This window comes from Nannobrachium achirus (genome assembly GCF_963921795.1).
Source record: "Nannobrachium achirus genome assembly, chromosome: 4".
Lineage (NCBI taxonomy): Eukaryota > Metazoa > Chordata > Actinopteri > Myctophiformes > Myctophidae > Nannobrachium > Nannobrachium achirus.
Window position 1 is genome coordinate 68087749 of NC_137813.1, and position 72089 is coordinate 68159837.

At 40.4% G+C, this 72089-nt stretch overlaps 3 protein-coding genes and 1 long non-coding RNA gene across 4 annotated transcripts in view; 2 read left to right on the top strand and 2 right to left on the bottom strand.

Moving 5' to 3' along the window:
- Positions 1–7099: 7099 nt before the first annotated feature.
- LOC308283734 lies at positions 7100–9304 on the top strand. The gene is made up of 3 exons (XR_013961959.1): positions 7100–7156; positions 8198–8404; positions 9092–9304. It is a non-coding gene; the product is annotated as an uncharacterized lncRNA (long non-coding RNA).
- Positions 9305–25641: 16337 nt separating this feature from the next.
- LOC308283157 (uncharacterized protein) lies at positions 25642–34127 on the top strand (the record flags this gene model as incomplete). The annotated part of the gene is made up of 5 exons (XM_080723539.1): positions 25642–25682; positions 26378–26441; positions 26692–26745; positions 32451–33645; positions 33828–34127. The coding sequence occupies 5 exons, from the start codon at positions 25642–25644 to the stop codon at positions 33890–33892; spliced, it is 1419 nt and encodes a 472-aa protein (XP_080579665.1). The 3' UTR covers positions 33893–34127.
- Positions 34128–61066: 26939 nt separating this feature from the next.
- LOC308283985 (interferon-induced very large GTPase 1-like) lies at positions 61067–62817 on the bottom strand. Its single transcript, XM_080724503.1, has one exon. The coding sequence runs from the start codon at positions 62789–62791 to the stop codon at positions 62276–62278; it is 516 nt and encodes a 171-aa protein (XP_080580629.1). The 5' UTR covers positions 62792–62817; the 3' UTR covers positions 61067–62275.
- Positions 62818–63411: 594 nt separating this feature from the next.
- Positions 63412–72089, bottom strand: part of LOC308283158 (interferon-induced very large GTPase 1-like) — a gene marked incomplete at its 3' end in the record, with an annotated part of 34926 nt that continues 26248 nt past the window's right edge. The window contains exons 14-16 of the mRNA XM_080723540.1: positions 71091–71220; positions 68332–68366; positions 63412–67674 (exon numbers count right to left, since the gene is read on the bottom strand). Coding sequence (XP_080579666.1) covers positions 63412–67674; positions 68332–68366; positions 71091–71220 — 4428 coding nt within the window. The remainder of the gene's footprint in view (positions 67675–68331; positions 68367–71090; positions 71221–72089) is intronic.

Consider the following 72089-nt stretch of genomic DNA (forward strand, 5'->3'; position numbering starts at 1 on the left):
ATTGTTTCCTTGCGGATTTAGAAGGTCAACATTTGTGTCACCACAGATTAGATGGACCTTGTTATTTTTTGTGTTTCCAAACATGCTGTCAAGCTTGGAGATGAATGTATCAAGGCAGGTGCCTGGCGTTCTATAAACACAAGTTATAACAATGTTTCTTTTTTTTTTCTTTTTTTTTTCAACATAAATTTCAACTGTGATGGACTCAAGTATGTTTTCAATGTTGTCTGTATTTACCAGATTACATCTTAATGCTTTATCAACATATATGGCAACACCTCCAGTGGTTCTCAACCTGTGGGTTGGGACCCCCTGGGGGTCCGCAAATTATTTTCAGGGGTCCCCAGATGATAATTAATGTGTGACATTGTTTTCTCAACAGTAAACAAACCAAAATGAAGTTTATAGAAGGTATCTGCACATTTCTAATCTGAAGTGTCAAAAACTTTGTCCAAATATATCAGAGGCAGAAATTGTGGAAATAGCAGATCTACATGCTCACAACACACCTTGCAACGTTAGGCGCTGTGAGCATGTAGATCTGCTATTTTCCAGATAGAACCGTGTTATACAAAGCCCCCTGACCAGTTCAAATAGGATTCTTTTGGGGGTTGTTGCCTGAAAAGTTTAAGAAAGAACCACTGCTAGATGAGTGTTTTATTCATGACACTTTACATCACATTTAAAAATCTTTACTGTCCTTATTTACAGTAATTGCTTTAAAGTATGTGATTGTTGATTATTATTATAATAGGCTAGATACATTAATCTATTCATTTTAATTTCTGTTTATGGGTTATAATGTTATTTGTTTTAAATTGTATTTCCATATTCTGCATTTACCTTGCATATGTCTTATCATGTGCCCCCTTATTTTTAACTAATATAGACTATCTTCCATCCTGTCTCCCTTTGAGAACAGTGAGAAAGCACTACTGCTTGTTGACGTTCTAACCGCGATTCGTGATTCATCTCCGCATTTAAATGATTGACATTTGGAGGATCCAGCTGATTCCCCTAGTAACGCTATGAACTGTGGGTAATTCCTTTGCAAAAGGCTGCAAATGTACGGACTTAAGGAAAGTCAACAAAAAGGGGCATTCCTGCACCCTCACGGACTTACCGATTTTACATTGGAACAACCCTCAAGCCCTTATGCCCCAACGTGAACGCGCACGCTGACTTTGGCTAAGTCAGTGAGTCAGCAAGTCAACGGTTTGGAATTTGGCCATTGTGTCACCCAAAAGAGAGGGTGATAAGGGTCTACTGGAGACTCCTGGTAGTCCAGTAGCTGGCTACTGGCCGATTTCTAAGGTATGACAATTTTGGAATGATAACGTGTGTATCTGGTGCCATCACAGAGAGAGCTGATTGTTTTTACCAGGACCGAGATGGTTTTTAGGACCTCCATGACTTAAGAGTGAAACATGACAGAAGGAAAAAGGGAGGGATATTAAATAGATTGGAATGTAAGAAAACAAATAGCAATACAGCTGAATTGAATTGAATTGAATTGAATTGAATTGAATTGAATTGAATTGAATTGAATTGAATTGAATTGAATTGAATTGAATTGAATTGAAATGGATTGGACTGGACTGGACTGGACTGGACTGAATGAGTGGAAAGCAAGGTACATGCGCAGAGCAAGTTCTATTAGGAAACTGAGTGCAGTTGCTGAATGGGGACATGTAGTATGCTCCCTCAGAATACCTAAAAGCAGATCCATTCTACGCCAAACCATAGTAAATGTATTTATGAGGGGCCCTTTAGGCCAAAAATAGTGAGACACTTTTACACACACTAATGAGACAGTCTTATACGTACTACTGAAATGCTTTTACATTCAATATTGAGACACTTTGACACACGCTGTTGAGACACTCTTACATAGACTAATGAAATGTTATACGCTCGATAATGAAACACTCTTACGCTCACTACTGAAACACTCGTACATACATACATACTTAGTAAATCTATGCGCGTTCGTATATGAAACCGTATACATACTCAACTGAACACTTACGCATGCATATGACAAACACATACACATACCTATATACTTCTGTGCCATATACACATACGTACAAAATTATTTACACATATATATCTGAAACACTCACACATCCACCCATGAAAAGGCTGCATATATATTACTGAACACTCGTACGTGTACAACTGAATTTATTGTATTTCACATATATTCATGCAAGTAGTTTCACTAGTATCTATAAATGAATTCAATGATGTATAAACGTATCATTTCAGTGCTATGCATACGTGATTTCAGTATAATGTATGAAAGAGTTCCACATGTAATCGTACGAGTCATTTCAGTACTATATATATACGTTATTTCGATATTATATATATACATTATTTTGATAGCAATATATAATTTCATTACTATATGCAAATAAATCACATGTATTCATACAAGTAATTTCAGTTATATATATATAAGTCATTTCAATAGTATATATACATGATTTTAATAGCATGTATATATATAATTTCATTACTATATGCAAATAAATCACATGTAATCAAAAAAGTCATTTCAGTACTATATATATAAGTTATTTCGATAATATATATACATTATTTTAATAGCATGTATATATCATTTCACTAGTATGTATGAAACCTCGCCTCACCAGGCTTTCCCTGAGGTTTTCAGTAGCACATACAAATCATTTTCACTGTCAACGGAAGGTGACCAAAGTCATGTGACCGAAGTCACGTGACTTCGTTTTCTTCCTGGCTTCAGACTGCAGACCACAGCTCCATCAGATGTAGCAACATTTGCTACAGACATGGAGGTAGGTGAGGGCAAATCTTCTATTGTTATTATTATAGAATGATAGAATCTATTTAATAAACTAACGTTTGTAAAGTGTTTTTTGTCAGTTGTGTCTTAAGGGTTTTGTTTTTGATTTGATGTAAAGAGAGTTTACTGTTAGCTAGCGAAATTAGCATTTTAGCTAAGTCTTGTTGCTGAGTTGGCTTTAGCCTGCAGTTTTTACAAGCCATGGCTCTATCTGCCTACCCTAATCTGTTCAGAGAGATGACAGTGCAACGTTTTTGCTCATCTATATCAGGCAATCAGGGCAATGAGAACAATGCTAATGACAGCGATTTTTTTCATTGTATTTATCATGGAAGGTGTGAATCTGTGAACAATATCAACAGACCTGACACAATCTAAATGCAAATACTCAAAGCATAAGTTGACGGTCGTTCACACTTAATGCTTGGCGTGAAGAACGGGCCGTTATTCTTTGAAGATATAATGAAAATACATGTGTGGTCACGGTGTTGCACCACGATTGGTTGCCTATAGAATTCCAGCCCGCCACGGCTGCCATGACATAACTGCACTCAGTTTGGCTCTGAGGTCACAGAATCGGATGGGTCACCAATTGCTGTGTAACGGCAATACGTGAAATGTCTGGATTTGCTAGGAGGAACGAGTACATACGTGGAGATGACATGTACACGTCTCGGTTTTAATGCGTGTTCATGTAGGACGGTGGTTCTCAACCTGTGGATCGGGACCCCCAGGGGCGTCCCCAAGTTATTTTGTGGGGTCCCCAGATGATTAATTTAATGTGCAACATTGTTTTCTCGCTCAACTGTAAACAAACCAACATGGGGTTCAAGTGTATAGAGTGCACATTTCTTAAGTGACAATTTAAGGACTATTTACAACCAATAAAATGACAAACATTGTCCAATTTGTCAAATATTAGTGTCAGAAATTGTGAAAATAGCCGATCTACATTGTAGATGTAATGCCTCAACTCTTAGTGCTCATCAGGGTGGGGGGTCCCCAGTTAAAATATGACAATTTAGGGGGTCGTGGCCTGAAAAGATTGCGAACCAGTGATGTAGGACAGGCAGCGACCCCCAAAATAATCATTTTGTTTTTGCTTCCTTAAAGAATATTATACCTTAATGCAGACTCCAATGCTATTTCCACTATAGTACCTTATTTTATTGGTCATTGTCAGTAATTTTTCTTTTATTTGAGTAATTTGTAGTAGTATTTATTGTAACACCTGGGGCAAACGCTCCACATGTCCCAGACGCTTCCATAGAGCCATTGTTTGGCTCCCAAACTATGTAATGCACTCCTGACTCCTCATTGAAATAGCTCTGCAGACTCACTCCCAATCTTCCACCATAATCTGAAGACTCGCCTCTTCAGACTCCACTTTAGCCACTTGCCCTAGCCTTTACGACTTTGAGGGCTTATCCAAAGGCTAAATGTAATTTAAATGTCATGTTTTATAGAAAGGTGGTCATTCATCCTTTAGTGTATCGTTTCAATGTACAATTTCTTTATTTATTATCTGCTGTTTGTTCATTAGATACTTTCGATTCTTATTTCTATGCATTTGATTTATTACCTTGTGTTGTCCAATGCTTACTGTAAATCGCTCTGGATTCTAAATGTCTGCTAAATGCCTACATTTTAACATATGAGCACTGACCCCTACAGCCTTGGACCGATGAACACTATCTCCAGCAGGCGCCCCCCAGCCTGACATTATCAACACCATGGCATCGACCAGCACAGCGCCCCCCAGCCGTGAAGTGAACACCATGGCATCGACCAACACAGCGCCCCCCCAGCCATGAAGTGAACACCATGGCATCGACCAACACAGCGCCCCCCCAGCCTTTGCCTTTGTGTGGCTTTAGTCACCAGCATGGAAGACCAGTATAGTAAGTATTATAGAATGTTGCCTTTCTGCCACTGTTCCAACACACATTACTTAGACGTTGCATTCATCCGACTCTCATTATTATTAACCTTCACTGCATGTGTAGCCACGTAGTCTGAGTAATGAGATGTTTTGACTGACAACTCAGAAATTGAGCTTGTCATATCATCAGGTGTGTTGCCAGGACATCGACAGGACAGGACATAAAGACAGGATAGAGTCACATAGACAGGATAACCTTTAAAATCAACCCATAGATTAACCAATACGACAGGTAAGGGATAAAGACGAGGCGCAGCCGAGGGGGGTTATCAGGCTGAAGGGATGTTATAGTGTACATGGAGTACCACCAAGGAGGCAGTCTTTATCCTGCTTATTACCCGCAATACCCGGCTACTGAATAAAATTAATAATTTGACTCAAAACTAAAAACAAAACAAAGTACCGGTATTTCCTTGTTTACAGACAGCTGAAAGTATTCCACAAGTGTTGCGCTGGACGTAGCAGCCAGTGGTGTAAAGTACATTTACTTAAATATTGTACTTAAGTATAATCTTTAGGTATTTGTTCTTTATTTGAGCATTTTCTTTATTTACTTTACTCCACTATACAGATCTCAGATCCAAATATGGTACTTTTACTCAATTTATTTGCAAACTTTAGTTATTAGTTACTTTGTAGATTTACAAGCTCACAATGCGAAGCATTCTGAGCTTGCAGATCTGCTATTTTCAAAACTGGGACATCTGCATAATGAGTACTTTTAATTCTTTTTACTTTTTTGATACTTTTACTCAAGTACATTTAGAATTCCGCCTTATTCCGGACATTTACTTGTAACTGAGTATTTCTTCATTGCAGTATTGAAACTTTTACTTGAGTAAAACATTTTTACTTTTTCACCACTGATAGCAGCTATTGTATGCCTGTCTGTTTTTTATGTGGGGGGTGGGGAAGAAGTACACTGCTCTGTTCTTCAGTACCGTGATTGGTCTTGATCAAGGAATTGACGCTCGACTGCATGGGGTTTTCAAGGAAAAGCCCATGCCCTTGTCGAGTCGGGCTTTGCGATCCTGGCTCGACAAAGTCTCTTTCTCAGCCTGGCTTGGCGTTAGTGGAACAGAATAAACCAGGCTATACAGAGGAGGCTTTGTCAAGTCTGGATTTGGCTTAAATCCTGGCTTATTTAATTCAGCTTTCGTGAAACAGGCCCCAGGAGGATGTAGTACAGTTATTGTTAAAGATAAGGATGCTCTCGTCTTTCAATTTTCAACCATAAAGACACTCCTATATTAAAAGTTTGCTAATATCTGCCTAATACTAAGCTGGTGACCAAAGGACAATAGTAAGTCTATTTGCTTTATTTCCATCAGGAAAGTCAACCCCGCTGACTCTGTGGACATGGACTGTGATGCTAAGAAGAAGACGATGCTGAAGGATTTGGACAGGTCCTTCCTGGGTGCAGTAGGTGCTGTGATTCCCCAGTCAGAGTATGAGTGGGATGGGGATCCCAGAAGAGGGTTGGGTGACCACCGCATCCCCAAAATGATGCTCACTTTCCCCAATGGCAGCTGCATCTCTGTGGATACGATCGCACCAAACAAAGGTAGCCAACCTTATAAGTCTGAGTTAAATGAACACTTTGATGCGAGGAAGTCATTTAAGGAATTGGAGCTTACCCATGGCTGTACTTTTTAGTTCCTCTGGATGTGAGTTTGCACATACTGGTAGATAAAAGTAGAAGTACATTGGTAATTTGAATAAACGCAATCCCTGTTCAACTTATTGATGTTCTAAACCAGGACAGACACTCAAAATTGTTACAGTAATATTAGAGCAATAGAGCATGGTCACACACACATACAGTATGCCTTAGATAAGAAGAGTCGGCTTCCTTAAACACCAGAATATAAACACCAGAATACCGGCGTTTCCGGTAAAGACAACAAAGCACATTACATTCACCCATTCATACACCGATGGCGGAGGAAAACCCTGCAAGGCACCAACATGCTCATCGGGAGCAATTAGGGGTTCAGCGTCTTGCTCAAAGACACTTGGACACCAACTCTTGGGGATCCCGAGATCGGTTCCCATCTGGCTGCTCTACCGGCCACTCTACCCCTGAGCCACTGCCACCTGATGTGCCTCATGCCTCGACATGCGTCTTTCAAAAAGTCTCATATACAAAAAGTCCATTAAAACTCACTCCTAGTATCTCACTCAGCAATACAGGGTTGCTATAAGAGTCTTTTTTATTTATGTGGAGTTTAGAAGAGTACACATTTATGTTACTTTTCTATACAGTAAATGATTTAGTCTACAGTTACAAGGACATACCGGTAGGCATCAACAGATGCATGTTCAGCAGCGTCACACCTCAGAAACTACGCCTCATGATGATCAATGCCAAACCCTTTGAGGTACAGTACGTAGTATGTACCAGCGTCAAAGGAAAAGCCTGGACCTTCAAAGAGAATTATTTTTTCATGTTTTGAATGTGGTCTGGTCATAATGAAATTTAACAACCTTTCACCCAGCTGGGCTTTATCAAGTGTGCAGACATGTCCTTTAAGCCGGCATCATAGTCGCCTGGGCGGTGGAAGGCTTTACACCGCGTGTAGTCTTTTCGAGTCTTTTTCAGTCATGAAACTACACCGTTACATCATTCCTCGCGGTGGAGAGCTTTCCACCTCGAGTCCCAACACATCTCTATGTTTTTACTATCAGACAGACAGGCTCTACACCCCGTTCACTGATTGGTCAATCTAGACTAGTCAGTCACGGTGAATAGGTCTCCACCGTGGCGTACTATGATGTCCTGCACTTATTTTCTGACTTGAGGTGGAAAGCTTTCCACCTCAAATTTGCGGTGGATAGCTCTCCACCGTACACTCTGATACGGGCTTTAGTATTCACTTGATTGATTTTGGATCCAGCACGGTATAAAAAGCCGTGGGGAGGTGCTTATCCTTGTGCTCTTGAGTAGGGATGGAGCTCTTAAATTTTGATTGATAATGAGCACCTTATTGATCCTGCTTATTGAGCCAGGCTTTTATCGAGCCCACTATTGAGCGTTTTCTAATATTTTGTGGAAAGATACGAGACCACAATTTCAGAACATAACTGGTATATATTTTTTAATTGGCCAGTTGTTGCAACTGTGAGTTTAACCATTTATGAAGATGACAATTGAAGTAACAAATATCATTAAAACGATCATTCATTAATGTGCAATATGTGTTAAATGGCTTTAAATTATGAATAGTACTGTAATAATTTCTTGATCGCCTCCTGTCTTGATTGTTTAAACATGACGTAATGGGCCGCTATGCTCAATAACAAGCTTGATAAGCCCAAAACGTATTTATACCGGGTACTCAATAAATCTGTTATCGAGTTACCCTTGTTTAGGGCTCCATCCCTACTCTTGAGTCATCTTTGCTCTTACGTTTGTCTTATAGGTTCAGAGAAGGGTTGAAAACTTGGAGTCCTGGAAAATATGCAGCAAAACCCTGATTCATTCAGACCAGCGATGTGCTTCAGTCCGAAACCCCTCACCGCTAACGAAGTCGATGCGTTTTTCCGTTACTCAGAGATGGGGAGCAACAAGAGAACGGGAGGGGAAAGAACAGTTCCTAGGTGGAGGGACCATTTACAAGATGTTGAAGGTGTGTGTGCCATACCATGTTTTTTTTTTTCTTTTTTTTTCTGGAATTGTATTGGGGCATTCCACTGAAGACAAGTAGTCGAACTCTAGGCGCAGGATTTGTTGGTAAATGTTTAACGTTACGTAGACGTCACGTGATAACTTGCATCCACAACACCACTCCACATTAAGTGGAACATTGGGGAAGAGGAGTGCTTCTTTTTCTTACCTCAATGTAGAGTTTGTGAACCGTTGCACAATTAACTGGAACGTGTCTGAATATATTTCTTTTTAAAACAAGGCCATGGAGCAGTTATGACAGATTTCTTATGTAAGCCATGGACGTACCTTGACAGATTTATGATTTCTGACCACTAGGTGGCACTGTTGACTTATCCAAAAGCATTTGCTTTGAGTCTAGGCTCGTGTGTGTGTGTGTGTGTGTGTGTGTGTGTGTGTGTGTGTGTGTGTGTGTGTGTGTGTGTGTGTGTGTGTGTGTGTGTGTGTGTGTGTGTGTGTGTGTGTGTGTGTGTGTGTGCTCTCATCCACTCCAATTGTAAACCTTCTTTAAAACAGCTTTTGGAGTACGTTTTGCGGCTCAAAAACGCGATTTATTCGGGGGAATAATAATAAGAATAATCTTTACGATTACAATAGGGTCCTCACACACTGTGTGTGCTCGGGCCCTAATTATTTTAATTATTTTCAGGTCAGGATACAAGACCTGAAAGCAGCCTGGCATCAACCAACACCATGGCAGCCAGCCTAGGAATGCGCCCCCCAGCCATTGACCCTGGAACACCATGGCCAGAAGCCGATACAGCTGGACAAGCACTTCTGTCGGCAGCCAAAGAAAGTTTCGTCTGGGACCTCAAAGATCTTTATAATATATAATATATTTGAATTTGACCATTTAGTGGTAAATGTTTAACATAGACACCACGGTGATGACCTGCGGTTGCAGAGGTTTGGGCGTTATTTAAAGCTGTCTTAACCCTTAAGTTCTGTTCAGATTCACTACACCTTCATTCTGTTCGGGTCATTTTGACCCGGTGGATATTTGGTTTAAAAAAAACAACACTAATATAAATTTTAACTTAACAAATCATCATGATACATTGACTTTGACTCAATACCAAACAATTCATATGATATATATGGTAAATGTTTGCATTTCTGCTTTGCTATATCACATTAAACACTGAAAGAGCTAGGCGTTTTTACTGATTTAGCTGGAATCCATGTAAAAAAAACTACTTCATTTAATACTGAGCAATATTACTCATGCTTATAGGAAGGGGGGAGGGTTCGGAATGGGGCTTCGGAAGGGGGGTGTTAGAAGTGGGGGTGACTGTGTGTCTGTGTTTTGGCATAATACTGTGTATTTCTGTGCTTCCGGGTCAAAATGACCCGAACAGCACTTAAGGTTCAAAAAATATGAGGGGGGTGTAGCATGGGTGTAGTGCAAAAATATATTTTTTACATGTTCATCTCAGAAGAATCTTTAAGGCCAGTGAGTTTCAGGTGGAAACATTTTCAACTTCTACCTTTTTTTTCAAATGAAAATGTAAAACGGGTCAAAATGACCCGAACAGCACTTAAGGGTTAAGTGAGCGGTAGTTCTTAAACAAAGATGAAACTGCAACTTCTCTATATTTTTATCAGTCTGCAAGCCTTGCTAGTAATGGTGATCGCGATGATGTTATTGCTTTTTTTTTTAAATAGGGTGCTGAACTGCATTCAACGCCTACAGCAAAACCCAGGAGAACAGAGATATACTAGTAAGACACCTCAGGGTGCCTTTAGGGCGAGGTCGCGCCAATTCTTGGCCATCTGGCCAGTGATGTATATGGGACCAGTTACTCCTATATGGAGACCCCTGGATGATAGTCAACAATGTTATGTCAAAACATGCCCATATATGGTCATTACCAAATATGGGCATTCCCAGATATGTCCTTAATATTTACACAAATATTAACAGCATAACACAATATCCTTAATGTCCTTAATATTGATAATATAGGAATCTCCATATATGGGAATAAAATGTATGTTAATTAGTAAAGCCAAGCAGGGCCTTGGTGAGTTAAGCCCTGGGTTTGGCGCTTGGGGATCTCCATATATGGTCATAAGGGGTCCTTTATTAACCCATTTAGAACGGGTACACATTATTGTGTATCATTATTTTATGCTTTAACTATTGAAAAACAAGCAGATAGCTCACACCGCGCTGCGAGCTTGTAGATCTGCCATTTTTGATAAAAAACGTGAAAATTCGAATTTTGACCCGATTCTATAAGTGTCTTTGGAATCCTAAGGTTTTTTGAAAAACGTATGTTTCTATGTCAGCGATCTGGCTAGCCATCGTCAAAGAAAAGGTCCTTTTCACTTAACTGGAGCTCAGTTAGTCTGTTCTTGAGAGACTACTATGTCAGTGGTGCTCAAACCTTTTCATGTGAAGGACCCAAAAATAGAGCCGCGCTGTGAGCTTGTATTTAGCTGTGAGGCTGTGAGTGTGTTTACTTAGAGTCGAATTGACTCGGCTAGAGCACCCTGGTTAAATAAAACATGCTTCACTTCTGACTCCCAATATCATACTTGAACATGAATGAAAAACCACGCCTGAACATGTATTTTAAAAAATATTTTCGGCGAGTGGGGTCTCGCGGTGTTGCACCACGATTGGTTGCCTATAGAATTCCAGCCCTGCCACGGCTGCCATGACATAACTGCACTCAGTTCGGCTCTGAGGTGGGTCACAGAATCGGATGGGTCACCTAGGAACAAGTACATACATGGAGATGTACACGTCTCGGTTTTAATGCGTGTTCATGTAGGACGGTGGTTCTCAACCTGTGGGGGGGTCCCCAAATTATTTTGTGGGGTCCCCAGATGATTAACTTAATGTGCAACATTGTTTTTTCACTCAGCTGTAAACAAACCAACATGAGGTTCAAGTGTATAGAGTGTATTATGCACATTTCTAAAGTGACTATTTAGAACCTATAAAATGACAAACATTGTCCAATTTGTCAAATATTAGTGGCAGAAATTGTGAAAACAGCCGATCTACATTGTAGATCGGCTATTTTCACAATAGAACCGTGTTATAGAAAATGTAATGCCTCAACTCTTAGTGCTCATCAGGGTGGGGGGTCCCCAGTTAAAATATGACAATTTAGGGGGTCGTGGCCTGAAAAGGTTGAGAACCAGTGATGTAGGACAGACAGCGACCCCCAAAATAATCATTTTGTTTTTGCTTCCTTAAAGAATATTATACCTTAATGCAGACTCCAATGCTATTTCCACTATAGTACCTTATTTTATTGGTCATTGTCAGTAATTTTTCAATGGTTAAAGCATTCAATAATTCTAGGCCTAAATGGGTTAATTAATATATATCCATATACATACAGTATATGGACTTCAAGGGATATTCCACTTTCAACAGGTACTGCAGTGGTAACAGTGGAAGGGCCTCTCTTCCCATACACACCCATTGTAACTTCAAACTCTATTTTAACCATGATAGATTCATTAAAAACACATTATTTTTTCTGGTGACTCATTTTACCTTCCTAATACGTGAGCAGGCTGTGTTTTTTCAATAACCTTTTTCATTTATTTGTAATAATTATTTGGGAAAATGGAAAAAATTAAATACAAACAAATAATTATTAAAAATAAATGAAAAAAGTTATTGAATAAACCCGGCCTGCTCACATATTAGGAGGGTAGTATGAGTCACCAGAAAAAAATTATGGGTGTTTTTAATGAATCCATCATAGTTAAAATGAAGTTTGAAGTTACAATGGGTGTGTGTGGGGAGAGGCCCTGGTAACATTTACATCAAATATCTAAATATTCAATCAAGCTAATTAAAAACTGTTCCGGGTGTTCATAAAAGCCTGATTAGATGATAAGATTACCAAAACAAATTTTTGAAAGTGAAATACCCCTTTAATATTGACGGAAGGTAGGGTGTAAATCAGAGTAAAGCAGGCTTTTGGTCGTCGGACTGTCTAGATATGATCTAATTTGTACACTGTCAGAGTTAATGGGAGACCTTGAAATTTGAAAGTTTGAGAAACACTGATCTAGGATGTGAAATGAACACTTGGCCATTATATGAATGTATTTTAGCTGTACATGCATGGATTATCTACAAGCTCACAACCAGTCAGTGCATTGTGATCTTTGTAGATCTTTACGTATTTTCGTATTTTAATTAAAATATTAATAACCTCCTGTTTCTGTGCATCCTGTTCCTTAAACCAGAAATTAATTTGCAAACCCAGCAAATATTACTCTTTTAGAGCATTTAAAACAGTTGTCAAGTGTAATTGTTTACTGTCTGGACACTGTTGTCAAGTGTAATTGTTGTCTCAGTAGTCTGGACTTGAACCATTGGTAATAGACTGGCAACAGATACAATGGAATGATGTTAGACAGTCAGACCTATACAAGTGTGGCATGTAAACAATACCAGTACAGTACTGGAACAGAATGGTATAAGTGTTACATTCAATGCAATTCTAAAATGTAGACATACTGTAGTTTTGCTTTCAATGTTTTATTTTAGTTAAAGTATTGGCATCCAAATATACTTTTTTTGTAAAGATGTATTTATTGACAGTGCACAAAGTACATCTATCCATTTCTTAGATGTCCAACAATCTACCAAGTGTGGACAACTCCAAAGCAAATGAATCAAATCACCTTCATTTACCTTACACCTCTGACACAGGGTAGAAAATGTGGAGTGACACGGTGGAGTGGTGTCCTGTGATAGATTAAATTGCATTTGTCTATGCTTTGTGGAGACCAGGACTATTTCTAAGACGTTTCCTCAGCTTCCTATTTGCTTTTAAGGGCCAGCTTATAAACCAAAGGATTCCTATTTATTTGGGAGAGATTATTCCCCTGGTGGAGGAGATCCAGTAGTTTCCTCTGATCCAGTGCCTGATTTGGAGAACAGATTATGATTTGCCAATCCAAATATACTTTTAAAGTACAAAAAGTAAAACTGCTCTACTGAATCCCCTGTGTTTTCTTAACCTGTTCTGCTGGCATCGGGACGTTTTGAGAGGAAGGGTCGTACAGTAGTTTACCAGGGATAGTCTTCTATCAAAAATGTATTGTCTGCCATCACAGCAATATCCTCTGTCAGCAGGCTTAAACAGTTCTTTATCACTGGCAGATACGAAGGTGACTGCTCCATGCCGTGCCACCCCGATCAGACCCTTCAGGGTGGTATGAGATTTGCAGAGGCAGACTTTCTGGCTGTTGGCATCTTACCTCTGCACAGTCAACAATTACCTACCAATCAAGAAATCAAGAAAAACTTTTTTCACACATCAAAGTCCTACAGCAACATTGAGTGATAAACATCTCATCCAGCAGAGGAAGGGCACTGTACAAACATATTAGATAATCATTATGTCAAGCATTCATTTTACACACAATCTGTGACTACAGGGATGATCAGAAACGGTTTGACAAAAAAAAAATGAAGAAAAAATAATGACTTTAATCTGTGAGTCTGAGCCTTAAAATACAGGCAGCTAGATGTGTCATTTAATGCAGTGGTTTTCACACCTTTACATGTCAAGGACCCCCAAATTGACACTTATTAACCTGTGGACCCCATTTGAAAAGATATGCCAGGGACCCCCATATAAGAGAATATGTTTTACTGCTCCAGCAGTGGTTCCTAACTATTTTAATTTCAAGGACCCCCAGTTTGACATGCCCATTGCCCAGTGTGCACGGGCCTTTTAGGTTACAGACCCCATTTAATGGTATTTCTATCTCTGGGACTGCAATTTATATTGTAAAATGTTAATTTAATTGAGTGTACAAATGAGCCTTTTAGGGTCCATTTGGTTCCATTTTACACTCTGAGTTACAGACCCATAATAAGGGCCCATTTGCTTCCTAACTATCATTTAGCTGGGGACCCCCTGGAACTCCCTCAAGGACCCCTGGGGATCCCCGGACCCCACTTTGAGAACCAATGATTTAATGCACCATATAGCTATGATTAATGCCATGTTTGTTGTAAGCTTGTAGATCGGCTATTTTCTGCAAAGAGGTTTCGTGGAGAGGGGAAAAGGAGCCAAGTATTGTCTATTGGGCTTTTTAGGTGGTTAAATGTATGAAACAAACAACTATTTACACAACACGGATGATAGTAAATGGAGCAATCTATGAAAAGGTTTAATCTGCAACAATTTTATGCAATGTGCTTGATCTCAGCTAAGGCCTGAGACATGGCCTGAACACGTTGAAGACTCCTGCAGTAGAAAGTAAGCATCGATGGGTGGATTCAAAACCCGGCTATGGTCATCTTCTCTGGAACCAAGGCGCTGATCATGTCTCTGAGTCTGAAAGATAAAAAAATAAATTGGATGTAAAACAAATGACCCCCTTACAGAAATAACACTGACAGTGGTTCTCAAAGTGGATTTCAGGGACCCCCAGGGGTCCCACTGGTTCCCATCATAATGATTGATATTAAAAACAAATGGACACAAGTTTGTAACTCTGACAGTGTACAAGTGGAACCAAATGGACCCTTACCGGTTCATTTGGTTCCAAAGTTTGACCTGTATGGGTCAATTTAGACCCCCCTAAAGGAACCCACAGACCGAGTCCCACTTTGACAACCCCTTCTTTTTATGGCTACATGATTATATTTAATTAATATGGGATAATTCATGTATTTTCATTATATCTTCAAAGAATAACGGCCCGTTCTTCACGCCAAGCATTAAGTGTGAACGACCGTCAACTTATGCTTTGAGTATTTGCATTTAGATTGTGTCAGGTCTGTTGATATTGTTCACAGATTCACACCTTCCATGATAAATACAATGAAAAAAATCGCTGTCATTAGCATTGTTCTCATTGCCCTGATTGCCTGATATAGATGAGCAAAAACGTTGCACTGTCATCTCTCTGAACAGATTAGGGTAGGCAGATAGAGCCATGGCTTGTAAAAACTGCAGGCTAAAGCCAACTCAGCAACAAGACTTAGCTAAAATGCTAATTTCGCTAGCTAACAGTAAACTCTCTTTACATCAAATCAAAACCAAAACCCTTAAGACACAACTGACAAAAAACACTTTACAAACGTTAGTTTATTAAATAGATTCTATCATTCTATAATAATAACAATAGAAGATTTGCCCTCACCTACCTCCATGTCTGTAGCAAATGTTGTTTACATCTGATGGAGCTGTGGTCTGCAGTCTGAAGCCAGGAAGAAAACGAAGTCACGTGACTTCGGTCACATGACTTTGGTCACCTTCCGTTGACAGTGAAAATGATTTGTATGTGCTACTGAAAACCTCAGGGAAAGCCTGGTGAGGCGAGGTTTCATACATACTAGTGAAATGATATATACATGCTATTAAAATAATGTATATATATTATCGAAATAACTTATATATATAGTACTGAAATGACTTTTTTGATTACATGTGATTTATTTGCATATAGTAATGAAATTATATATATACATGCTATTAAAATCATGTATATATACTATTGAAATGACTTATATATATATAACTGAAATTACTTGTATGAATACATGTGATTTATTTGCATATAGTAATGAAATTATATATTGCTATCAAAATAATGTATATATATAATATCGAAATAACGTATATATATAGTACTGAAATGACTCGTACGATTACATGTGGAACTCTTTCATACATTATACTGAAATCACGTATGCATAGCACTGAAATGATACGTTTATACATCATTGAATTCATTTATACATACTAGTGAAACTACTTGCATGAATATATGTGAAATACAATAAATTCAGTTGTACACGTACGAGTGTTCAGTAATATATATGCAGCCTTTTCATGGGTGGATGTGTGAGTGTTTCAGATATATATGTGTAAATAATTTTGTACGTATGTGTATATGGCACAGAAGTATATAGGTATGTGTATGTGTTTGTCATATGCATGCGTAAGTGTTCAGTTGAGTATGTATACGGTTTCATATACGAACGCGCATAGATTTACTAAGTATGTATGTATGTACGAGTGTTTCAGTAGTGAGCGTAAGAGTGTTTCATTATCGAGCGTATAACATTTCATTAGTCTATGTAAGAGTGTCTCAACAGCGTGTGTCAAAGTGTCTCAATATTGAATGTAAAAGCATTTCAGTAGTACGTATAAGACTGTCTCATTAGTGTGTGTAAAAGTGTCTCACTATTTTTGGCCTAAAGGGCCCCTGATATGTATTGCTCATTTTATATTCTTTAAAAAAGTAATTAAATCCATTCATGAGTTGTCTTGACTGAAATTGGATTGGATTCATAGGCCTATTATATGTACTGTGTACATATAATATGCACATAATGTAAATGTACTGTATTGTGTATACAGAATGGCACACACCCAAAGTTAGAAAGACGCAAATAAAGTCACATAATTATGCACCCGTACCACCAAGAATAAATGTAACTACTTAAACCTTCTATACTTTGTTGATCGGGACCCCCAGGGATCTATATTTTGTCCCTTCATTTTTTCCCATTAAAGGAAACTTTCGGTTTTTACAACAAGGTTTCATATTTCAGATTTAGAGAAAAGAAAAGGTGAGTGTTAAAATGTTTTCATTTACTTGTTCTATTGGTTTATCACGTTTCGCGTGCTAAAACGTGGGGGCTAAATATGTCTTTTTAGACACAATAAGCCAGCAATTTCTTTATTGCTATTTACAGAACACTACTAGCCCAATAAATCACATCTGCCCATGAAAGATTGCGGTGCATCTTGGGAATGGGCTTATTCTGTGTAAAAAAAAGACACATTTAGCCACTTGTACACATGCCCCAGCCACTGAAATCAAAATAATGTATTTCTCTAAAATGATAGAAAGAAGTAAATAAAAATATTTTAACACTCATATTTTATATTCTTTAATTGCAATCTAAAATATCAACCCTTGTTTAAAAAGATTGTCCTTTAAATCTATTCTGCAATATATAAAGCAGGTCTACATGTTAGTTTGTTGTAAGCTTGTAGCTGTGAGTTAGAACCATAGAGAATAGAGAGGGCAACTGATATCCCCGCCCGTCCACTTGCATTGAGTTGCTCACCCAGCGCATGAAGCGTACTTCCGCGGTTGAAAAGCCTCTGAAAAGTGACGTATTGGGTCAACTATTTGGCTTCTGAGCCAATCACGACGGTCGGGGAGCGAGAAACGGGGAGGCGGGGGTAGCGGGGGGCTATCTGCCTCAACTGAACTAACTGTATGAATAGTTGACCCAACTGCAGTACCTCAAACAGCCACCATGTACTTTTTGCTTCAAAGCGCCCCCAGGGTTCTGGGGGCTTGGTTAGAACAGGCTGAGCTGCGGGCAGGCAGAGAGCATCACATGCCAATGCATGCACAGATAGTTTCTGTGCTGCCATGGCACCAGTTGCATTGTTTCTCCTACTTCTCTACCTGACTTAGATTGTGATTAGCAGAAAATCATATGCAGTCCAATTGTTAAATTAAAGCCTTTTTTTCTGTGACTGAAACTGAAACTCATCCAGTCGTGTTCAATGCTGACAAATGCAAGTCAAGTCACACACACAGAATAAATACAGCTACTTAAAGGAGTAGTTCACCCTCAAAATGACTCTTTTTCTATTGATTACTCATGCCATGGAGATTTGAGTTTCAATAATATTTTTAGTTTTTTGTCACATTCCTAAGACAATAATGTGATTACAATAAATGTACCCCCACTGATTCTGGATGGTGACCCAGATATTTGGGTCCCCATCCAGAATCAATGGGGGTACATCAAAAAGAGTCATTTTGGGGGTGAACTCCTTTAACCTTATATACTTTGTTGATTGGGCCCCCTTGGGGTCTCTACTTTGTCCCCTCCTTTTTTTCCCCTCATTACCAAATTTCTTCTGCAAAAATAGCAGATCTACAGTTTAGTTAGTTGTGAGCTTTATATGCACAGAATTACAATTAAAATACATAGTCATGTGAGCCCCTCTGCACTACGGACACATTGTGTCCTTAGGCAATGCCTTGACGGACGTGGCTTGTAATCGGCTGAGCCACAGTTACTGAGGGCCTTACCCAGTCTTGTCTTTCTTGTATAAAACGCCTGGGTTCCTGAGGCTACTCACAAATAAAAGCAATGCAATGGAAAACCCAGTCTGACTCAAAGCATGTCCATTCTCATTGCACTACTAGTTCCACACAACAACCTTAAGTCAATGCATTGTCACAGAATCAAACACCACAGAATCCAACACAGAGAATCAAAGAGAGAAAGGGTCCAATCGGAACATATCTGTAAAATCGGTAGGCTACTCTTTTTGACTCATCTGATAACATGAAATACACTGTTTATAATAAATCATATTAATGCACATCAAAGTGCTGGCAAGCTGAAATTGATAGCCTAATGTCAAGTGTTTATGGTAGACAGATAATAAGCATTATTTACACAATCATTTACTGTCTCATGTTGCTCACAGATTAGGCGAAAGGAGGATAATAGCATGGTGAAATAATTGATTGAATAATCCACAATTCAACAGAAATGCAAAGCAGCACAAGTACAGGCATACACTTGGTCTAAAAGGATAATTGACTATGAATACACATGTAGCCCTGAAAAACATATTTCAAGGCTGCATGCTGTATGTATAGCGTTATATACACAGTGGTGGGAAAGAAATACTCACAATGTGTACTTAAGTAAAAGTATCAATATTATAATAGTGTGGTACGATGCGTCAAAAAAAAGCTCCCGTAGGATTTTGTGCTAATTTCTTTTTTTCTTTTTTCTTTTTTTTGCAGATCTTGGTTCTACAGAGTCCAAACTATGAGAAAATTATGGGTGTATAAATGACCGGACCCCCATCCCCTTTCTAGGGGTCATCTATTTTGGGACCTCCCAGAACAGTACGCAAGCCAGTTAATGTCCAATTTTCGCAATATTAGAGTTCTTTTGTAGGTTTTCAAACATTCTGAGTTATTTTTTTACACTTCTAAAGCACCCAGTATAACCTTTCTGACTTTTGGTTGGGGTCTTTCCTCACCTGGGACCCCCCCAGATGGACCCCTGTGCCTATATCAGAACTCGCTCTGCTCCTGCTCTAGATAATGTCAAATTAGATCATAATTGAAGCTTCAAAGTTTTTGTAGCTGGGCTCTGAAAGCTAAAACGAGTAGTAGCAAATACCAGGGGTCTCCCACAGGGGGTTCGGGACCCCTAGGGGGTCCTCCGAGTTACTGCATAGTGGTGGTACAAGGTGTACTTAGAGGATTTTTGTTGTTATTTTTTTTTATTTTTTTTTTTTTTTTGCTGCTTTGGCTTTTATAGGGATCAAATTGATGAAGTAGTAGCAAATTCGAGGGGGTCCTCATAGTTACTACATGGGATAGGAACGTTTATGATCCCAACTGGGTCATAGCAAAAGATCCTGAAAATGGGACCTCAGCATCAAGGGCTGGATTGGGGTATATCCCTGTGACATACTAGCATCATGTCCAGGGGCACTTGTACATTAAGCTGCCTCACACTACAGAAACAGGATATAGGCTCCTGCCCTATGAAACTCAGGGCTCGGCAAGACCTATTTACTGTATTTTAGTGTCTCTCTTTGAGCATAATTGACCATGGGCCCTTTAAGAGGATATGGAGGGGGTTTTGTGGTGACAATAACGAAGAGGTGTGTGTGTTGTGGTGTTGTCAGTGTGTGTAGTAAATGGACACGTTGATCTGCGTGCCCAAAGTTGCAATACTTGCATTCTTCAACCATAACCGTTAATACTTGGAATACTAATAAACCATCAAATTACACTACAGTAAATCCAGGATGCATAAAAACCTACACAGTTTATAATATTATTCAAAAATAATTAAATAGTTAATAGGGACAAAACGGAAATTACCAGAGATTTGGCTGGCCCCCTGTAGTAACTCTGAGGGCCCCTGGGTGTCCCGAACCCCCTGCAATAGGCTAACACATATTAGTATTAGCTACAAATTGTTGTTATCAGAGCCCAGCTACAAAAATGTTTATGCTTCAATTGTGATCTAATTTGACATTGTTCTGGAGAGCAGAGCAAGGACTGTAATGAGTTAGTCACAGGGGTCATTCCGAGGGTCCCAGGTGAGGAGAGACCCCATCCAAAAGTCACAAAGGTTATTCTGGCTGCTTCAAAAGTGCAATATAGGACTTAGAATGTTTTAAAACCTACAACACAACTCTAATATTAAGAGAATTTAACATTAACTGGCTGCCGTACTGTTCTGGGAGGTCCCAAAATAGATGACCCCGAGAAAGGGGGCAGGGGTCGGGAAAATCTCATACCCATCATTTTCTGACAGTTTGGCCCCTATAAAAGCCAAAGCAGTATATTAGCAAAAGAATATCCTTAGATCACACTATGTAGTAACTCTGAGGTTCCCCTAGGGGTCCTGAGCCCCCTGTGGAAGACCCCTGGTATTTACTACTACTCATTTTAGTTTTCAGAGCCAGCTACAAAAACTTTTATGCTTCAATTATGATCTAATTTGACATTGTTCTGGAGCAGGAGCAGCGCGAGCACTGAGATAGGCACAGTGGTCCGTCTGGGGGGTCCCAGGTGAAGAAAGACCCCAACCAAAAGTCACAAAGGTTATTCTGGCTGCTTTAGAAGTGTAATAAATTAACTCAGAATGTTTGAAAACCTACAAAAGAACTCTAATATTAAGAAAATTGGACATTAACTGGCTGGTGTACTGTTCTGGGAGGTCCCAAAATAGATGACCCACCAGAAAGGGGATGGGGGTATACACCCATCATTTTCTAACTATAAAAGCCAAAACAGCAAAGAAAATCTATTTTAGCAAAAAAATAAAGTACACATCGTACCACACTATAATGTAGATGTACTCTGTGGCTACAAGTCTGGAAGTACATAGTATTGGCTTCAAAATGTACAACAAGGGTTCATATTTTAGATTGTAATTAAAGAATATAAAAGGTGAGATTATTTCATTTACTTCTTTCTATTGTTTTAGAGATTCTTATTTCAGTGGTTGGGGGTAGAGGTCTGCGATTGAGAGACTCCAGTCCACGTACTGTAGCAATGTGGGTGCGTTGTCCTCAGCAGGGGGAATTGCGTTCTCTATTCACATCTTGACTTGCTAAAGAAGGCACGTTGACGTTTGCAATGCATCTTATCCATTGAGGTCCAAAACCAACAGGACTAGTGCGCGAGAGAGAAGCATTTGTGAGGTTGTTAACAGAGGTAAAGTGTTTATATTGCGATGGGACATAGGCGATGGGACTATATTATAATAAATAGTTGTTATTTAGGCTAAATAGTGAGCGACAATGCCGCCGCAAATATCTGCCCACCGGTTAGCCGTTAACAGACGAGAGAGGGAGGGAGGGGGAGTTAGAGCGTGAGAGAGAGAGAGAGAGAGAGAGAGAGAGAGAGAAAGTCCACGACACGTGCTGTATGCGTTGTCCTCAGGCACTCAGCAGGGGAAATTACATTCTCTACATATTCACATCTTGCTAAAGTATAGATATAAGCTTAGTGCGAGAGAGTGCGGGATTTTGCGGCGCCGGCCGATGTTATTTTGACCGCCCGTCCCTGCCCGCGGTGATTAAAATATCGCCCGCGCCGCAACATATGGCGACGGGTCCTGCAGGTCCCGCGGGAGTGGGCTCCCGATGCAGGGCTCTAGTTGGGGGCATGTGTACAAGTGGCTAAATATGTCATTTTACACAGAATAAGCCGATTCCCAAGATACAACGCAACCTTTCATGGTTGGATGTGACTTATGGGGGCTAGAAGTGTTACAGTAAATAGCAATAAAGAAACTGCTGGCTTATTGTGTCTAAAAAGACATATTTAGCCACTTGTACGCATGCCCCCATGCGTATGCATGCCCCACATTATAGCACGGTAAACGCGATAAAACAATAGAAAGAAGCAAAATGAAAACATTTTAACACTCACTTTTTCTTTTCTCTAATTACAATCTAAAATATGAACACATTGTTGTAAAAAAACTAAGTTGTACTTTAAAGTACTAAAATACTCACTATGCAGAATGTCCCATTTCAAATGTATAAAATAGCCAAAATGTATACCAAGCTGAAGTGGTTAATGTATATGTTATAATAATCAATAACTGTTACAAAAGCAAAGTTTGTTTATAGAGCGCTTTTTCCCCACAACACTAGCTGTGTATACATGACAGCCTCATTCCAATCTGATCTAAATAAACCCGATTGAAGGTATTGGATCAAGTGTATACATGGGGTGAGATCAATCCGATCTGGTGTTTACATGTGCCCACTTTTAAATCGTGTTGTGACGCAAATGATTAAATAGATCGCATTTCCCTGTATCCATTAATAATAATAGTAATAATAATGGAGCCTAAGCAAATACACAGCCCCACCAAAGTGAAAAAAATAAGCTGCAATGCTCTTTTAATTAGATTATTGGGGATGTGCGTTGTTCTGTATGTATTAGGCCTATATTATCATTATAATCTGACCTGGGCAAAGACGCACAGGAGGATAGATGAACGAGGACGTAGCGTCCAGTCGCGCTAGAATATCTTTCTCTTTCTCTCACCAAACTACTGGAGTTCTGTTTCGTGTGTGCTGTGTTTAGGCTGACCTAGGATCAGGTCTGTTAGCCGTGAGGCCGCGAGATGAATGAATGGCTGTGTAAGTGAGATGATAATGCTGGTCTAGGATCAGTTTAACGTGATGCGTAGCCTGCTGCCAGGATTTGAGACGCGAGCTTGTAGATCGGCTATTTTTTGATGAGAAGGCACCCGCGACCGCGTACAAGTTAAACATGTCAAACAAACCGAAAATGACTTACCTCTGTAGTTAGAAAGTAGCCTATAAGTATTCCTTTATCCCTGACTTTTGTTTCGATCTTAATATTATAGATTCCTTGGCTGCCTTCTTCTGCCTGTCAATCAGTTAACAGCACGCTGCTGCACGGCTGCAGTGAGTTACATAAAAGAGGATTTTAATAATGATTAAATGGTCGGGTCTCTCGGAACCTTGGAAATAAAAGGATTTCGGGACAACATGTCACGGGTTTCGGTCTGTAAAAAAAGAATGAACGTCGGAACGCGACGGAATCGGACGAGACCGTTACGGGGCCACTCAGGTTTGGTTTTGTAATTTGATTATTGTTTCATAACAGGTCGGAATCGGTCAAAATTTGACGGTCCATTTAGTTTTCGGGACCATTTTTTGGACCTGTGAAGATCTCTAGCCTACGGTTCTTCTCAATTGCGCACGCAAACTCGCACACTATGCTACACAGATAGTCTGCACATTTATAGATTGATTAAAAAATGCGTTTATAAACTAAATAGATGTGGTGAAACATCACAAAAAGTGCCACAATAAATGGTCAGGAAGCCTGCGCTGAAAGAACATGTCACATTCTAATCGGGTTAGGTGTTTACATGGAAGGATTTTCCTTTTGATCGGGTCGTAAAAAAGTCTAGACCACCCCTCTGCATCCGATCAGAATTTAAATCGTGTTGGTTTTGATCGGGTTTATTTAGGTGTATACATGCAGAATTAGATCGGGTTTATCTAAAATCTTGTTTTTAATACGATTAGATGCGTGCATGTAAACGGGGCTACTGATAATTATGGCAGCGGAAAGGTTTATCCAGAAATAAAGTTTCCCCAGAACTATAGTGTGGCAACCACACTAATAATAATAATAATAAGGGTAATAATAATAACAATACATTTTTGGTGTATGGTCAATTCCTGTGCCACCGGACATCCAAATACCCCAGTCTTTGTAATGTTAATTCCAATATTTATATTTGCATATAGGCATTTATAGTGGCAAAGAATATCAAGTAACACGTCTTCATGAAATGTGTAGTGAATAATTCCTACCTGTTTAGTTTGGTTCTCCAGAGCTAAAGCTAAAGCTCTGGAGAGTTGAAGTCAGACAGAGACCAACTGGAGAGTTGAAGTCAAACAGAGACCAAGCTGTTACTGATGTATAGTTTTCTGCCCTTCATAATGGGAGGTTCTTCTGTTGTCATGTGATTTCAGGGAAAGAGAATGAGACTAACTGTAACTAAGCATTAAAGGGATAGTTCATCCCAAAATGACATTTCTTTCTATCCATTACTCAACCCATGGAGTTCAATAATATATATTTTTGTTTTTGTCGCATTCCTTAGAAATTCATTTGATTATAATAAATGTACCTCTATTGATTCTGGATGCATTTGTGTCTCCATCTGGAAGATATATAATAATAAAATGCTAATAATGTTTGATTATTTGTATTTACAATATAAATATATTAGGATTCCTTATTTTATTTAATTTGCTTATTGTAATCGCTCTGGCAGAGGTGTAACTTGACCAATATCTAGGGTGTTGCAAGGAATGGAGTTTGTTCACACGTGTGAACATTTTTGGGTTTTATCCTGTTTTGGGTGTTTTTTATTTCAGTTTCGGGTGTTTATTCCCCAAACAACAGTCTAACAAGGAGATGCAGATAGCTGTATAGTTACTATTTGGCATGCAGCGAAACATATATATATATATTTTTTTTTTATTAGAAACAATACTCCATAGGCGTAGTTTGACATTTGCCCTTTCATTATTGGTATCACACTTGCAGCAAGAAATTTGGTACGAGAGATATTTGTTTAAGAAGTGCCAATACGAATAAACCATTTGTTTATTTGATTATTTTAATTTAATTTAATTTTAATTAATGAACAATACGGGAATATCAGTAAATAATAATAATAAATATAGCTGCAAGCAACGATAAAGTGGCCAAAGCCAAAAACACCTCAAATCATGAACACAGCCTGCAATGTGCATGAAATCTTGCAAGCACATTCCCAATAGGTCAAGGAACAGATACCACCCTTCTTACATTGGCCTGTTATAGCGTCACCAGCGGGTCAACTTTTGCACAACACATTTTTGGAACAAAATGGACCAATCTTTGACATCAGTAACGTCAAAGAGAGCACTGCCTGCGATCTTGACATTTTGTACTTTTATAGCCATTGTTTTCTGGCTTGAAGCGAGCCCACAATTGTTTCGAAGGAACAATATTTTCTAGTTAAGTCTGACCTCACAAGCCCCATATTTGGACCCGGACGACCTATAACTCCAGGCACACCAGTCATGTTGCTTAGAAACCAGCAAGCAGGTCCTGGCCACACATTCAAGAATGGCACCAGAATGGTGGTTGAGGATCAAGAGAATGAACAAGTTGGAATCTACTTGCCTCAACCTGTGTTCGCTCATGGCCAAGTCTACACAGCCTTCTCCAGTGGTTGTAAAAGTTTTCATTGCGGATAATGACAAGGGCATTACTGACAACATTGTTTATAGCGAACTCCTTTAGGATAATGGGCATGAAGAGACACAGACAGATGCAGAGATCTCCATATACGGGCATAAAAGGGACACAGACAGAAAGATACAGAGATGTCCATATATACATAGATATCTCCATATGGGCATAAATGCACACAGGCAAACAGATGCCAGTTTCCGCCCGAAGGGTGGCCGAGCTTCTAGTATAATATAACTAAATAGACCCAAGCCTTTCAGGCTTGGCCACTAATAATAAAAGGTAGAAAGAAACATAATAGGCGCATCGCACTTCGTGCTTGCCGGCATTTCACAACAAGTCAAATTAGCCGATCTTGTGATGTTTTGTGAGCTTATAGATCTGCATATTTCACTATTTTCAGTAGCCTATACCGCAATGAATTGTTTTTAAAATGTACCTTGTGAAGTGTACGTTTGACCTTTTTTTTTACAAGTTGCAGAGATGGTGGCTGCAGACGCAAGTGTTCTTTGTGAGGCGTACAGGACATGGTTACGCTGATGGTTTCATATCAGTCTTTTCTCATCTACGTTCTTTGTGACCACATCCTCTCCTCTCATGCTTTTCTCAGAGCTGTTAGCTGCATGTGCAACACGTTCTCACCCCAAGGCGTCAAATACCTGACTCCCTGTCACGTACGATCATCAACTTTACCCTGTCAAAACACAATGGTGGTGTTTGTTCCCATGCACAGTGTTGCAATGTAGAATTGTGTTGTCTCTGACTATGTTTCGATTCCATGGTGGTTTCAGAGAAGCAAGGTGTTCTTTGCAAGACATAGGGATGTGGTTACGTTGAAGGTTTCACATCTGTCATTTCCCAGCTAGTGCTATAGCCTTCTTTGTGACCATATCCCCTCCTCTTGTGATGTTCTTTACACCACAGGCAGAGCTGTTTGCTGCAGTTTCCAACACAGACTACCGTAAACTTCCCGTCCATGTACTGTATTCCACTGACATGAACTGTAGCTTGCTTTGCTTGCACAGCACTGACTGTTAAACACACACACGCACACGCACGCACGCACACGCACACGCACGCACACACACACACACACACACACACACACACAAAACACACACACACACACACACACACACACACACACACACACACACACACACACACACACACAAAACACAGGCGACCCTGAAATGAACTGCAACACACACACGGCCAAGCACACACACACACACACACACACACACACACACACACACACACACACACACACACACACACACACACACACGTGTGTGAGAAATAAGTAGGGGTGCCGTCTATTCTCTATAAGAAAAGTGTAGATCAGTTGTTCTCAAAGTTAATCAATCAATCAAACTTTATTTAAATTCAAGTGTGGGTGAGTTCTTATTCTAATGTTATATGGATGTTCTAGCAACATATTGTTGGCTTTGCAGAGGACAGTGTTATTTGAGGACAGGGGGAGATCATGTTCAGAAAAGTTTCTGAATGGCAAGTGTATGGCGAGTTGGCGACTATCAAGACAAACTTTAGTTTAATCGCCGAGAGGTTAAATCGGGGAAATGTTTACCTGCCAGACTCACTGCTAAAAAATAAAAAGTTGGGAAAACTCAAAATTTTAAGGCAACAAACTTCAGAAAACATTTAAGTTTAGGGCAACTTAGAATTTTAAGTTAAGCAAAAATTATAATAGCTGAGGCAACTGAAAATGTTAAGATAAACCAACTAAACCAATTTAAGCAAAACTTAAAGTTTTATGTTTGATTGTCTAACTTAAAAGTTTTCTGAATTTTTTGAGTTTTCCCAACTTTTATTTTTTACAGTGGGCTTGTGCTTGTTGAGAAATCACTGCTCCATGATACTGCTTTTTGTAAATTTGATTTAAGTTAAAACAATTCATTTCAATAGCGGCATCTCATAACAGATAACAATAAAAGTGACTCTTGCATATTGTTCAGGTTTGTTTAGCGTGCGGTCAGCAAAAGTAGGACTTCCCCGTTCACCCCCTCTCCATTCATTGAAGCCCGCCAGTGAACAGCTGATTACCATTACCTGCCTGACGTAGCCACCAACACCATGTGACCTATTTGTGAATGGTGAGACCAGTGACTCAATTAAAACCCATAACGAATAATTAAAATATCTATAGCTGTCACCAACATTCCGGCCCCTAATTATTACATAGATCATTACACCGTAATAATTACCAATGCATCAATTCATATAGGAAAACAATATATTTCAATTACATTTGTCTTTTTTTGGTTTTTTTAGGTCTTGGTCCATTCTTCTTGAACCGAACCCCACCCCAAAATCAAATCAATCGAAGGTCACGCAAAAGTCAAAGTAGTGTCATGCAAAAGTCAATTAATCCAAATCCATAGAAATTCAAATCCATAGATTTGTAAGAATGTATTGAAGGGAAAGCCCCATTGAGATGCAGCATCTCATTTTCAAGAGGGACCCATAAGAACATGACAGACAAAAGAACATGAACAGCAGACATACGTACATACAAGACAGGGATATAGATACATTCTACACAGATAGCTTGCTCACCCTCACCCAACCACCCACCCCAGCACCCACCACATCATCAGCTGATGAGCAAATAAGAGGCACAGTACAAATACATAAGCGATGATTGCACATACAGGTAAAGTCAAATTAGAAACACATACAAGTTGTTTCAAGATGAGAATATAGGGAGTCTTGAAGTGATGAAATAGATCTTAGAGATAGAGGAAGATTATTCCAATCAGAAGGAGCTTTATGGTTGAAAGACCTTCGTTCAACCTCCTTAGTTATTGATGGTACCGGTACATCAAAGTAAGGATATTGCAGGTGCCCGTGGATATGATGAAATAGATTGAACCAAATACTCTTTCAGGTAAGAGGGGCAATTAAAGTAAATACATTTAAAAATAAAGAGTAGCCAATGCAATTGCCTTCTTGATTTGGGCTGCAGTTGTACATGAGGCAGTGATACATTCTATATGGACAACTCAGGACAAACCTGCACAGGGAATTGTATAAGACATAAGAGGCTTAAGATTTGTATCTGTGGTGTTCTGGTACACAACATCAGTGTAATAAATGATAGGGAGTAGAACTTGAGAGATAATATTTTTTTTATTTTTTCAAACTTCAAATGAGAAACAGTTTGAACGATAGAGTGAGCACAGGCAACCATAACAGGCAACCATACGTTTTTTCTTTTTAAATAATATAGTCAATATGTGGTTTGAAGGTAAGTTCTGGGTCAAGCCAAAGTCCAAGATATTTAAATGAGTCAACTTTCTCAAGCTGGGAGCCATTTGAGAAATGTATGCGAACACCAAGAGAGCTTGCTTGACTGTGTCTTGTACCGAACACCATGCTGCAGGACTTCCCCATATTCAACAGAAGTTTATTATTACAGAGCCATTTTGAGTGGACCCAAAGTGGAACCTTGGGGGACACCTTTCTCGACAATCATGTAGTCAGACTGAGTACCTTGCAAGGCAACGCACTGACGTCTGTTATGAAGGTAGGCATTGAACCAGAGAAGGGCATTTCGCTGTAGACCAATGGAATGGAGTTTATCAAGTAGTAGGTAGTGGTCAACCACATCAAAAGCTTTGGACAGGTCTATAAAAATTGCTCCAGTGAGGCGGTCTTTGCCGGAGCATAGAAGCATCATTGCTAAATTTGGGCTGTGGTGGTGGGAAAATGTCAACATTCTATCCTCAGATTGAACTGGGGATAGAATGTTGAAGCGACTCAGATACTGTGAGAGATGATTAAAGATTAGTTTTTCAAAGATTTTTGCAGTGGTACAGATAATAGAAAGGGGCCGATAGTTATAAGGTACAGATGGGTCTCCATTTTTAAAGAGAGGGAGTGACTTTGCTACATTTCCATATTGGTGGGAATGAGCAGGTAGACAGAGACAGATTGAATAAATCTGCAAGGGGATACATTAATGTGTGGGCAGCAAGTTTGATATACTTGGCCTCAAGGCCATCCGGACCAGCACCACAGCTTTCTTTTAGGTCACAGATCCCACGATAAACATCCACTTTTAAATGAAAAAGATCCATTGTGGTTGTTCGTTGTCAGAGAACCGGATGTAATGTATGAGTTTGAATCCTGGGAACTAGCAGAGATGGAGGAGAAATGATTGTTAAGGGCTTGAGACATAATAAAGGATCAGAAATTGTTAATTTTGAGCTGTTTTATAGAGCTTTTATTGTTTTTGTTGAGAAAATGATTCAATTCATTCCAGAACTGCCTAGGGTTATGGAAGTCGTGTCTGAAGCTGTTTTTGTAGAAGTCAGATTGAGCGTTCCGTGTTTGGATTTTGCATAAATTCCTCAGATGTCTGTAGTTTTCCCAGTCAGCAGGATCATTGGTTGTGCGATGTTTGTGTAGCCCTATGGACTTTAGGAGTTACTAAAATAAACCAAAACTACCTGACAATGCCAGTTGGATTTTAACCAACAAAACCATTTAAGGCTTTAACTTTACTGAGGTTCGTTACAGAGCTTTAGGGAACTGGGTAGGGAGGTTCAGGAAAGACACCATGTTACCAAAGGTTGACATTTTATTACAGTTTACAGTTTACAGTTCAGGCATTTAGCAGACACTTTTAATCCAAAGCGACTTACAATAAGCAGATAACATCACAATCACAAAGAAATTTTAAGTGTGCCTGCAGCTCGCAAAGTGTGTGCAACCTTGTATAGCAGTTGGTGTTAGCATTAGCATTTTTGCGTTAACATTAAGATCATTATTAGAATTTTTAACATCAGCATTTTTATCATTAGCGGTTAGCCATTGGGACTGTGGGACCGCCCACTGAGTTTGAGACCAGTAACGTGTTGGGAAGTGGAGACATGACTGTTTAAAGCCCAGCCAATAGGAAGGCAGAGGGGGCGGGGCTTAATCAATTACAGCTCATCCCTATTGGCCGGAAAAAGACCAAAGTTGTGAGTGCATTTTAAAGTTTAAATGACGTTGCTAGGCAAAAGTATGGCAGAGTTATGTGGCGCCAAAGTTTCTGGGTCCCCCATGCAAAGTCAATGGGGGTTTTTGAGCGTAGTTTTTTACGAATTACGTTGCCATGGTAGCGCGGATCGGAAAGAAAAGTAATAGCACACCATTCCCGGCCGAGCCACACATTTTGATGTATATATTGCGGGGTTGGCGTAAATCGTGCGGCAGTTATTACGTGCCGGAATTTCCCCCATTCTAAGTCAATGGGGTTTTTGGGCGTTGTTTTTTGCGAATTACGTCGCAATGGTAACGCGAATCGGGAAGAAAAGTAATAGCACACCATTCCCGGCCGAGCCGCACGTTTTGATGTATACATTGCGGCGGTGGCGTAAATTGTGCGGCAGTTATTACGTGCCGAAATTTGCGGGAAGATTATTAAGTGTGCCTGCTATGCAATAGCAAAACACTTATTGTAATCCGCCATACTTAATTAAGTCTTTCGCCACAAATTTCTGCACGTAATAACTGCCGCACAATTTACGCCACCGCCGCAATATATACATCAAAACGTGCGGCTCGGCCGGGAATGGTGTGCTATTACTTTTCTTTCCGATCCGCGTTACCATTGCGACGTAATTCGCAAAAAACGACGCCAAAAAACCCCATTGACTTAGAATGGGGGAAACTTCGGCACGTAATAACTGCCGCACGATTTACGCCACCCCCGCAATATATACATCAAAATGTGCGGCTCGGCCGGGAATGGTGTGCTATTACTTTTCTTTCCGATCCGCTTTACGATTGCGATGTAATTCGCAAAAAACAACGCCCAAAAACTCCATTGACTTTGAATGGGGGACTCCGAAAAAAACCCAGAAACTTTGGCGCCACATAACTCTGCCATACTTTTGCCTAGCAACGTCATTTAAAATGTAAAATGCTCACACAACTTTGGTCTTTTTCCGACCAATAGGGATGAGCTGTAATTGATTAAGCCTCGCCCCCTCTTTAACAGGAACACCTAGTCACCACATTACAATCCAAGGCGGCCTCTGGAACTGCCACTCAGCTGCAAAGAAGAACATGCCTGAATTCATTCTAGGCCAGGCTACTTTGAATTCCCTCCAATTCCTTGCACTGACAGAAACCTGGATAACACCGAATAATACAGCTACTCCTGCTGCACTCTCTGCAGCACATACATTTACACACACGCCACGTCCCACAGATCGTACTGGGGGCGGCACAGGCATTTTAACATCTCCCAAATGGAAGATCCGTGCGTTAAACCTCTCTCACCTCTCTCTGTCCACATTTGAATATCATGCTATCTATATAATACAACCTGTACCTCTCACCATCATTGTGCTCTACCGCCCCCCAGGGACCCTTGGGGATTTTCTGGAAGAACTGGACTCTCTGATCAGCTCATTTCCGGAGGACGGAACTCCCCTGATTCTACTGGGTGATTTCAACCTACCAACTGCAGAAAAGTGTCTTCCAGTTACATCCCTACTGACGTCATTTGACTTGTCCCTGTCCCCTTCCCCTCCCACCCACAAGGCAGGGAATGTATTGGACCTTGTGTTCACCAGAGCATGCTCTTCCTCAAACCTCACTGTTACCCCTGTCAAATGCTCTGATCACTGCTTCATAACCTTCTCTCTCTCCCTCTCTTCCCTCAGATCTGTGCCTACCCACCCGTTGACGTCACCACACGACGCAACCTGAAAACCCTGGATCCCTCCACTCTCTCCTCCTCCATTCTCTCCTCCCTCCCAAACCCGGATGTCCTTCCCACTCTCCCTTCTGACGCTCTAACATCTTCCTTTCTCTCCTCTGTCTCCTCAGCGTTTGATCGTCTCTGCCCTCTCTCGACCAGGCCAGCACGTGCAAATCCACCTCCCCCATGGCTATCTGAAACTCTCAGATCTGAGCGAACACCTCTCAGGGCGGCAGAGAGGAAGTGGCACAAGACGAAGCAACCAGAGGACCTATCTCATTTTCACACACTCCTGTCAGGTTTCTCACTCTCACTTTCCACTGCAAAATCATCATTCTACCACACAAAGATTCAATCATGTACCTCAAACCCTAGGAAACTGTTTAGCACGTTCTCAACCCTCCTCAAACCCCCCCCTCCCCCCCCTCCTTCATCCCTCTCAGCGGATGATTTTGTCGCCTACTTTGAAAAGAAGGTTGACGATATCAGTAGTTCATTCTCCCATCTCCCCCAGAATACAGTGTCTAACACACGGAATTGTATCCCCAACTTAACATGTCTGTCCTCCTTCTCCCCTCTCTCTACAGATGACGTCATAAAACTAGTGACTTCCTCTAGACCTACCACCTGTGCCCTGGATCCAATCCCTTCTCCACTCTTCCAGACGATCGCACCTGACCTACTCCCCTTCATAACCGCCATCATCAACAGTTCTGTAACCTCAGGCTGTGTCCCAGCTGCCTTCAAGGCAGCCAGAGTATCACCACTCCTCAAAAAACCAACTCTTGACCCCTCGGACGTCAAGAACTACAGACCGGTATCCCTCCTCTCATTTCTTTCAAAAACCCTTGAACGTGTGGTCTCTAACCAGCTTTCTCTCCATCTCTCACAGAACAACCTGCTGGATCCCAACCAGTCAGGTTTTAAACCAGCCCATTCTACAGAAACTGCACTCCTAGCAGTCACGGAAGCACTCCATGTTGCCCAGGCTGCCTCCCACTCTGCAGTCCTGATTCTTCTGGATCTATCAGCGGCATTCGACACAGTGAATCACCAGCTGCTCCTGGACACCCTTGCTGACCTAGGCATCACCGGGACGGCACTAAAGTGGTTCTCCTCCTACCTGTCGGACCGGACCTATCAGGTCTCATGGAAAGGTTTGCTTTCATCCCCCCGAACCCTCCAAACGGGAGTCCCCCAGGGATCCGTACTTGGCCCTCTGCTTTTCTCCCTGTACACCAAATCCCTTGGTGCTGTTATCTCTGCTCACAATCTATCCTATCACTGCTATGCTGATGACACTCAACTGTTTTTGTCCTTCCCCCCTTCTGCCACCCAGGTGGAAGAACGCATTGCTGCATGTCTGGCCGACATCTCACAGTGGATGTCAGCCCACCACCTTAAGCTGAACCCGGACAAGACGGAGCTACTCTTCTTCCCAGCTAAGTCTTGCCCCATGCAAGATCTCACTATTTCCATAGATAATGCATTTGTGACTTCAGTTCCTACTGCTAGAAACCTTGGTGTGGTCCTGGACAGCCAGCTATCATTCAAGGCACACATTGCATCAGTCACCCGGTCATGTAGGTTCACACTCTATAACATCCGTAAAATCAGACCCTTCCTCACCCAGGAGGCAGCCCAGCTCCTCATTCAGACATCTGTCATATCAAAGCTTGACTATTGTAACTCTCTCCTCACTGGTCTCCCGGCATGTGCACTTAAACCTCTCCAACTGATCCAAAATGCCGCGGCACGACTGGTCTTCAACCAGCCTAAGTTCTTACATGTCTCTCCCCTTCTCCGCAGCCTCCACTGGCTCCCGGTTGCGGCCCGCACTGAATACAAAACACTGATGCTGACCTTCAAAGCAGCCAAAGGTATGGCTCCTCCATACCTCCAGAAGCTGATCAACCCCTACACCCCCACCCGGTCACTTAGATCAGCCAACACAGGGATGCTGACAGAACCCTCGCTCAAAACTCCAGGGCAAAAATCCACTCGTCCGAGACAGTTTGCCCTCCTGGCCCCCAAGTTGTGGAATAAACTCCCTGTCGCACTTAGAACAACGGACTCACTCGCTAGCTTTCGCCGTGGACTGAAGACTCACCTTTTCAGACTCCACCTAAACCCTTAGCACTACAGAAAAAGAATCAATGAATACATGAAGCTAGTTAGCATTTGTTTTTGTTTTTTAGGTTTTTTCAGAACTTTGATTATATTGTGTTTTTTCTAGATAGATATCCATTTGCATTTGTTATATTGTTGATGATGTACTGACATATTATCTTGTTTATTATTGTGATGTTATCTGCTTATTGTAAGTCGCTTTGGATTAAAAGCGTCTGCTAAATGCCTAAACTGTAAACTGTAAACTGAAGTGCCCTTCACCAAACAGGAAGTGCCTCTATAACTCATGAACCGTTTGTCGTACAGACTTGCGGCTGGTGTCATACCTTTTCTTTTTTTCTCAATTTTTTTTTCTCAATTTTTTTTTTTCTCAAATTTTTTTTTTCTCAATTTTTTTTTTCTCAAATTTTTTTTTCTCAAAAATTTTTTTTCTCAACATTTTTTTTTCTCAAAATTTTTTTTTCTCAAAAATTTTTTTTTCTCAATTTTCTTTTCTCAATTTTTTTTTCTCAAAAATTTTTTTTCTCAATTTTTTTCTCAAATTTTTTTTTTCTCAAAAAAATTTTTTTCTCAATTTTTTTCTCAAATTTTTTTTCTCAAAATAATTTTTTCTCAATTTTTTTTTTCTCAAAATTATTTTTTTCTCAAAAAATGTTTTTCTCAAAATTGTTTTCTCAAAATTATTTTTTTCTCAACATTTTTTTTTCTCACATTTTTTTTTCTCAAGATTTTTTTTTCTCACAATTTTTTTTTCAAAATTTATTTTTCTCAAAAAAGTTTTTTTCTCAAATTTTTTTTCTCACAAAACAATTTTTTCTCAAAAAACTGTCGTTAAAGTGCGACCCGTGATAACGGCCAAAAATGCTCCAAAACGCCACTAATTAGTCGAAAGGGCTGACTTCCTGTTTGGTTTCTGATTGGCTGCTGGCCTTGTGACGTGGGTAGAGCTGCGAGGGCCTGGTCATCGCTGCTTGCAGCTATAATTCATTAATCGTCCATGACCTTAATTGGGGCCTATTTCGCCAAACAGGAAGTGCCCCTCACCAAACAGGAAGTGACCCTTGATCTCGTGAACCGTTTGTCATACAGACACGCGGGTTGCGTCAAATGAAATAACGCTAATGCTAACACCAACCGCTACACAAGGTTGCACAGACTTAGCGAGCTGCAGGCACACTTAAAATTTCTTAGAAATTTTCTCTTCTAGTTATTATTATTACTAGAAAAGAAAATTTCTAAGAAATTTTAAGTGTGCCTGCAGCTCGCCAAGTGTGTGCAACCTTGTGTAGCGGTTGGTGTTAGCATTAGCATTTTTAGCATTAAAATTAACATCAGCATTAGCATTAGAATTTTTAACATTAGCATTGTTAGCCTTAGCTTTAACATTAGCATTTTTAGCATTAGCATTTTTAGCATTAGCATTATTTACATTAGCATTAGCATTTTTAACTTTTAGCCATTGGGACTGTGGATCACCCATCGAGTTTGAGACCATGCAGTAAAGTGTTGGGAAGTGGAGTTATGGCTGTTTAAAGCCCAGCCAATAGGAAGGCAGAGGGGGCGGGGCTTAAGAAATTACAGATCATTCCTATTGGCCGTGTAAGTCCAGACACAAGTTTCAAGACGGTACCATGCTGTGAACTGGAGTTATGTCTGTTTACAGCCCAGCCAATAGGAATACAGAGGGGGCGGGGCTTAATCAATTACAGCTCGTCCCTATTGGCCGGAAAAAGTCCAAAGACTTGTGAGCGTTTTAAAGTTTAAATCACGTTGCTAGGCAAAAGTATGCCAGATTAATGTGGCGCCAAAGTTTCTGGTTTTCTTTTTTGGGGGCCCCCATTCAAATTCAATGGGGTTTTTGGGCGTCGTTTTTTGCGAATAACATCGCCATGGTAATGCGGATCGGCAAGAAAAGTAATAGCACCCCATTCCCGGCCGAGCCGCACGTTTTGATGTATATATTCGTGCGGCAGTTATTATGTGCCGAAAAAAGTGATTATTATTATTATTATATAAGTATGGCGGATTACAATAAGTGTTTTGCCATTGCATGGCAGGCACACTTAAATAGCCAAAATGTATACCAAGCTGAAGTGGTTAATGTATATGTTATAATAATCAATAACTGTTACAAAAGCAAAGTTTGTTTATAGAGCGCTTTTTTTCCACAACACTGATAATTATGGCAGCGGAAAGGTTTATCCAGAAATAAAGTTTCCCCAGAACTATAGTGTGGCAACCACACTAATAATAATAATAACTAGAAAAGAAAATTTCTAAGAAATCTTAAGTGTGCCTGCAGCTCGCTATTTGTGTGCAACCTGTGGGACCACCTACTGAGTTTGAGACCAGTAATGTGTTGGGAAGTGGAGTTATGGCTGTTTAAAGCCCAGCCAATTGGAAGACAGAGGGGGCGGGGCTTAAACAATTACAGCTCATTCCTATTGGCCATCTAAGTACACACAGCAAGTTTCGAGACGGTACCATGCTGCAAACTGGAGATATAGCCGTTTAAACACACAGCAAGTTTCGAGACGGTACCATGCTGCAAACTGGAGATATAGCCGTTTAAAGCTCAGCCAATAGGAAGCTAGGGGCGGGGCTTAAGAGGGGGCGGGGCTAAAGTGATACGTCCCTATTGGCCGTTTAAGTCCAGACACCAAGTTTCAAGACTGTACCATGCTGTGAACTGGAGTATTGGCTGTTTAAAGCCCAACCAATAGGAATACAGAGAGGGCGGGGCTTAATTACAGCTTATCCCTATTGGCCGGAAAAAGACCAAAGTTGTGTGAGCATTTTAAATTTTAAATGACGTTGCTAGGCAAAAGTATGGCAGAGTTATGTGGCGCCAAAGTTTCTGTTGTTTTTTTTTTCGAGTCCCCCATTCAAAGTCAATGGGGGTTTTTGCGCGTAGTTTTTTGCGAATTACGTTGCCATGGTAACGCGGATCGGAAAGAAAAGTAATAGTACACCATTCCCGGCCGAGCCGCACATTTTGATGTATATATTGCGGCGGTGGCGTAAATCGTGCGGCAGTTATTACGTGCCGAAGTTTCCCCCATTCTAAGTCAATGGGTTTTTTTTGCGTCGTTTTTTGCGAATTACGTCGCAATGGTAACGCGGATCGGAAAGAAAAGTAATTCCCGGCCGAGCCGCACGTTTTGATGTATATATTGCGGCGGTGGCGTAAATCGTGCGGCACTTATTACGTGCCGAAATTTTGTGGCGACATTATGTATGTACTTACTTAAGTATGGCGGATTACAATAAGTGTTTTGCCATTGCATGGCAGGCACACTTAATAAGGGTAATAATAATAACAATACATTTTTGGTGTATGGTCAATTCCTGTGCCACCGGACATCCAAATACCCCAGTCTTTGTAATGTTAATTCCAATATTTATATTTGCATATAGGCATTTATAGTGGCAAAGAATATCAAGTAACACGTCTTCATGAAATGTGTAGTGAATAAGTTTGGTTCTCCAGAGCTAAAGCTCTGGAGAGTTGAAGTCAGACAGAGACCAACTGGAGAGTTGAAGTCAGACAGAGACCAACTGGAGAGTTGAAGTCAAACAGAGACCAAGCTGTTACTGATGTATAGTTTTCTGCCCTTCATAATGGGAGGTTCTTCTTTTTGTCACAACATCTTTTATAGTCATTATAGTTATAGATATTGTATCGTGCTTGGTGTGAATTAAGAGAGACCAATTATCTTGATCCATTTGCAACTATAAGTTTAAAATGCTATTTAAAACAGTCTAGACAGAAGTCTAGAGTTCTTAATTTATTATTAATAATTCAATTTATGATCAAAAGGGGGGGAAATCAAGTAGGAAACCATTCACTATTCTCTTCTCATGGATTTCACTCTAAACCTAACCCAGTAGCTGTTGAATACCCTCCCTTTGCAATATTATGTTAGAAAACTCTAGTTAAAAACTCTATACATAATTATAGATCTTTGATATTTGGCTATCCTTTAGGCTATATGTTTCTCATTACTGTTTGGTTTGTTTTTTCTCCATACTCTCCCCATTCAAACTATTTTCTTGACAGGCTTGACACTAAATAACTATAATTCTGACATAATTCTACAATACAGTTCTGAATTTATATTGACACACAAATCTTCCTTTTAACACCAATAAGGCCTACACATTAGTCATGATTTGCAATGTCTGTCACTGTGTAAAGAGGTGACATGAAGAAGACACTCCTTATAATTATAGCTTACAACTGTCTTTATAACACAATCACCCTGAATTAAAGAAACATGTTGAACCGCCAAGGCCATGTCTTGACATCTGAAGTGGTAATGATTTCATGTGCACGTACACACAATGGTGATATGTTCCTGTTGCAAGCGACACGGTTGAATGAGTACATAAGAAAAAGAGGTTGCGCAACAGCATTGGTGCTAGACCTAAAGTCCAGTACACATAAAAAGTAGGAATTAAAAAATCCAAAAAGGTAGCACATGCAAAACATTAAATCAGTGGACGACAAAGTACTCACATTTCCACTTTTTTATTGGCACACACCAACAAAGAACGCTTAAGTTTTTTGGCTATGAGCCTTCATCAGAGCATCATGCATGAACATACTGTATACATGTTGCAACAAACACAATAATTCGATGAAAAGTAAAATAAGTAAAGCCCTTTAGTTGTCACATGCACATAATGTTATCTCCTAATGCCTCATTTATGCCTGTAATTTCCCTTAAAGAAGCAAGAAGAAGAAGAAGAAGCAACTATCAAGGTACAGTAGAGGAGGCATGCACTATGGGGTCACCTGATATGGTTAGTGACCAGTGACCACACCGCTCTCTCCTCTCCCGTAAACCAACAACCTGTCATTCACACATGCTTGCAGACACACTGGAAACTCTCACATTTAACCACTTTCAACATGGCCTCCTTTGTTAATAACATTTATAGGTGGAAAATGCACACCCAGATTTTTTTTCTTTCTTTTTTTTACACTTTCCTCCCTCTCTCTCTCTCTCTTGTTTCTTTATTTTCTTGTGGAAAAGAGCACAGCAAAAAATACATAATTGCCATCGGGAGAAAACTTTCATTGCAATTTCTTTCTTTCTTTCTTTCTTTCTTTCTTTCTTTCTTTCTTATGCTCAGGTTCAATCTACACAATCAGACGTATTTCTATTACTATCTACTGTATTTACTATCTTCCAAGGATCCATCCATAAGTGGCTCAGGGATGTTTTTTATTGGGAAACCGTGTTTTTACTGTGACAAGTTTACATGTGTTAATCTTTCTACACAGGATCAAAGGTTACACTGACCTTATGAATGATTACATATAGTCAGTTATGATGATATGAAACATGGTGACAACACAGTGCACCTTTTATTGGTGACACTGAAAACTGTCTCCATCAGCCTGACATACATTACACTTCACCTCTGTCCATCAGAGCCCAGTGCTTCCCAAACTGGGAAGACATTTTGGTTTATAATTATGATTATTTTGATGGGTCACAGACAGATATGTTTGGGAACTCTTGCTCTAGCCTATATTGTTTTTTAAATCAGTGACAAGTGACAAGACAAGCTTTCAGGGTGATTCCTTTGTGGTGATGAATAGTAAAAGACTAGAAATTTTAAGTGTGCCTGCATTTCGCTAAGTGTGTGCAACCTTGTATGTGTTAACATTAGCATCTTTGTTAGCATTAGCATTTGTTAGCATTAGCATGTGTTAGCATTAGCAACATGGTTTCTTGTTTTTAAGAAATAGGCTCCTCCCACAAGTTCCGCAAGGCGATTACGTTGTCCCGTCGCTCCCGAGATCGTTTGTGTTTCGTTTTGAGAGGGTCGTTCCCCCTGAAAAACGCGTTTTGGCATGAAACGGTTACGTTTTGCGCGTTTGTGGTGCCCCGGTCGAAGTGGAAATGCTTTTGGGTATATGTTCAGTATAGCGCCCCCCACTTGTGGTTAAAATTTGGTGTTGACTGGATGTTTCGTTTGTGATTTATGGCTACTTCTTACAAAACGGGCTCCTCCCGCTAAATTTGGAACCCTGTTACGGAAGAACGGTATGGACTATCAAAATATCGTTTAAATATGTTTATCGCATGAGTCCATAGATCGTGTGTATCGATTTTTGTGACATTTGGAGAAAATATGTAGGAAAAGGAGCAAAAAGTGTTTTGAAGAAAATTCAAAATGGCGGAAAATCTATCCTGACGCAAATGGGCGTGGCCTATATGAGGAGATGCGTCATGACCCAAGGAATCCAGGGAAAAAGGATTTTTAATTTTCCGACCCACGGTTCAAGAGTTACAGGCCGAAAGGTAAAGTGGACTGTTATAGCGCCACCATGAGGCCAACTGACGAAATTATTTTTTATTTAATCCTTGATATCATTATAAATCTCCTCTCCAAGTTTTGAAACTGTAGCCCCTATGGTTTGCGAGAAAAAAAAATATTAAATGTGAGTTTTTGCGATTCCCATTATAAGTCAATGGGTAAAATTAATTCACTAATAAATTAATATCAATTAAACGATACAACTTTTCTCTTAGAAAAGTAATAGCACACCATTCCCGGCCGAGCCGCACGTTTTGATGTATATATTGCGGCGGTGGCGTAAATTGTGCGGCAGTTATTAGCGCACCAAATTTGTGGGATCATTATCATTAATTAATTAATTAATTAAGTATGGCGGATTACAATAAGTGTTTTGCCATTGCATGGCAGGCACACTTAATTAGAGTCTAATAGGCCTATGGCACCGCAGCAAACATTACATTTAAGCAGCAGAACTTAAAAGCACTAATTGATATTAGATCCCGATTAATTAGTTAATTAGTCTGCTTTTGATCCTTTCCCACCAGGAGCATGTATTTAATGTACATAATGCTGTCTTTTTCCCATGTACAGTTGTGTGTGTTAGAATCAGAATGTAGCCATGGGAAACACTCCACTGTTGGGCTGTCGTATACTGCCACCTTCTGGTGAAACCGTGAAACATATTTACTTCCATAATACTGCACATACTTGAATACAATTGTCTCATATGGTCATTTCAACCTCCACCATGCCAAAGGTGGCACACATGCCTATACTACCCCTGCTCTATAACCATGTGCCCAAATTCGGCATGTCATGAAGAAAATGCATACTTTGTTCAGAATTGTTTTATTTGGGTCAACTGTAAAATCATGTTGTCATGTTTTCTTTTGGGGGGGGGGATAAACGATTAACTCAAGAATGTGTGTGCACTATTAAAGGTATATTCAGTGATTGTATTTCATTCAAATAAAAATATAATTGATACATTTTCCATTCATTCTCCTCACTAGAATGTGTGCTGACCATATAGGGACTTCCATCATGGCCCGTGTTACGAGCATAGCTAGATTCGGTTTTCAGAGGTGGCCAGCCAGTCCTCGACCAATCAGGGTAGAGTATGGCCGTAGTTATGTTATGATGTTTAATTATGATGGTCAAAATAAAAGTTTCGAGAACCACAGTCGCTCTGAATTAAGAACGTCTGCTAAATGCCAGGATTGTAAACTACTGAACTCATAAAATGCCACAGTCTCAAAGTAAATCAGTATCATACATATCCTGAAGCTGGAGACGTAGGCCTACCGATATTCAGTGATTGGGTCTAATGATCAAAACGAGAACATTATAATGGTGTAAAAAATCTATAAAAAACTAAACATTTCCACGCTGTAAGGCCAGTAAGGGACAAGATGACCCCCGGCCACTTTCATTATCACTGAATACACCTTTAATGCAATAGCAACACTTATTTACCTTTATAAACTACAATATATGACCTTCATAATGATGGAAAAAAAACTCTAACCACTTTCCTACTCACTTTCCTCAACTTTGTGTTTGTATTCACAGTTATACTAATATTATTATTAGTAGTTGTAACTGGTAATATCAACATACTGTAGCAATAACATAAATGCGCAATGCAACATAATATTATAGAGGAAACTATGCTGAAATTAGGCATGACCATTTGTCCTGATAGCATACACCATACATGGGCAACCTTCACTTAATGCGGCCCGCAGGTTAAATACCAGAATACTGATATATTATTGATTTCAGCTGTTACAATTCCAAACATGATCTGCTTTAATTCCGTCAGTCTATATTAGTAGCTTAATGACTAGTATAGTAGTATTAAAATGTATTTATTTTTTTATGTCCAATGTATTTGTATTTAGGTTCATAAAGTTAACATGAGTATATGACAATGCGTTTGAAATTAAATCAAAATGTTACATTTCAGGATTCCAATTAAAAAATAACAAAAAATTATTCTGGATTCCAATTGAAAAGAAGCAAAAATAGCCGATCTACAAGCTCAAAGCACATCGCAGCGCGATGAATTTTGAGCTTGTAGATCTGCTATTTTTGCTTCTGTTGTATGAGATACTAGAATGACAAAGTAGGACGTAGCAATATGCAATGTGGCCCTCTGGAGTGAAGGTGGAAATATAGTGGCCCTCGCCATCATCAAAGTTGCCCACCCCTGGCATACACTGTATGGTATCGGGACAAATGGTCATACAGTATACATTGAGCAGTGCTTGATTGAGCAGAATGACACGGAAATGACTATATTCTTTATTCTGTTGTTCTGACAATGATGTTGGTGCTGTTTTTGCCCACACAGTCCACATGGGAGTATACAAGTAAAGCAGAGGACTCAGCACACATGGTTTCCTGAGATCTAGCAGTTAGAACCATGGGATCCAGATCATCACAGGGTTCAGATATTGATCAGTTTTCTAGCCAGCCAGGAGGGGACTTTGGTGTTGAAGGCCGAGTTGTAGTTGATGAATAACAGCCTGCATGTCCCCCTGTTTGTTATTATAGTGGGAGACCTGGGGGATGGTGTTGTCTGTGGATCTACTGGGATGGTTGGCAAACAGCACTCAATGTAAACATCCACATCTGCTCTCTCCTCTACTCTGGACCCAGTGACTGGGTCCAGAGTAGCTGAGGAGAGAGCAGATGTGGATGTTTACATTTACTAGCCTCTCAAAGCACTTTATGACAACCGAGGTCAGTGATACTGAGAGGAAGTTTTCTTTTCCCCCACTGAGGATTTTTCCTGCGTTTCTCAACTTTTTTCTGCCAGGGCAGATGGCTCTCCATAGCCATCTTCCCAGGGCACACCTAGATATACAGTGTGTGTGTGTGTGTGTGTGTGTGTGTGTGTGTGTGTGTGTGTGTGTGTGTGTGTGTGTGTGTGTGTGTGGCTATTTTCAAGATATTTGGCCAATATGTTATCAGTTTTTATATAGTTTGTTGATTACTTTTGATACAGTAATTTTATTTTCTCTTTCTTGAGGTATTAACAAGGTTTTTAAAGTCCTGAAATTGTGACTTCACTGTCAAATTTCAAAGGGCACACCAAAGCATCTCAAAGGGCACACCAAAGGTCCACGGCACAGTGGTTGAGAAACACTGTATTAGACGTTAAACTTGTAAACGCTAGATACAATTAGTCTAAAAGTGAATGTTTTTTAGAAGTCTCTTAAATTAGATGTTGATTAGACGTGTACAGGCCCGGATTTATAAGACATGAGGCCCCTGGGCAAGGGGAAATAAAGAGGCCCTTGTGCGCGCACAAAAATTCCACCTCGATCCGGTCCACCTGACCACACCGTGACCTCACCTACAGACCGGCCCGTGTATAATCTCACTGTGTATCCTCATTGGCTCATTGGAAGGGTCTGAAGCGGATACAGAAGTGGGGTTTGTATGCATGTGTGTAGCCTATGTGTGTGGAAAGTACCGGATACATAGAGTGGGCGAGCTTTAGACTGCACTAAGCTTTCAGGGCAGCTACATGCAGTGCTTCCAAGTTCCACACCACCTCCCTCTCCATAGACTTCCATGTAATTCATAGTGCACGGATCATGCACGCCCATGCCTAGATCATATGCATCACGTGTGTGCACACTGTTCACAGCTTTCAAACAAAAAAATCTGAATGGAAATCTGTTCAGGCATTCATGAGCTAGCTAGCATTTTTTCTTGAAATGTAAACAAACATGGCTGCCATGTTTGAAAGATGGGGTTTGTATGGGGGTTAAACATGGAATTTCGCGATCGCAATCATGCCTACTGAATTTTTTGGGGTAAATAAAATAAAAAAAAAATAAAATAAAAATAACTTTTTTTTTTCGGGGACCCCCTCCCCCTGAGGCCCCTGGGCCAATGGTAAGTCCGGCCCTGGACGTGTATATAGACATTGAAATAACGTCTAATCAATGGCTAATCTAAGTTTGGACGTCTAAAAACGACAGATGTCTAGACGACTATGGCTCATTGGGTTCAGGCCAACTGGGGAGGTGTTCCTGGGTATGAGGACAATGATGGACGTCTGTATGCAAGAGGGGACTAATAGTCGGGGATCCAGTCCCTCAAAATGGGAGGGGACCTGTGATGTTCTGCCGTACTTTTTATTTCTGTTTTATCTATTAGTTTGGTCATTAAGGTCCACAGAATGAGAGGCCTGCTCTGCCGGAAACATCGCGAAAAAAAGTTATGGCCATTTGTATATTCACTGTCCCATTGACTCCACTACACAGGAAAGGAAATATATTATAAACAAGAAAAAATCTGCTTTAAGTAGCATGTGAGGGGTCAAAATGGAGGGTTTTCATGATTCTGAATCCATTGCAAGCATTTGTTTTGCACAAAAAACATTCCTTGGGCTAGAAAACAAACCAACAAAAGTGTCAAAAGTGATGACTCATCACTGTGATGACTGTGAAAAGTGATGAGTCATCACTTTTGACACTTTTGTTGGTTAGTTTTCTTGCCCAAGGAATGTTTTTTGTGCAAAACAAATGCTTGCAATGGATTCACAATCATGAAAACTCTCCATTTTGACCCCTCACATGCTACTTAAAGCAGAATTTTTATTTTTTATAATATATTTCCTTTCCTGTGTAGTGGAGTCAATGGGACAGTGAATATACAAACGGCCATAACTTTTTTTTGCGATGTTTCCGGCAGAGCAGGCCTCTCATTCTGTGGACCTTAATGACCAAACTAATAGATAAAACAGAAATAAAAAGTGCGGCAAAACATCACAGGTTCAACCCTATTCCTTGAGCTTTAGGGCATGTGGATCCCCGACTATAAGGACTGAAGAGAGACCAGAGGTCCAGTCCGGTCTGGTCCTGTCTGGTCCGGTCCGGCTGCTCCTGATTGTTCCCTTTCCGGCATCCTTGCCATGCAAGGCATTATAAAGCATGGCATTTTATATGATAGTTAGTAGAAGCAAAATATTACAGTTTTATAAAAAACACAAGGGGTAAGATAGACTATGAACCCTGCTGTCACTTGACTCAGGTTACTTTTTAAACCTCCAATCCAATGTGCATTCCTAGTGCATTTCTAGGATAATGCAGACCTCAAGGTATTGTGGGTCAAAATGTTAATTTATACGATGTCATGAACATCTTGAAATGTTGGTAGAAGTGTTTTTACTGATTTCCCCCCTCTTTATATTTTTTTTTTTTTTTTTTTTTAATTTTCTTAATAATCTTCTTCTTGGTCTTCTTCTTCTCCTTCTTCTTCTTGCTTTCGTGTATTGTCATCCGATGTCCAGCTCCAGTCTTAGGTCCCACATCAAAGAGAACCTCCTCCGATGGTAATCTATCCAGGGCACAAGGGGTGATTATGTGAGCGTCAGTCATCTCAAGCTCCCAGCACTCACATACTGAACTGTATGTCACACCCCAAACATAGATGTTTTGAAGCGGCCAACCCCAGTATGCAGTCGGTTCAGCAAGGTCCATTGTCAGCGTGACAAATGTTCTCCTTTGACAAAGGTCCCAGATGTAGCAGGGACAGTGTGATGGGCCCAGTCTTGTTGTATGAGTGGCGGGACTTGAGTCTGTTTGGAGGCTACACTGTCGTAGTGGTGTCATGCAGGATATGACAGTCATGTTTCTGGGCTGCAGGGTTTCAGCCTCTGGTCGGAGGCCAGTCAGGGATATTCCTGTTAGGACTGGAAGGCAGAACACAGGGGTGGGATTCAGGCATACAGTGATCTGGAGAGAGTTGTTAATGGCAGCATTTTTGGCATGTGGGCTTCTACACCAGGCTGGCGAACAGAATTCTGCTGCAGCTAAAACAGGGCTCGGATATTTGTAGTAGCCTACCTTGGAAGAGATGCACCCCATAAATATTATTATATTGTTGTTACTGTATATATTCAATCAGTCTTTATTTCAGACTCTAATAGGTCCATATAGAAAACAATACATGGGACAACAGAGATTAAAACAACAACGACGTATATGATAACGTCTTGCTGCGCTGATAATTATCAGCCTGATATTCTCTTCGGTGTGTGACATTGTGGCACACAACTAAGTATAAACCAGGCTTTACAATTTCTCCACATTGTATTGGGTCACCTTTCACGTCAGAGCCTCTCTGTAAATGGTTGTGTTCCATATTCTCTAATGTATGCAAACACATGATAATATCAGATCTACAACACATTGTTGCACATCATGTTGTGAGCTTGCGTATCTGCTATTTTCAACAATGTATGAATCAGGTTTCAGTCTTTTGAGTTGAAGTTCCAACTTCATTGCCATGGAAACAGGTATACAATGCAGATCCAGCTAGCGGCCTGTTTCACAAAGGCAGAATTAAATAATCCAGAATTTAATACAAATACAGGTTTGACAAAGCCTAATCCGTACAGCCTGGTATATTCCACTCCACTAACGCCGAGCCAGGCTGAGAAGTAAAAAAATAACAGAAATACTGTTTTCCATCCTAGCAACTATCTTATATTTGTGTTTTGTTCATGTTCTTTTATAATATAAAATAATTATGTGATTGATCTGGATTCATCATCAATGCAAATACAGTAGGCCTACAGTATGTTGTAACTGGTTTCATTCTCTAATCTAATCTAATCAAAATTAAACCATAATAATAACAATACATTCGTATTTTTTATCCATTTACCACTCATTACAACTTTAAATTGTTTTTAAAACACATTGCAGCTTTTTCTTTAATCTATAATTGAAAACTGCTGTAAAATCGAATAGGACAGTATTCACTATTCTCTCATGTATCTCATTCAGTCATGTGTTATTTGATTCAGAGCAGTGTATACCCTTCCCCTCTCAATAGCATGTGGAAAATCTGTGGTTAAAGACAATTATTCATAGAAATATACTATTTGATCTGGTCACACAATATAATGAATGTGTTGGCCACACAAATACAATAACAACACATATCTTGTATTTTATAATACCGCAACAGTATTTATCTCACCATAGCAATAGTGAAATAATAGCTCTAGATAATAATGGACTGTTATTATGAAAGTCAATAATATTACAAATGTGTCAGGAAGGTAGACTAGAAGAGAAAATTTCTAAGAAATTTTAAGTGTGCCTGCAGCTCGCTAAGTCTGTGCAACCTTGTGTAGCGGTTGGTGTTAGCATTAGCGTTATTTCATTTGACGCAACCCGCGTGTCTGTATGACAAACGGTTCACGAGATCAAGGGTCACTTCCTGTTTGGTGAGGGGCACTTCCTGTTTGGCGAAATAGGCCCCAATTAAGGTCATGGACGATTAATGAATTAAAGCTGCAAGCAGCGATGACCAGGCCCTCGCAGCTCTACCCACGTCACAAGGCCAGCAGCCAATCAGAAACCAAACAGGAAGTCAGCCATTTCGACTAATTAGTGGCGTTTTGGAGCATTTTTGGCCGTTATCACGGGTCGCACTTTAACGACAGTTTTTTGAGAAAAAATTGTTTTGTGAGAAAAAAAATTTGAGAAAAAAACTTTTTTGAGAAAAAGACATTTTGAAAAAAAAATTGTGAGAAAAAAAAATCTTGAGAAAAAAAAGTGTGAGAAAAAAATATATAATTTTAATAATAAATAATTTTGAGAAAACAATTTTGAGAAAAAAAATTTTTGAGAAAAAAAGATTTGAGAAAAAAAAAATTGAGAAAAAAAATTTTTGAGAAAAAAATGTTGAGAAAAAAAAATTGAGAAAAAAAAAATTTTTGAGAAAAAAAAATTTTGAGAAAAAAAAATTTTGAGAAAAAAAAAATTTGAGAAAAAAATGTTGAGAAAAAAAAAATTTTAGAAAAAAAATTTGAGAAAAAAAAATTTGAGAAAAAAAAAATTTTGAGAAAAAAAAATTGAGAAAAAAAAATTTTGAGAAAAAAAAATTTTGAGAAAAAAAATTTGAGAAAAAAAAATTTGAGAAAAAAAAATTTTGAGAAAAAAAATTTTTGAGAAAAAAAAATTTGAGAAAAAAAAAATTGAGAAAAAAAAATTTGAGAAAAAAAAAATTGAGAAAAAAAAAATTGAGAAAAAAAGAAAAGGTATGACACCAGCCGCAAGTCTGTACGACAAACGGTTCATGAGTTATAGAGGCACTTCCTGTTTGGTGAAGGGCACTTCCTGTTAAAGAGGGGGCGAGGCTTAATCAATTCCAGCTCATCCCTATTGGTCGGAAAAAGACCAAAGTTGTGTGAGCATTTTACATTTTAAATGACGTTGCTAGGCAAAAATATGGCAGAGTTATGTGGCGCCAAAGTTTCTGTTTTTTTTTCGGAGTCCCCCATTCAAAGTCAATGGAGTTTTTGGGCGTTGTTTTTTGCGAATTACATCGCAATCGTAAAGCGGATCGGAAAGAAAAGTAATAGCACACCATTCCCGGCCGAGCCGCACATTTTGATGTATATATTGCGGGGGTGGCGTAAATCGTGCGGCAGTTATTACGTGCCGAAGTTTCCCCCATTCTAAGTCAATGGGGTTTTTGGGCGTCGTTTTTTGCGAATTACGTCGCAATGGTAACGCGGATCGGAAAGAAAAGTAATAGCAACCTATTCCCGGCCGAGCCGCACGTTTTGATGTATATATTGCGTGGGTGGCGTAAATTGTGCGGCAGTTATTACGTGCAGAAATTTGTGGCGAAACTATGGACTTAATTAAGTATGGCGGATTACAATAAGTGTTTTGCCATTGCGTTGCATGGCAGGCACACTTAATTAAGTATGGCGGATTACAATAAGTGTTTTGCCATTGCGTTGCATGGCAGGCACACTTAATTAAGTATGGCGGATTACAATAAGTGTTTTGCCATTGCGTTGCATGGCAGGCACACTTAATAAAATGAATGAAAGGACAGGAAAAAAGCATGACTTCATCAAAGGTAATGAACAAACTAGAAAAGAACATTTCTAAGAAATGTTAAGTGTGCCTGCAGCTCGCTAAGTCTGTGCAACCTTGTGTAGCGGTTGGTGTTAGCATTAGCGTTACATTTTTTAACATTACCATTTTTTGCATAAGCTTTAACATTATGGTTCTTCATATGACACCACCCACATGTCTGTACGACAAACGGTTCACGCGATAAAGGGTCACTTCCTGTTTGGTGAGGGGCACTTCCTGTTTGGCGAACTAGGCCCCAATTAAGGTTAAGGACTCGTAATCAAGTCATTTGACGCAACCCGCGCGTCTGTACGACAAACGGTTCACGAGATCAAGGGTCACTTCCTGTTTGGTGAGAGGCACTTCCTGTTTGGCGAAATAGGCCCCAATTAAGGTTAAGGACTCTTAAACTTGTCATTTGACGCAACCCGCGCATCTGTACGACAAACGGTTCACGAGATCAAGGGTCACTTCCTGTTTGGTGAGGGGCACTTCCTGTTTGGCGAAATAGGCCCCAATTAAGGTTAAGGACTCTTAATCAAGTCATTTGATGCCATCCACGCGTCTGTACGACAAACGGTTCACGAGGTAAAGGGTCACTTCCTGTTTGGTGAGGGGCACTTCCTGTTTGGCGAAATAGGCCCCAATTAAGGTTAAGGACTCTTAATCAAGTCATTTGATGCCATCCATGCGTCTGTACGACAAACGGTTCACGAGGTAAAGGGTCACTTCCTGTTTGGTGAGGGGCACTTCCTGTTTGGCGAAATAGGCCCCAATTAAGGTCAAGGACTCTTAATCAAGTCATATGACGCAATATGCGCGTCTGTACGACAAACGGTTCATGAGATGTAGAGGCACTTCCTGTTTGGCGAAGGGCACTTCCTGTTACAGAGGGGGCGGGGCTTAATCAATTACAGCTCATCCCTATTGGCCATCTAAGTACACACAGCAAGTTTCGAGACGGTACCATGCTGCAAACTGGAGATAAAGCTGTTTAAAGCTAAGCCAATAGGAAGATAGGGGCGTGGCTTAAGAGGGGCGGGGCTTAAGTAATAAGTCCCTATTGGCCGTTTAAGTCCAGACACCAAGTTTCAAGACGGTACCATGCTGTGAACTGGAGTAGTGGCTGTTTAAAAGCCAGCCAATAGGAATACAGAGGGGGCGGGGCTTAATCAATTACAGCTCATCCCTATTGGCCGGAAAAAGACCAAAGTTGTGTGTGCATTTTAAAGTTTAAATCACGTTGCTAGGCAAAAGTATGGCAGAGTTATGTGGCGCCAAAGTTTCTGGGTTTTTTTCGGAGTCCCCCATTCTAAGTCAATGGGGTTTTTGGGCGTCGTTTTTTGCGAATTACATCGCAATCGTATCGCGGATCGGAAAGAAAAGTAATAGCACACCATTCCCGGCCGAGCCGCACATTTTGATGTATATATTGCGGGGGTGGCGTAAATCTTGCGTCAGTTATTACGTGCCGAAATTTCCCCCATTCTAAGTCAATGGGGTTTTTGGGCGTCGTTTTTTGCGAATTACGTCGCCATGGTAACGCGGATCGGAAAGAAAAGTAATAGCACCCCATTCCCGGCCGAGCCGCACGTTTTGATGTATATATTGCGGGGGTGGTGTAAATCGTGCGGCAGTTATTACGCGCCGAAATTTGCCAGAACATGACTTACTGACTGACTTACTTAAGTATGGCGGATTACAATAAGTGTTTTGCTATTGCATAGCAGGCACACTTAATTATGCATAGTCCATACAGTATGCTGTTCCTATGATGTTACTGTTATTAAAGTGATCGCTGAACCTGAATATTAAGCCATGTAGGCTTTGATATGTTATAATAACCCTCTTTAACCAAAATATACTATTTTAAACACTTGCAATATATTCCTTTGAGAGAAAAAAAGTTATATCTTCAACCCATGGGGGGAGCCATTGCACTGTTCGTGGCATGCAGTGATGACGTAGACAATGCATTTTGGCTCGACGGGCCCATTTAAAATGGCGGTGTAAACAACTTTTAGATGTTGAATTAAACACTTTACAGGCACAGCAAAACATCCTACTTGATATGAACAGAACATAAAAGCACCACACTACTAACTACAGTTAATCTGAGCTTCAAGACAATGTTTTAAATATTGTAAAGAGAACATTGTTTTGACGTTCCATATTAACCCTATTGGCCCGACCAGCCAAAATGCATTGTCTACGTCATCACTGCATGCGACGAACAGTGCAATGGCTCCCCCCATGGGTTGAAGATATAACTTTTTTTCTCTCAAAGGAATATATTGCAAGTGTTTAAAATAGTATATTTTGGTTAAAGAGGGTTATTATAACATATCAAAGCCTACATGGCTTAATATTCAGGGATCACTTTAAGAAATGAATTAAAAAAAAAGAGGTTAAAAATTAACCAGCATGAGTCAAGTGACAGCAGGGTTCAAGGTCTACTTATATTTGTTTGATGCAACTGAACAATACTGCTAGCTAGTCCTCTCTGAGCAGGACGTGGGAAGGGTGCAGATAAGGGCACTATCAGGAAAGCAGCCGGACAGGACTGGATCTCTGGGCTGGTCAACAAGACCTGCACTGACCTCATGTTGCCAGTGTTCACAACCATATTCAACGTCTCCCTTTAGTCCTTAATGCCCACTTGCTTTGGGAGGCTGCAGTTTGCCAACCACCCCAGTAGATCCACAGACAACGCCATCTCATCAGGTCCTGCATGCCACCCTCTCCCTAGATAATACAAAGCAGGGGGACATGCCAGGCTGTTATTCATCAACTACAATTTGGCCTTAAACACCATCGTCCTTTCCAGGCTGGTTAGCAAACTGATAGATTTCTGAACCCTGTGTCTGGGTCCTGGACAAACATTAGCACTTAAGTACCGCGCACATACCGCGCACGCGAAGTACCGGATACATAGAGTGGGCGGGCTTTAGACTGCACTAAGCTTTCAGAGCAGCTACATGCAGTGCGGCCAGCAGAGCAGAAGCTCTCAATGTTATTACCATAACTAGTAAGACGCCTCAGTGACTTGCGACCTCAGGGTGACATGCGACCTCGCCCTAATTCTTGGCCAACCACAGCGTTTCTCTAACGATTCTAGTTGTTGTCATTCTGGGGGGAGTTTGTTCATGTTTTTGTGAGGGTATCAACCCTAGGAGACACGGGGAGAACATGCAAACTCCACACAGAAAGGCCCTATCGCCAACCCCACCTAGAGTGTGGGCGCTGATGACGTGGGGGGAGGAACACGCTGCCCATATATGTCCTTAATATTGATAACATAATATCCTTAATAATGTCCTTAATATTGACAATATAGGAATCTCCATATATGGGCATAAAACGTACGTAAGTAATGCCAAGCAAGGCCTTGGTGAGTTAGGGCCTTGGTTTGATGCCTGTGGATCTCCATATATGGGCATAAGGGGGTACCCTAACATTCTCATTTTTGGCCTGGGATTTATGACATCAGAAATCTCCATGTATGGACATAAAAGTTTTTCTTTCTTTTTTTTTTTTCTGGGAATGACCATATATGGACTTTTTATTTGATCCTTTATTAATAATAATATGTATCCATATACATACAATGTTATGCCCATACATGGAGATGGGCATAAAAAAAAAGTACGTTAATTAGTAATGCCAAGCAGGGCCTTGGTGAGTTAGGGCCTTGGTTTGATGCCTGTGGATCTCCATATATGGGCCATAATAATGTTCTTTCTATTTTCTGTACAATGTCATGTGACATCCCTTTTATGCCCATATATGAGTCATTCTGTACCACATCACTGTGATCAACTTTCGTTTTGCCATGCAATCAACTTCAGAGCAGTGATGTGGCACAGAGTGAGAGTGAGTCACAGTGATGTGGTACAGAATGACTCATATATGGGCATAAAAGTGATTTCACGTGACATCACTTCCTGTACAGAAAAACACGTGACATCACACTGACATCACTTCATGTACGGACAGTCAGACAAGCGACAAGGTTTTTCAGGGTATAATGCGACCTTCGGTCGCAATAAAACAAAATGTACAGTAACTAAACACAAATATCACCTTATTTGGATTGCAATCTATCTATAAATGCGAGAAGTCTCTGCGTGTCTGTCTGTGTGTCTGTCTGTCTGTCTGTAATCCGCGTATCTCGAGAACCGTTCGTCCCACCGGCTTCAGATTCGGCACGCGCGTTCCCCGCCGCGGCACGGAGTGCAGTGCCGGGTCTCGACCCGACCCGACGCGCGGTTTTCCCGAACCGGCGCGAAACGTTCGGAATCTCCTTATGCGGGGTTGATTGTTGACATCAGGCTGTTCCGGAGGAAATCGGCGAAAGCTCTGACTCATTGTGACATCACTTCATAAAAGGCTCTGACATCACGTACGCCACATGAGTCAACAAAAAATCTCTGTGAGTGTGTATGTATGTATGTAATCCGCGTATCTCGAGAACCGTTCTTACCACGGGCACGCGCGTTCTCCATATATGGGCATAAAATGAATGCCCCCATATATGGGCATAAAATGGATTGCAGACAGACAGATACAGATATCTCCATATATGGACATAAATGGACAGAGGCAAACAGATGGTCAAAGATCTCCATATATGGGCATAAAATGGACGCAGACAGACAGATACAGATATCTCCATATATGGGCATAAATGGACACAGGCAAACAGATGTTCAAAACGGGTCCTATGACAACAGGTATAATGAGGTTTGCATTAAAGGGGGAACCGGCACTGTGTCTGCAACACAGTTGGAGGCACAGACAGATACTCCATATATGGGCATAAAATGGACGCAGATAGACAGATATCTCCATATATGGGCATAAAATGGACCCAGAACTATAACTGCAGTGATCTCCATATACAGTATGGACATAAAATGGACGCCGACAGACAGACAGACAGATAGATACAGATATCTCCATATATGGGCATAAATGGACACAGGCAGACAGATGGTCAAAACGGGTCCTATGAAAACAGGTATAATGGGGTTTGCATTAAAGGGCGGGGCATTCATTCCCTATTTACATTGTTCCGAGTTGGCCAGGTCGCCGACTAGACGCTGGGCCGCCCGAAGGGCGCCCCGGGCACGTGCCCACCCTTGCCCAATGGTAAGTCCGGCCCTGCCCTCGGCCTCCGGACTACACCATGAAGTCTCCCATCTTTATTATAACTCAAAACGCGGCACGCTGCGACGCGTTGTGTGCTTGGAGGTCAGCTATTTTCAGTAGGCCTACTTGCTACCACGCTGAACTAAGCATAAAAAAAGGTACAGCATGGATTTCTACACAGAGAGGGCAATTATTTCAACATAAGATGCTGCATTCAAGTTCAGGAGAGTTTGGACAAGGCAATCTTTGTGAATGCTGCCTTCAGGTATGACATGGAAAGGTGGCATTTGCATTTCTTTCACCATAGTAAAAACTGCATTCATGGTATGGAGAGGGCACTTTTTACAGAAATGTAAAATATACTCTGTACGTATTTTCAGCGAGCCCACGCAGTTTCTGCAGTAACTGCTTTTTTTTCCTAGTTATTATTAATAATAATAAAGGATAAAATAAAATAAGATCAAATATGATCATTCCCAGAAACAAAATCAATGTTATGCCCGCCCCATATATGGAGATTTCTGATGTCATCAATCCCAGGCCCTAACTGGCCCAAGAGCCTGCTTTACTCTGATTTACACCCTACCTTCCCCGAAAACGTTAATATTAAGTCCATATATGTATATGGATATATATTAATAAAGGACACAAATAAATAAAATGTCCATATACAGTATGGGCAAACCCAGATGATGCCCTGTTAGGGTATGGTACCCCCTCATGCCCATATATGGAGATCCCCAGGCACCAAACTTGGCTTTACTAATTTTACAAAGAAGATTCTAAAAGAGAACACCAGCACTCCGGAACTGTCCTTTTAAGGCACTTTTTTATTTTATAAGGTAGGCATGGTGAGCTGCAGAGCAGCAACAAACGGACGCGTTTCGGCGTAAAGCCTTCATCAGCGTTGCATGCTGGGGGCGAGGGAAGTGTCACATTTATAGTGTCCGTTGAGAAGACAACTTCCTCTGTCCATAATGTAGCTAACAACTCCCAACCAACTATTACAATCAAGTGCAAAGATAATATCATTCATTCATGAATCCTTCAAAATCAATTATACACATGAGTCAAAAAGTACATCTAAATACAGAGAGTCTGAGTGAGTTCCAATATAAGGGGTCTATATACATACTTCATTTCACTAATTCATTCATTCATTAATGACAAATAGGTTGGGATTTCGACAGAGAGAGGAAATAAGGATCCATACATTACATGATTACAAACTGAGTCGGGCAGAATAACAAATACTTTGATAAAGAAAAATAAATATGTATATAATATAAATGTGCTAGTCTCGCACAAGTCTATCCCTTATCCAGTCCTAAACTGTAGTAAAGAGTAAACTAGTAATAGATCAAAAAATGTTCAACATTTCATTCCACAGGCTAAGAAGACCGTGCACCGGTAAGAAGTTGAATATTGTTTAAACTAGTTGGAGTCGTGCGCACACTTCTGCTCTAAACATGGCTTTACTAATTAACATACGTTTTATGCCCATATATGGAGATCCCTGTCCCAATGTCATCAGATATATGGGCATAAATGGACACAGGCAAACTAGATGGGCTGTATGTTTTTCCAGATGTGTGAAGTAAGTGTTTTATTCCAAATGTGGCACCCCACAGACATATTCCCAGAAACAAATCCCTTTTATGCCCATATATGGAGATTTCTGATGTCATCAATCCCAGGCCCTAACTGGCCCAAGGGCCTGCTTTACTCTGATTTAAACCCTACCTTCCCCCGAAAACGTTAATATTAAGTCCTGTTAGGGTACCCCCTTATGCTCATATATGGGGATCCCCAGGCATCAAACCCAGGACCACTCGCCAAGGCCCCGCTTGGCTTTACTAATTAACATATATTTTATGCCCATATATGGAGATCCCTGTCCCAATGACATCAATATTAAGGACATATCTGGGAATGCCCATATTTGCTAATGCCCATATATGGGCATGTTTTGTCATAACATTGTTGACCATCATGCAGGGGTCTCCATGGGTAAGTGGTCCGATATACATCATTGGCCAGATGGCCAAGAACTGGCGAGATCGCATGTCGCCCTGAGGCGTCTTACTAGTTGTATTACTTCTCAGCCTGGCTTAGCGTTAGTGGAACGGAATATACCAGGCTTTATGGATTAGGCTTTGTCAAACCTGTACTTTTCTTAAATCCTGGATTATTTAATTCTGCCTTCATGAAACAGGCCCCTAGCTGGATCTGCATTTTATACCTGTTTCCATGGCAATGAAGTTGGAACTTCAACTCAAAAGACCTGAGTCATACATTGTTGAAAATAGCACATACACAGGCCCACAATATGACGTGCTACAATGTGTTGTGAGTTCGTAGATCTCATCTGATATTATCATGTGTTTGTATAAATCAGAGAATATGGAACACAAACATTTACAGGGAGGCTCTGGAGTGAAAGGTGACCCAATACAATGTGGACAAATGTAAAGCCTGGTTTATACTTAGTTGTGTGCCACAATGTCACACACCGAAGATAGAAGCTGTATAATCTCATACACTGTGATGTGTTATAGATCTGCTATTTTCAGTATTTGCAACCAAGCATACATGAGGCATAAGGAAGAGGTGATGGATGCATGCAGGAGTTTTCTCAAAACAAAGTGGCGATATCTTGCTAAATGTTTAATTGTGTGTCTAATTCAATATATTGATAGTGAGAAACAATATTGACAAAGACTTCAAGTATCTCTATTATTATAGTTAGTTTTAGTTAGTATGATAACTAGTTTGTCTGTATGGTAGAGTATAGTACAGAATGTAAATGTAAGGACTAAGGAGTAGTGCAGTGGTTTGAGGTGGTCAGATCTCACTCTTCCAATGAGAAATGTAGATGCTGTGGTTGGGTAGGACACCTACTGGTTGACAAGAGGTATTGCCCAAATGGAAATAACCCTTCCAACATGCTCTCGGTTATAGCTGTTTTTAGCTGCAGCAGAATACTGTTCGCCAGCCTGGTGTAGAGAAGCCCACATGCCAAAAATGCTGCCATTAACAACTCTCTCCAGATCATATAACTGTTTGCCTGAATCCCACCCCTGTGTTCTGCCTTCCAGTCCTAACAGGAATATCCCTGACTGGCCTCCGACCAGAGGCTGCAACCCTGCAGCTCAGAAACATGACTGTCATATCCTGCATGAAACCACTGCGACAGCGTTGCCTCCAAACAGACTCAAGTCCCGCCACTCATACAACAAGACTGGGCCCACACACTGTCCCTGCTACATCTGGGACCTTTGTCAAAGGAGAACATCTGTCACGCTGACAATGGACCTTGCTGAACCGACTGCATACTGGGGTTGGCCTCTTCAAAACATCTATGTTTGGGGCGTGACATACAGTTCAGAGTGCTGGGAGCATGAGCAGACTGACGATCAGATAATCAACCCTTGTGCCCTGGATAGATTACCATCGGAGGAGGTTCTCATTGATGTGGGACCTGAGACTGTGCGTGGCTGAAAGACATTGAGCTGGACATCGGATGACAATACATGAAAGCAAGAAGAAGAAGGAGAAGAAGAAGAAGACAACGAAGAAGAAGAGATATATTTAGGACAGACAAGAAAGATAAATTACCCATAGTCAATACAGTATGTGTATGCTGTTCCTGATATGTTATTAAGAAATTAGACAGGGGAAATCAGTAAAAAACACTTCTACCAACATTTTAAAATGTTCATGACATCGTATAAATTAACATTTTGACCCACAATGCCTTGAAGTCTACATATCCACTGGGAATGCACAGTGGATTGGAGGTTTAAAAAGTAACCTGAGTCAAGTGACAGCTGTTTTCATAAAACTGTAATATTTTGCTTCTACTAACTATCATATAAAATGCCATGCTTTATAGTATCATGCATGGCAAGGGTGCAGGAAAGGGCGCAATCAGGAAAGCATTCAGACCGGACGGGACCAGACCGGACCTCTGGGCAGGTCAACAAGACCTGCACTGACCTATGCCTGTGTTCATAATTCAATGTCTCCCTTCAGTCCTTAGTCCCCTCTTGCTTCCAGACGTCCATCATTGTCCTCGTACCCAGAAACACCTCCCCAGTTGGCCTGAACCCAGTGAGCCATAGTCGTCTATTAGACATCTGTCTAAAATTGGTATAAAAGTGAAAACCTTTTAGACATTTAAGCTTAGATTAGACGTTGATTAGACGTTATTCCAACGTTTGTATAGTCTAATCAATGTCTAATTTAAGCTTGGACGTCTAAATAACTTTCACTTTTAGACCAATTTTATCTAGCGTTCACATGTCTAACGTCTAATACAGTGTTTCTCAACCACTGTGCCGCGGACCTTTGGTGTGCCCTTTGAGATGCTTTGGTGCTTGTAAAACCTTTTTAATACCTCAAGAAAGAAAAGAAAAAAGACCATTACTGTATCAAAAGTAATCAACAAACTACTGTATATAAAAGCTGGTAAAACATTGGCCAAACATTTTGAAAATAGCCACACACACCGTATATCTAGGTGTGCCCTGGGATCTGTTGGCTATGTAAAGAAAAAAGTTGAGAGACGCAGGAAAAATGCTCCTTGGGGAAAAAAACTACCTCTCAGTAGCACTGACCTCGGTTGTCATAAAGTGGTTCGTGAGGCTAGTAAATGTAAACATCCACATCTTAAATACAGAGGGCTTCCAGCGTAAAACAGACCGTAAAAAGTCTTATTTGGGATATGTTCCTTTTAGGCAGGGTGTTTAACTGTACTTGTACTGTACTACATTTCAAATTGTATTGACTACACTTGTACTGTTTTGTCTAATAAAATAGTAAGGCCAAAGGGCATCACCAAATACTCATAATGTCCTTGTGGCGTGTTAAAGGTGGTCTTCCATTCATCTCCCTCCTTTATACAGACCAAGTGGTACGCATTGCGTGAATCCAAATAATTGAATACTGTGGCACCATGCAACAACTCAAAAGCAGAGGCTAAAAGAGGTAGACTAGAGGGTACCTGTTCTTTACAGTAATATCATTCAAACCTCTGTAGTCAATGCAAGGGCGTAAAGTCTTGTCTTTCTTCCCCACGAAGAAGAACCCCGCTCCAGCTGGGGATGATGATGGGCGGATAATGCCAGTAGCCAGAGAGTCATTGATATACTGGTCCATGGCAGCCATCTCAGGACCGGACAGAGAATATAACCTTCCACGAGGGGGTACAGTACCTGATAACAATTCAATGGCACAATCATACGGTTTGTGGGGGGGCAGTGAGTCTAGTGGCTCGAGATTTACTGAAGACTGGTTTCAAGTCTAAATACGCAGGTGGCACCGTGGATAGGTCTGGGAATTCCTCCTGCAGTGGAGGCACAGCAGTTACAGAACACTGAGCATCCCTGAGACAGTGAGAGGGACATTACTGACTCCAGCCTAGTATTACATCCTTGGTCCAGTCAATGTGAGGGTTATGCTTTTTAAGACAAGGTCGGCCTAAAACAACTGGGACATTAGGTGAGGAAATGAGATGTAAAGCTATCTCGTTTCTGTGATTGCCAGAGATTAACAGACTTACAGGAGCAGAAATATGGTTTACTGTGGCCAGAAGGCGCCCATCGAGGGCATTGGCTGTGAGAGCAGGTTGCACAGGAAAAGTCTGCAGATTAAGCCGTTCTGCCAGCGAAGAATCAATAAAACTCTCATCTGCCCCTGAATCAATCAACACTGAAATTGGCAATTGTTGGTTACCATAACTAAAAGTAGCATGCATTGTGGACCTGGTTAAAATAGGAGGGCCTTTGTATGTCACACTCACCAGTAACCCTCGTTCTACTGATGAGCTCTCCCTTTTAACAGACAGGAAGCGATGAAGTGACCAGGCTCCCCGCAGTATAGACAGGACCCTGAATCCATCCTCCTCTTGCGTTCGTCTACAGCTTGGCCCGGTCCACCTGCATGGGCTCTGTGGCATCTTTGACAACAGCTGAAGGTGTCGAGACTGCTGCAGAGAGGATTCCTGACAACTACTAATAATATTAGTATAGCTGTGCATACAAACACAAAGTGAGTAAAGTGAGTAGGACAGTGGTTAGAGTTTTCTTTTTATTATTATTATATATTTTTTTTCTTTACCAACTTAAACCTTGTATACTTTTAATTTTATTAAAATGATTCAGTGTCCCCAAGGGGCTTAGTAGCCCAACAAAGCCTAGAACTGTGCAGTTATTGCAGAGCTTTTTTTCCCCCTTTCTTTTTTTTGTGTGTGTAAAAGGAGAATTTCGGAGGAGTGCTTTTCTTGTGGCAATCTTATGTTATTTCACCCATTAACACGCATTCCCATATGAGGTCCTGTCAGATATGGGCTTAATATGGATGACAAAAGGGATATCCATTTATGGGCATAAAAGGGATGTGTGGTTCTCCTGACATCACAGTGATGCACTGTTGGCACGATGGCAATTCCCTGGGTGCCAGAGCAGAACTTCTGCCCCAAATGTTTCACACAGGCCTGTTATAGTGCCACCAGGTGGCCGATTAGTGCAAAACTAAAAACAAAAAAACAAACAAATCGTTACACAGTATTTTATTAAACAAAAGCAGTTTTTCAAATGTGTCATATTCCATCTTGATTGGCCAAGATTAACTTCCAAAGTTTGCAGGAGTTGAACAAAATGCCCTTAATCATGTGTGCGATTTCTGTGAAATTTTGCTACGCACATTCCCACTAGGCCGAGGAAGAAATGCAACTTGAAATTTTCAAATGAACCTCGTGGTGGAGCTATAACAAGCTGATTTGTGCTTTTACCTATAATTCCACCGATCAGTGTTGTACCTATTTCCTCATAAAGAAATGCTGATCTACAAGCTCAAAACACCTTGAAGTGAAGCATTGTGAACTTGTATATTTGCTATTTTTGACAAAGTTAATTGGTGTAGAGGGAAAATAAAAGAACGTTGGGAGGCCCCAGTCACCGGAGTATACAGTTGAGTAGGCTATATTGTAGGGTTTCAATAGTTAACCTTTAAATGTAGCAAATCTAATTACAATTTCAGTTTCACTGTGACATCATTACATAATCAGAGGATAATTCAGACATGATGTCGTCATGGCATGATCAGATTTATTTTGTATTGTTGGTTACATACTTCTCAATGAAAAAAAAAATGAATTTAATAATCCAGCAATAGCTGATAACTGCCAGCCACATTCATGTTGAGCATATTTTGCTTATAATCAAATAAAAGCGAACTCATTTTAGTATTTTGAAAGTGTTTTTGTTTGTAGTCCATTCACAGACTACATGTTCTCCAGGCTTTGTATAGCTTCCTGTTTTGTATGCTTTTTCCATTCTTCAGGAATTTCTCCTCGGCCTACAAATTTCTTGCCATGATGCTCCTCCAGTTCCTTTTGAAATCGACAGACAAACCATTTCCAGTAGGTCAGTTTTGATTCATCAGGGGTAATGCTCCAGTTGGCATACTCTGGACCACCATTTTGATACTCTTTGTATGGAATGGACTCCTCTGAATCAGATTTAGGGTAGAACTGTAGATCGCTTGCAACCAGTGTTGTGCAAAAATTAATGACCAGTTCCACTGTACCTCTGAAGTGCCATCCATCAATTCCAGACGGGCGGTGAAAAGGGACACTGTGCTTATCTGGACTGTGATCATCAAGAGTGTTGGTACAAATGGCTTTACAGAAAGGACACTGTACCCAGCAACATTTGCACAGTTGGTCAATGAGAATTTGATCTGGTGTCATTTGAACATCCACCACATTGATCGAGAGCTTGTTTAAATCCTCCTTCATGGACTTCAGGTGTTTCTCAATCTCCTCTTTAACACGTTGCAAGCCGCGGCAGAACCCTCTGAACAGAGGTAGCGCCGAAGAAATAAGCCATTTATTTACAAACATGTTTTAAAAAAACAAAGCCCACATGATAACAACACGTACTGGAGTGCTCGACACAGCGTACATATTCATCCTGCAGAGGTCGGCGATCTTACTTTGGCGAGGCGGAGGGGAGATCAATTCCATTCGTTTACGTGCGGCGAAGCAGGGAAAGGAGCGATAGAGAAGCGGCGCCCGAACGTGATTGAAACCGCGATCCACGAACAGAGACAAAGACCAGCCATCTTGTTTGAGCTTCTTGCTGAGTTTCAACACTGGGGAGAGGATGAGGCTCCTCCTGGCCAGCCATCCATCCAGAATGTGAGTCAACGGCGTGGCCTGCTGGATATTAGGAGTATCACACCCAGCACCAGAAAATGACTGTCAGAGCATATTAACCCTTTCAGATCGCTCCAAAAAGACACAGAGAAGAATTTCCGATGTTTTTTTTTTTTTTATTATAATTTATATCAAAAGTCCGGGAATAGACGGCGTGGCTGATGGGACCCAGTAGGAAGTCCGAGGGAGTACGGCCAGGCTTAGAAGGTGTTAAGAAAGTCAAAGTTGTTTATGTCATTGAAATGATCATAGCAGTTGGTGGCAACGTGTAGGACATCATTTAATGGACTAGAAAACTCCTTCAACCACATGTTGGTGTCTCCTCTCTTTGTTTTCACTTGTTCTGTTGCATCGTGCACTGCTTGACTCAGAAGCATGGCTATATCATCCACATTCTTCTTCATGATACGTAGTACCTTGGCCTTATTGGTGGAGATGTATTCTTCAACAGCTTTTTTAATAAATTGCTCCACTTGTTCCCTTGGATGTATGATGTAGTTCATGTAACTTTTAAAGTCCTCTTCTTTTGCCAATGATTGTAAAACATGTTTCTCCAAGTTAACCCTATTCCCACTGAAAGGAGGGTGACTACTTCTCATCTCTCCAGCCAAACGAATGGCAGTCTTGTCATGAACAGCCTGAATTGCAGACTTCTTCATTTCACTGCAAAGCAATTCACTAAGCACAGCGGCAGAGGAGTTACCTTTACAAGAGCTTTTGAATACATTATAGTATTGTTCCTTTTTGTTTTCCAAATAAATATGTGCATCATTTTTCTTCTTGAATTCCTCGTGAGACTTTGAAAGGATTGCCTCTGCAATATCAAATATGTTAAGTAAAAGGTCAACTTGGAACTCCTTGTTAAGGGCAAATGAGTTTTGCAATCCAAATTCTCTCAGGTTGTTCTTGACCTTGTCTGCTACTTCATGCAAGTAACTGATATTGTAGCCTCTTGTGCTGACAGGGTTTTTATTAATTAAGGCAATGGATTGTTTCTTAACACCATCAATGAAGGTTTGTATCAGTTTAACATCTTCACGAGGAAGACCATGAAAATCATCTTTGGGTTTTTGTTGACTTGAACTTTGCCCCAAAAAGCCCAAGACTGCATTCCACACTCTGTTTCCTGGCTTTCCTTTTTTCTCCTTCTCACTGTCTTGAGATTGCTGAAAGTCGCCTTGGTGCTTACTTATGGTTACATATTCAGAATAATTCCCAATATTTGATATTGTTTTGTAATCACAGATGGTTTTGCGGCTTTCTATAAGATCCCATGGAATGTGTAATTCCTTTCCAAGGATAGAATTCACATCCTCTTGAATGTTGATCTCCTTTATGGCATGAGTACTGGCAGTTAGGTTATTAACCCAACCTTTCCAAACATCATTGAACTCCCTCTCAAGTTCCTTCTCATCCATTGCCTTGTCTTTTAACTTGCGTGCAAGCTCTTTGCTCTTCTGCAGAAGATTATTCTCGTATTCTGTCTTCTTATCATCCAGTCTTTTTCGAGCATTCCTTTGCTCAATAATTTCCTCTAGCTTTCGTTTGGATCCTCCCATCAGTTCACCGTAAAACTCTTTCATTTTGGTTTCAAATCGTCCCCTCCACTGAACCAGAATATCTTTAACTCTGTCATCATCAAAGTAATGTTTCATGTTTTGTTCCACTTCTTCATGGGTCTTGTTCATTTCTTTGACAAGATCATTGTGCACAATTCTTTCAAGTTTTCCATTTTCAATTCTGTTGTGAAGGTGGTGTTCTGTTGTCAACATTTTTTCCCTCAAAGACCAGGTCCATTTTGCATACTCTTCTTCAAGCTTTCTGTACAGTAATATTTCCTGTGTGTTTTTGAAACTGAAAACAAAATTTTCATTCAGCAGGGCATTCCAAAGGTCTTTAATGCTGCTTTTGAATTGTGAAAGTGTCATTCCATTAGACTGTGATGCTTTTGAGATGATACATGCCTTCAGTTCTTGGATGTTCTCACTATAACCTGGGTTTGGAGAAGCCATGGGTGGACTGCCTTCCCACAGTTGGGTAAAGTATTTCACATCATACTCTACATCAAATGCAATGACATCACTGAAGAACTCTGCATCAAACACTTCTTCTTTGGCAGCTAACTTGGTCATCTCATCAAGATCTTTTTGTAGGCGTCTCTTTCCCACCTTGTTCTTTTCACCAGCTTCAATATCTGCAACATTTTGATGGACGAACACACAACTTGGAGAAAGTTTCACCTTCTTCATCCTCATGAAGGCCTGAACAGCAATGTGAAGAACATCTTGCATCTCAGATGGATTCTCTCCAAATATGTTGATCAAAGTCATGTTTGCCAGGCCAATTACAAATGTTGCCAATTCATTGTCATGGTGATGAGTGTCCTGTCCTGCCAGCTCAGGAGCACGGAGTCCTTCAGTGTCCACAACCAGGACATAGTCAAACTTTAGGTCTTTTTGGATCTCCTCTGACACTTTCACTAGCTGCATGAAGGCCCCTCTAGTGCACCTGCCAGCACTCACTGCAAACTGCAATCCAAACATTGCATTCAGCATTGTAGATTTCCCACTGCTCTGGATGCCTAAAACTGACAAAACAAAAACTCTCTTGTCTCCGAGTGTCTTGATGACCTCATCTAGAACATGGGTAATCCATGTTAAAGGCACATGAGCTGCATCTCCATCCATCAGCTCCATTGGGTGCCCTGCTATCATAAGCTCTGAAGCCAGCTTAGGGTATTGAGACCACTTTCCTCTATCACTAATGCATGCATGGGCTTCATAGATTTGTCCTAGTTCTCTGAAGATGTGCTCAACTCCAACAGTTGCTGACTGTAGTTCATCTGAAATGTCCTCCAGCTCCTTTTGCATTCTCTCCAGCTGGTCTGGTTTGTTCTGTTTTTTCTTATCCTTGTCATGTGTCTTCTTCTTTTTCAAAGCCAAGATCTCAGACCACTTTGCATCATATGCCTGGTTGATTTCAGAAAGTTTATCTGTGAAGGCGGTATCCAGAAATAATACAATCCATTTTAAGAAGTAGAGTGTTTCCTTTTCTTTCAGATTCTTCAGGTTTCCAATAAACTCCCCTACTAGCTCACTGGTGGGCTTCTTAAATTGTTTCTGTCGTATTAGCTGCTGCTTCTTTTGTTTTTCACATCTGTCCTTCTCAATGTTTCCTCTGAGGCGGTACAGATCTTTATTTACTTTACACCACTCATGCCACAAGGTTTTGCCTTGGCAAGGAAGAAATGTGTCTTTGATCTCCGAAAGCTCTTTTCCTTTGAGCAAATCCATAATTTTCAGAGCAGCAGTTTTACCTTCTTGGCATTCAGGGTCTTCTTCATCTGTTTTCATTCCAGAAACATTTCCCATGCTTTCAAGTTGGAAGGATTCTTTTGATGTTGACAAAATGTTTCTAATGATTCCTTTCAATTCTTCGACCACATCGCATTGACTTCTATCCTTCACACCCATTGTATACTTTCCTGGTTTTATCTGTTTTGCAACAGAGTCATTATTAGCAAGGAGACAAATGAGAGGTTTTGGACCCTTAACAAGGTCTGACACCATTGTCATACTTTTGTCACCTCTTCCCAGAGTAGGCAAAAGGACAACGTTGATTGAAGCCTTGTCAATCAGTATTTCACACTGTTTTTCATGTGATAGAGCATCTCCATGAAGATTACAGAAGGCAACACAGTCCGAGAAAGCATCATTTGGTTTGCCAGCTGGTAAGTACCAGGCAATCTCTGCCATGCCATCTATCAGGCAGTGAGATTTGGTGGCACCTGGACAATTCCTATGAAAGAACGTGTTGTGACGGTCATTGAGTAAGGTATTCATCAGCTGAGATTTAGATGATGATGCCACTGAACCAAGGCGAAAAAATGACACCATAGGTGTCTCAGCTTGGCAAATAGGCATATTCTTACTTGTGATGGCACCTGACTTATCAGTTACCTTCCAGGATTTTCGTATTTGCCTAAATGTCCACAAAGGACACTCAATATCCATAGTAACTGGATCAGGCACAAGTAAAGGTAAGGCATACTGACACTGTGATAGTTTGGTAATCATGTTCTGCCTGAGAAAGCTATCTGAGCTGTGAAATGCAGCCATCTGAACATCCATTGGATGGACACGGTTCTGCTTCATGTTATGATCAGTGTCTACAATGGCTTCACTAAAAAGATCAAATACACTTTCTTCTGTGCCAATCTTGTAGGAATCTGGAGTATCTTTTTCTGTACTGTTTACGGTTACTGGGATGTACCTGGCTCTATGGTCTAGCATCAACAGCTTCTGGAGGAATGTATAAGCTATGTCACTCTCAGTTATCATTTGGTTGCCCACTATTGAAGGGCCAATTTTCAGAATGTCAGCAGTTGTCAACTTTTTGTCTTTGAGGTTAAGTCTGGAGAGCAGTTCATCCACTTCTTTTTGATGTCGCTCCTCTGGGCTGATCTGAACATGCAAACAGGCAAATGAAAGTTGGTTAATACAATCACATATGAAAAACACTTACCGGTAGGTATCAAAAAGTGCAAAGGTAAAAGTAAATTAGATGTTTAATATCACTTTATTTAAATGTAGAAATTAAAAGAAAATCTGACATGTTAAAACCATTTCAAAACATATTGAAGATAGCTAATCTACAAGTTCTCAACACAACACTTAGCATCACATTGTGAGCTTGTAGCCTACATATGATATTTTCATTATTATTTTTAAATGGAGCTTATCTAAGTGATATAATCCATTTCTGTACATTTTATTTTGTCATAAATTGAATATTTTATTGACCTGAGTACTTAAATATTGAAATGTGAACATTTCTTCATCATATTATGCTGTTATAAGTACATAACGCTTATTGTAATAACGTTGCAGTCTATATGTATCTATAAAATGGAGAAATGTTGAGCTTAAATGAGTGTATATATATATATATATATATATATATATATATATATATATATATATATATATATATATATATATACACACACATATATATATATATATATATATATATATATATACACACACACACACACACACACACACACACACACACACACACACACACACACACACAGTATATACTGTATATGATCTTACCTTATCCTTGTTCTCAATGCTATCTTCAATGGAACCTATGGATACACACATAATGCAGTAAGTACCTTAATGTAGCTTAAAGGACAACTTTAGTTTTTTACAACAAGGGTTCATATTTTAGATTGTAATTAAAGAATATAAAAGATGAGTGTTGAAATTATTACATTTACTTCTTTCTATTGTTTTAGAGATTCTTATTTCAGTGTTTGGGGGCATGTGTACAAGTGGCTAAATATGTCATTTTACACAGAATAAGCCCATTCCCAAGATACAACGCAACCTTTCATGGTTGGATGTGACTTATGGGGGCCAGACGTGTTACTGTAACTAGCAATAAAGAAACGGCTGGCTTATTGTGTCAAAAAATACATATTTAGCCACTTGTACGCATGCCCCCAAGCGTACACATGCCCCACATTTTAGCAAGGTAAACGTGATAAAACAATAGAACGAAGCAAATGAAAACATTTTAACACTCACTTTTTATTTTCTCTAATTACGATTCTAAAATATGAACCCTTGTTGTAAAAAACAAAGTTGTCCTTTAATTCAAACATAAGTGAATATGTACTGTATTGTTTTGACTAGTTTTTACAAGTTGAGTTAATTAACACTGAGGGTCCTATTTTTGGGGTATAGTATTTAGGAAAGGGCGTTCCCGCGGCACCTGCTATATCCCTACATATAAATGGTCAGTCCATAAATGTATTTGCAAATGGAAAGGGGGGGAAACAGCTTTTTTTTACAGTTCACTTTACCAACTCTTATTTTAGATTTTCTTTTTTAAATTCTCTGTATCACAAATGCTTATGTCTTGTAAGGCAGTCAGTCTTGGAGTTCCCGTAACATTGTTGAACTGTGAATCAATTAAATGAGCCTGCCATCTAATGCCTTAGAAAAAAAGAAATCCCTTGGCCAAATCTATTTGCCTACCCCTGCCCTAAATCTTCTATCTTGAGCCCGTAAAATTATAAAAAGAAAGAATAAAAAGAAAGAAAGAAAAAAGAAAGAAGAAGGAACCGCCGCCAGTTCGGCAGACACAGCAAATACAAATACGAAGACAATTGTTTTCGATTTGTATTTGCTGAGTTTGGAGTTATTATTATAGAATAGAATAGAAATAGCCTATGCCTATATACTGTAGGCCTACTTTTTTAGGATATTAGCCGACTGTAGGCTCATGATGCCCTCATCATACATGAAAGACAGTATGCAAAATACATGTATGATTGAATAATGCAAATAGGCCTACTCCAAGAAAAAGGACAAGGCGTTACTGTTACTGGCCAGCTCAATAACAGACATAGGTCTGTATGGTAAGCTGCTGTGGTTGGTAGGTCCAAGACGCACAGGAAAGTAGCCTACTGTATAGACAGGACAGGGTCCAGTTCAGTCCCCGTACGCACCCACTCCCCCGCACACACCTTTCTCTATCTCTCCTATAATTAATAATAGCTTTACAGGCGCGCGTAATGACAGCGCACTTAATCCCATTGTGTGCCTGACTTGGTCTGCGTGAACTTGGTAGGCCTACTGTTCCCACCGACCTCGATTTCCCCACGAGAATCAACGGTCTATCAATATAGACAGACAGACAGACAGCACCACGTGTCAAGCGCAAGTGCGCCTTGGCAGTATATTCATGGTGCATATCTTTTGGGCCGACGATATAATTTGATAACAAGACAGACCCAAGCCCCCCCCCCCCCCCCCCCCCCCGCGGACAGTAGTGATTGACTAGGTCGCAAAAAGGCGAAAAGTAGCCGATCTACAAGCTCACAATGTGGTGGTGGGTCTACACAACATGCTTGCGAGCTTGCAGATCAGCTATTTTCGGTGAGCTACCCAAAGTCATAGCCTATAAGGCTTTGTTTATTTGATCAATTTAATTAAAGAGTAGCCTATATAGTTCCTTATTACTGCTAAAACCATCATCAGTATCATTTAATTAGGACATATATCGCAATGTCAAAGTGGGTGATTTTATAGGCTTTGATCCAAACAAAGTGATATGAAGCGCCTCCTTAAATGCTAAAAATTTGAGTCAGAAATATGCAGAAATATATATAGGCTATTAAGCCTACTTGATTCATTTAGCAATAAATAGCCCAAGAACGCGTGGCCAAATAAAAACATAGCCTAATAAGCGTCACCGTTTCCACATCAAATAATCTCTCTCTGTCTCTTTCTTTCTTTACAAGCAACGGGTCCATAAATATATGCATAGGCCTACTCCCTAGTCCCAAATGTTGAATCTAGCATAGGCATATGCGTGTGATGAGCCATAACTTTATATGCGGTGGCGCATGCTTAACAAGAACAGATCTAACAGGATGCTAGCTTGCAGATCTGTTCTTTTTAACCACAGGATTCATTTTGCCCTGACACATAACAGCCGTGCTATAAGGAATCCTATACTGTACTATCAGACAGATAAGGAATCCTATACTGTACTATCAGACAGTAAGCAAATCAGTTGTCGCCTTTGCGGCACGGCAGAAAAACGTAAATGGAAATGTGCATGTCGCCCTATTAGTACGGTAGGAGATCCTGTTAGTACACTTACATTTGCCCCTATTAGTACACTTCGCCTTATCGGTACGTCGCCAAAACGGGATTTCCCCGCGGATATATCGTCCCCAAAATACCGTTTAGGGATAGAGCAAGTTGCCTTGCCTGCATTTAGCGCATATAGGGTGAAGGTTAAGGGGTCAGTATGCTCAGTAACAAGTAGTGACTTATTGAATGCAGGTGTTTACCTGTCTCACTTGGAGCAGGAACAGCTGTGCTGCTGGGACTTGGAGACTGGTGCCCAGGTGTTGTGTTGTCATCTTCTCCAACACTACCTGTCGTCTCTGTGCTTCCAGCAACAACAGCTTTGAGGTCACTCTAAGAAAACAGGACATTTTCTTTAAGCTTTGTATACTGGCTGATAATCTGATTTGCTGAAACAGATGCACAAAACAATACACAATACACTGACATTACCGTAAACAATACGTGTGTTTTATTTTTATTTTTGAGCGCTGTCTCCTTAGTGTGACCGTGTGTGTAGCTACTGTATGCGTGTGTGTGTGTGTGTGTGTGTGTGTGTGTGTGTGTGTGTGCATGTGTGTGTGTGTGTTAGGTTGAACTCCCGTTGGGTCGAACAGCGTCGGCAGGTTAGATAATCACCCGCGAGCGTCGGCAGGTTAGATAATCACCCACGTCACGGTTACTGAGGTTAGGTTTAGGGTTATGGTTAGGTTTAGGCATAGTTTTACTGAGGTTAGGGTTAGGGTTAGGTTTTGGTGGTCGATCCAAAGGGTGTTCGACCTAATGACATGTTACCGTGATGGCCTGGGGGAGCAAGTATGTATAGGGTGCCGTTTGGGTCATAATTCATAACTGACTCACACATACACAACCACTGCTCATACTTCAAACATGGGTTTGATTTTTATTTCTTGAGGGCATGCTATAATTAATCCCTCTGGCATGCACGCGTGGTCACCGAATTAAATTAAACACACACGCACACGCACACACACACACACACACACACACACACACACACACACACACACACACACACACACACACACACACACACACACACACAGCTCTCAACACAACACTTCACATCACATCACATTGTGAGCTTGTAGCCTACATATGATATGTTCATTATTATTTTAAATAGAGCTTATCTAAGTGATATAATCCATTTCTGTACATTTTATTTTGTCATAACTTGAATATTGTATTGACCTGAGTAC

What these genes read in the sequence shown, in the direction of transcription:
- LOC308283985 (XM_080724503.1), bottom strand. Translation starts at nt 62,791, where the DNA reads ATGAAGGAGGATTTAAACAAGCTCTCGATCAATGTGGTGGATGTTCAA.